Source organism: Enhydra lutris, unplaced genomic scaffold (genome assembly GCF_002288905.1).
Source record: "Enhydra lutris kenyoni isolate GAN:26980312 unplaced genomic scaffold, ASM228890v2 scaffoldscaffold48, whole genome shotgun sequence".
NCBI classification, from domain to species: Eukaryota; Metazoa; Chordata; class Mammalia; order Carnivora; family Mustelidae; genus Enhydra; species Enhydra lutris.
Genome location: NW_019154132.1, coordinates 13,879,120 through 13,951,208, shown reverse-complemented (window position 1 = coordinate 13,951,208; position 72,089 = coordinate 13,879,120).

The following is a 72,089-nucleotide window of genomic DNA, read 5'->3' as shown; positions in this document are numbered from 1 at the left end:
CGAAGTCCTCTCTTTCTATTTGTGAAAACTTCTTTTTCCTCCCAGCACTAGCCCCTCCTCCTTCACTTCCCCAAAGGGCACGGAGTTATATTATCCTATTCTTTATGATTTTGTTTTCTTCGTCCCCCTCTTCCATCCTTTGTCTCCATCTTTGCGTTATTATTATTACTAGTGTCAATTGCCTTTGGCTGTTACTAACCCAGCCTCACAGATGGATTGTAGTTGAGATGGAGAAGCTGAGAGGCAGCAGTCCGGGCATACGTTATCAGATCGGCTGCCAAATTGTGAGAAGTAAATACATTTCAGGGAAGATTATTTGAACTTTCTTTTGGGACAATTTAGGAACAATAAGGATGATGCATTACTCCTGCCCTGGCTTCCAGCCAGACCGGCTCTGGGAAGTGTGGTCAGTCTCTTTCACAGAACCTGGCATTGGAATCAGGCTAAACCACATGAAGAGCTTCCCTCTGGCCACTAAACTATTTGCAAAAGAAAAGAGGGAGTGACATCTCCATTGTTGGAGATCATCAAACAAATAATGCAGCCTTTTTCTGATCATCAGGCAGTCCGATATCCCAAGACTCCCCTGGTCACCTACAGACACCCCCTCACCAGTGCTGACCCTTCTCCATCCATAGGGCAGGCAGCTGTGGTCAGTGCGTTCCCTACGGCCAGCCTCCCCCATGCAGGGGGAGGACCAGCCCTGCAGTGCCCAATAAGCCATGTGAATTTGGGTGTCACCCACCAAGGAGGGGCTACCTTTGTCCTAATTCACACAAAGGCATCTTGGTGGGAACTGGAATGAGTCCATTCGTCCTCCACGCTTTGTGGAGAAAGTAGTCTTTACACAACCACTTTCTCCTTGCTCCTTCCTGGGCATGTTTGAAACCGTCCAGATATTGTCCATTTTTCCTCTCTTTCAGGCAGCATGTGTAGCGGAAAAAGTATAACCATTTGGATTTAGACCAAACCGGGCTAGCATCCTGCAGCGGCCGTTTTGCATTCAAATGGCCTTGCAGAAATGACATGCCTTGCCCAAACTTCATTTCCCCATCTGCACAATGGGCATATGGTAACTGTTCTTGGAGGATACTTTTAAGGACTAGAAATCGTAGAATTCGGGATGCCTGGGCTGCTCAGTCGGTGAAGCGTCTGTCTTCAGCTCAGGTCATGATCCCCGGGTCCTGGGATCAAGTCCCTCATCTCCCTCTGACTGCTGCTCCCCACTGCTCATGCTCTTTGGCAAATAAATAAAATCATCCAAAAAAAAAAAAAAAAGAAAGAGAGAAAGAAAAAAGAAATAGTAGAAGTCATGTACTTAACACAAAACAAATACAGCCATTGATAGTCAGCAAATCAACCAGCGAGAAAAATATATTCCTTGAAATTTCTAAAAAAAAAAAAAGGAAGTTTGTGCCCAGCCCCCACCATAAGCAAACTAGAGCAACTTGCATGGGTTTTTAAAAATTGTTGCATTTCACATTAAGGTAACCTGCATGTATAAAAATTTATATTTACCAAATAAAAATATGTTGCATCCTCTTTTTATAATACCCGCGTTCTCATCTACCACGTTGAAAGAATTCAATTTCCAGTTTCTCAATTTGTTTGTTGCTTTCCAAGGGAAACATACAGCTCATAATTAAGTATACCTCTAGAGGTGTGCATGTCTCTTACAGAAGTGAACATGACTAACCAAGGCCAAGGTCAAATGTCTGCAAATGACAGATGAATCAGAGGTACAGAAACAAAAAAGAACTGCCTAAGTGGCATATCACCAGGAGATCGTAGAGCCCAGGAGTAGAAACACAAGTCAGCAGCTCAAACTTTCAAAATGGACCTCAGGATTCACTGTTTAATCTATAATGATGACAAGTATTCTCCTAAGAGACCCACATGATCCTGATGCTATAGGAAAGGAATTTTAGGTCTTCAGTCTTCTTGGCCCACACGAGCTCAGATTACATCCTCTGGCCCAAACAGGAGAGGCTCTGTGGTGTAACAGGGGAAGCTAGGACCTGGGAGATGAGCTTCCTCTCCTCTTTTCTGTAGGGCTCACCTTGTCTCCACACTAGTATGGTGACAGGCACACGACAGGCACTCAGTGTCTGTACTCAAGGAGCAAACTTGGGGTGTGCAAGTTCAAACCTTATGGATTTAAGAAAAGCAGTGATAGATGAACATGAATTTTTTCTGATTAGCAAGGAAAGAGAGCAAAACAAGGGGACAGTATACATCAGTGGACAGGTCAGGGGCTTGGAAACGGGAAGATCCGTTTCCAATTCCATCATTACTGCCACCTGTTGGGCAACCCAGGACAATGACTCTTTCTGAACTTGGCTTTTCTCAGCTGGGAAGTGGGATAATAAGGTCTATTTCACAAGGTTTTATGAAGCGTTCATGATGATATGTATTGATTGCTTGGCATTGTACCTGGCAGGGATTCACCAGCTACCTGGCAGAGACTAGGAGCTCAATGAATAATCACGGAGACAAGAAGAGAGGAGACTGTGGCTCCAGGTGTCCCGTCGGCTTTCAGAGAACAGTGTGCATACAAGTCGCCCTGTCTTACAACATTCTACTCTGATACCCGGGACACAGCTTCCCAGCAAACCAAACCCTGCATGTTTGTCCTGAGGCTTCCTATGAAACATCCCGCTCCTCCCAGCTTCTGGCCTCGGCCAGGCTGCTCTTCCTCTCACCTCCTTCTCGTTTCCATCATGACTGCATCTGTAGGTTGATGTGCACATCAGCTCAGCTCCCTGAGCACACACACCTCGCTTGCCACCGCTCCCAGCAGAGCACAGCCGTGGCTCCATTCCTTCTCGGTAGGGAAGAGACTCTGCCCCAAGGCTCTACCTGGCTGGCACAGGTCTCCACGAGGTGCCCAGGTTAGGAGACGGGTTTGAGGGAGCGGCTGCCACACAGGGCTCTGCTCAGAGAGCAGACCCATCAGGAACTGGGACAGAGAGGGAGTTAGGTGTTTGTACTCTTCTGGAAAGAACACGATACTCAAGTGATTACTATTTATCGGTCACGTACCAGGGGCAGGTACTGAGCTCAGGGTACAAATATTCTTATTTAATTCTCTCAGCAGCCGATGCATTGCCCTCCTCACTCTCAGGAAATTGCACCTTTAGGAGATTAAGTAACAGAAGTCTGACGTCACAGAGTTAATAACCAATGAAGGGGAAATTCACACGCACGGCTGACCAGCTCCCGGTTCTCCCACATCTCCCCATCGAAGTGGGCCTCCTCTGCCTTCTAGGGCTTGATTTCCCTTCCAGGCAACACACGACAGCCATAGAACAGTGGCCTGAGTGATGGTCCCCAAAACGTGCCTGCTGGAGCCTACGAGTCTGACTTGAGAGGAGGACGGGCTCTTCGCAGCAGCAGTGAAGCTGGGGATCTTGAGATGAGATCATCCCGGATTCCTTGGTGAGTCCTAAATCCAGTGACAAGTGTCCTTGTCAGAGAAAGACACAGGATGAAGGGAGATGGGCAGGAGAGGCAAAGCCACGGTGAAGAGCCAGACACTAGAGTGGGGCGGCCACAAGCCTAAGACCCCCCGGAACCACTGGAAGCTGGAGGAGCCCAGGTAGGATCCTATCCTCGAGCCTCCAGAGGGAGTGTGGTCCTGCTGACCCTGATTTTGGACCTCTGGCTTCCAGCCCTGCGAGAGCGTACCTTTCTGCTGCTTCAAGCACCAAGATTGTGGTAATTTGTTACAGCAGCCACAGGGAACTAATACACATGGGAAACCTCCGAGTCTGCCACTGTCCATGTCAGGCATGCTTAACCCCCGCCCAGGAATGGAGAGCCCCCGGGCAGTGGCACCTAGCCTCGGGCTGATCGCTGAGCCTCCTGTTTCGTCATGGGCTTTGTTGCCTACAGAGAGAGCTCCCTGCAGCTGGCGAGGGAGTGGGGAAGACGGACCATCCCTGACGCTGGCCCCGAGGTGCACCAGGGGGCCAGTGTGGGACACACCTTGTTTATCCATAGTGTGGATTCACCAACATCTCCGACCCAACCAGAGGAAGGGAACCAAAGGAGACCCAGGGAGACAGACAGCATGGGGCAGTTAGCCAGGCCCTGCTGGATCCTTCTCCGGGATCGCAGAGCCCTTCCCCTCCAGGGTTTGCACTCTGGGGAGGACATCTTCCTCTGCTGCTGGGTGGGCAGGAGCGGGTATCCCAACAGCAGTGATGTTTTTCTGTAGAAATACATCTCAGGAACGCGGGGGCTACCTGGGTGGCTGGAAGGATCCAGAGCTATTTGGCAGAGAAGCACTGAGGACACCTGCAGAAATGAGGCCCCTCCCACCAGGGCTTTGTTATTTCCCCAAATGCACAAGGGAGCCCTGTTCCCAAACATGGGGCTCAATGCTAGCTGCAGCAGAACTCGGCCCAGGTCCTTAGCAGCCACGGCACGTGGATCCCCAAGTTTCTCCATAATGTGTGTGTTTTACACAACCACTGGTCCCAAGCCTTTCTGCAAAGTGAGAACAGAGGCACCCCCTTCCGGGATCTGGACTCATGTCTCCTTTTTAGAGCTCTCCCCTCTGCCCCTGGAGCTTTTCATGCAGGCTGAGAATAGCCCTGGCAAGAACAAGGGGGCAGCGGGGAAGAGCTATAGTTTAAAAAAGCCGGGCCCAGCCTCCCGCTCCCCACACTTTGGACTCCAATAAACTCTTCCATCGCTCCATGGCTGGTTTCCACTCCAGCGTCTGGGGACGGCTTGCCCAACTGAAAGGATGCTTTATTCGTACTCGGAACACAGAGGAGACAAATCCCAGATTTCAGCCACTCTCCTGGGGTGAGGGAAGGGAGTCAGGTGCCGGACTGCATCCCAAGAAGCCAGCCCCGAGCCCAATCCAGTGACAGGACTTGTGTTCTAGAAGTTTTTAGGGTGGCTTCTGGCCAAGATCACCTCCAGCCAGAAACCCAGGTGGGCATCATCACGACCATCATTCATACCCAGAGTGTTTCTCCAACTTTCTTGTCGTGGAGAGAAAGGGTCTTTTTACTCTTCCCTCTGAAATCACGTTGTAGACTGGAAAAGAGCCCCCATAGCAGCGTCCCTTTCTCCAGATCCCACCATTTCATAGCCTTCCCAGAACGTGAGCCAAGAGCTTTCATCACGCCTGTGTACTTTACTCAGTGAATTGCTTGTGTTATTACTATGTGTGTTTTTATAAAGTGTTTCTATGCTGTTTTTATAAAGTGTTACTTTTTTTAATTACGAAGTCATTCATGACATTGGTTAAAAATCCAAGCATTCATGACATGTTATAAGTTAGAGACTGAAAGACCCCAATAAGCTTACCCCCTAGAGATCTATATAACATATGCATGTGAGGTTTTTTTGTTTTTCTTTGTTTTTTGTTTTTTTTTTTTTTTTTTTTCATTTTTCCATCTTAGTCCTGGGGAAAACAAAAAGATGATTGCCTGAATGGGAAATGGAAAGGAAATTCATAACAGAATCTGGTAATTTTCCCTAGCTCACCCGGCTGAGTCTCCGTTCCTGCCAAGGGGGACACCTGTAACGTCTGTAACAACTTTCTCCACCCAGATAACACCTACATTCTGTGGTAGGGTTCCCACGAGTCCTTGCTGTTGTGAATGAGGGACAAAGGGATCTGTGTTGTATTAAGGTGTATGCCCACGGAGGTTGGAAGGGGATGCTAGGGACTGAATTGTGTCCCTCCACTGAAATCCTTACGTCAAAGTCTGAGCTACAGTGGGACTGTGTTTGGAGATAGAACCTTTACAGGAGGAAGCAAGGTTAAATGAGGTCATAAAGCTAGGGTCTTGATCCTATAGGGTTCATGGCCTTGTAGGATGAAACCACAGGGAGCTTGCTTACTCTCAGCCACATGAATGCAGAGCAAGAAGGAGGCCATGGGTGAGCCTGGAAGAGGTCTCTCGTCAGAATCTGACCATGCAGGTGCCCTGTTCTTAGATGCCAGCTTCCAGAACTTTAGGAAAATAAAGATCTGTCGTTTAGGTCACCCAGTCCATGCTATTCTGTGTTGGCGGCCCGAGCTGACTGAGACAGAGGGGAGGGAAAGAATTGCACCAGCCCAGCTATCTCCCATCCCTGTTCCTGCCCATTACTGGTGCACTCACATTTCTCTCTCTGCTGTGCCCTCACCCCAGGGCCTCTGAAAATGGGCCTGGGGGCAGGAGCATCCTTTCTCAGATGTGTGTATCTGCACTCAATCTCCTTGCTCCCAGCGGGACCTCCTTCTTCTCCTTTCTCTGCTACAGCCCAGACGCTCCCCATGTACCACTAAACCTGACTGCAGTAGAAGAGAGCCTGGGTCATATTCTGACCGCCTCTGAACTAGATTGACTGTGTGTCTCATGCTCTCGGCCAGCTTAACTCAGACATAAATTCACTCACTAACACTGAAGCCTCTGATGGCCTTGGATTAAGGTTTAAAAGTTCTCCTTCTACTCTGGCAGGTTCCGAGCCTGCTCCAAGCCTCAATGATTGAATTATTAATGATGTAGCCTCTCGCCCTCCTCCTTGTGGACTCCAGGTCCGCCTCTACAACTTCAGCTCGCACGGAACCTTACAACGAGGCTCACATGTAATTCAAAATCGGAGACAAGCTGAAACCTAGGAGGCAGGAGGAGTGGACGGGAAGATTTCTAGTTTTTGCTGTCCACCTCCAGCAAACATGTCATCAATGCCACTACGTGGGTTCCAAGATGCACAGTATTTTTTGAAGCAGGCATGAGCAGGAAGAAGGCCAAGCTCAGGAAGCTGAGTGACAAGAGAGGACTGTCCCCCTAAGCTGATTCTTCTCCGGCTTCTCTGCTGTGACCTGCAGTGAACAGACCATGTCATCACCCAGCAGTACGTGCATACACACACACACACACACACACACACACACACACACACACACATTTGAAACAACTGTTTCACTGTCTGGGATGCCTTCTAATGTTATCTAGTCTAATCTACTCTATTTCATGAAAACTTTTGGTGGGAAAGTAAATTGACATGATGGTTAATTTCATGTGATATCTTGACTGGGCTAAGAGATGCCCAGAGAACTGGAGAGACATTATTCCCGGGTGTGTCTGTAAGGACATCTTTGGCACCGATTAGAGTTTGAATGGGTCAATTGAATAAAGAGGGTAGCCTCTCACAATCGTGGGCGTGCATCCCCTAAAGGCCCAAATGGGATGAAGAAGCAGAGGAAGGATAAATTCTCTGTCCCTGCTTGAACTGGTATGTCCACCTCCTGCTCTTAGACATCGATACTACTGGTTCTGGGACTTCCTGTACTCAGACTGGGATTTATACCATTGGCCCCCTGATTCACATGTCTACAGACTGAGGTTGAATTGTACAGCCACTTTCCTGGTTTTCTAGCTTACAGACAATGGATTATGAGGCTCCTTAGCCATACCAACAAGAACCAATTTCTATAACAAATCTCTCTCTCTCTATATATATATATATATACACACACACATATATAAATATATATCCTATTGGTTCTGTTCCCCTGGAAAACCTGAATACAATTGATTTCATTCATAAACAGCAACATTTGTTAGTTCTTGCAAGGATATAGAAAAGAATCCATGTCTGCACGGACAAATGGGTCCTCTAACATCTGTGGTCATTGAGGACAATCATATTTCCTTCACAAGGTTGTGATAAGACTTTTAAGAGACAAATTACATCAACCACGGAACATGGTTCCCTGAAAACAGTTCCCTGAAAATGCCTAATGAACATTTATTATTAGTAACAGACAAATGTCTAATCAGTAATTCAAGCATTTGTGGTGTCCCTCATCCTGGGACCCTGAGTCTGGCCTCACCTGTTTCTTCTGGAAGCTGGTCAGTCCTGTGCAGTGGGGTTGCCAGTGACATCTGTCTCAGGCAGGTGTCTGTGATGTGGGCGCTGAGGTGTTTACTAATAACGGTAAACAGCACGTCATTCATTTCAGCTGGCGACTGTCCTCATCCAAAACAGACTCAGAAGCAACGCGGGTCTTTCTTCTGCTTCCATTTGGGTCACTTTCGCGTGAAGACAAGACCCAGTGATCTTGTCAGGACTGGACAGCAGGAGGCCGAATCCTCGTCTGCCTCAGATGCGAATGTGCTACGTGAGCTCATACAAAGCATTTCCTTTCTCGTCGTCTGTTCTTGCCATAATGGGAATGATAATACCTGCCCACACTATCTCACAGGCAGGCTCAGAGGCACGAGTCCATTCAAAAATACAGAAAGAGACTTTGAACCCCTCACAGATCGGCATAGCCTCAATACAAAGGTTTCACCAGTTATTATGACTGTCTTTCTTTCTTAGATTTCTGGTAAGCACTTCATCTTTTTTTCGTCGTTTTTTAAAGGATAAAATTCATTTCTAACTACCTTTTGAAAGCCAGTGTATGCTCTGGCCATTTGATTAATAGGAGTGGGGCCGACCAGCTTCCCAATCAAAGCGCTTTTGAATAATTCAATGCCCGATATTGAAAGAGAAGACTTGCTGCCTGATGTGGTTTACTCTCCTCATCGTGGAGAAAATTCGAACTGCCCTTCTACCCAGACGGATGCCTGGGCCGGGCTCCTTCGCCTCCACTCGCTCCCTCTCCCTCATGCAGAGCCCTACCAGTCCCACGATGGCTCTGCAGTTTGTGTATAAATGGAAGAAAACAGCCCGGGCCACTGCAGGGGCCCCGGGCCCTGCCTGGGGCTCAGCTCACAGACCCCTAGGAAGGGATATCTTTTTCTAATTGGTTTGGTCAGAAGGGTTCCTTTCTCGGAGCTGCACAAAGTTGCTACACAGGCTAAAAGAGATGTGCCGCTGTGTGAAAAAACACAAGACCAGCCTGCATCCCTGCGGAGACTCCACGGCATGACCACGGTACCCTGCGGACACCTGATGGAAGGGACCACAGGCGCCTCCCCGTCCTCAGGGAAAGAGGGCTGAGCTGTGGTCCTGCCTCCTTCAGCAGCACTGTGCCTACACCCATGAGGCTGTGGCCTCAGGCATGGGGACCCACCTGCACGGCAGCCCAGGGGACCTAGAAGCTTCGATTTACTTCAGTGTTCTCATGTCAAAGCCTGCTGTGCAGCTTACATGACAGATATGTGTCCGTTATTTGATGTGATGATGGCAGAGCTCACAAGTACAGACCATTGCTTCCTTCCCCAGCCACTCCCTGTCCAACTCCACCCTTCCCACTCTGGTCCCTTTGTCACTTTCCTGCCTCCCACCCGCCCCCCCATCTTCCTCCTCTCTCCTTCCCTCTCCCAGGCCTCTGGAAGGTGCATCTGTGATGATCTCCTTGCCTCACCATTCCTATTTGCTTTACCTGTTAAGCTCTCTGGCTTTCCGGTCTACCACCTTCCTCTAGCTGAAGGGAATAATGAATCAAAGTATTTGTTGGCTTTTTCTTGTTTCTTCTATTCTAAATGCTTCAAAGGCGAAGTCCTACCATATTCAGTGTGTTCTCCCAAAATGAGGCCAGGGGTCCCTAAGTCATACATATGATGATATTGGTAATGGTGCCACCAAGCGGTCCCTGGTTGTGGGACCCCAGACCTGGCTGGGCCATTCTGGAACCTGGTAGCGAAATTCAGATAGCACTAACCTGACTTGGAAGCAGGAGGGTGAGTGTTGGTAGTAGGCATGGTTGACATCTTAGTCCTCAATAGACTATGTTCTGAAGAACATCTGAAAGTCTCCTCTTGTCATCGAGTCCTTCCATGTCAAAAACATTTGTCTTATTTTACAACTAATTTATCACACATTTTGGTGACTTCATTCATCAGATTATAGAGACTGAGAGGGACTTTTCAGTGCAACTAACAATGACTTCTTTTGCCAGAGTGTAACCTTCTAAGGACAAAACCTGTTCTCTTTTTAACAGCTGTCTTCCCAGTGCCTGGCAGAATGCCCAGCATACAATAGCCTCTCCACAAATATCTGTAGAATAAGTGAATGAATGAATGAATGAGTGAATGGATGGATGAATGAATGAGTGAATGAATGGATGGACGGATGGATGAGTGAATGAATGAGTGAATGAGTGAATGAATGAGTGAATGAATGGATGGATGAATGAGTGAATGGATGGATGGATGAGTAAATAATACGTGCTTAATATGGTGCCAAACACCATTGCTCACCGCAATGAGGAGGCTGCAGCCAGTGGTGGAAGCCACACAGACACACACCTGTGATCTGTTAGAACTGTCACGATCATGTACGTGTAAAGTCTTACAGGAACATGAACAAGGAACAGTAACCTGAGTGGTGTGCAGAGTGGGGAGAGAGAGAGAGGGAGGCCTGTATATACCACCTTTTCAAGTCACACAGAAAATTTTAACGGAAAGAAAAACATTTTTAATTTGGGGGATAACTTATTTATAACACAATTCTCAAAATACAGTTAAAAACTGGAGAACCAAGCATATGGGAAGCAGTGGGGATGGGCAGGGGGAGAGGCTGCTCCTTAGCCCTGAGGTCCTGGACGGCAGTTGCCACGCCCTCGCCACGCCCTCGCCACCGGGAAGTCTGCTCACCAGGACCACTCTCCCAGAGTGGAAATATACTCCACGTCACCCCTTCTCCTTCCTTTCTCCTCAATCAAAACTGTGAAAAGGCTTCAGGAATCAGCTTTGTTACTCAAATGAGCGTGCTTGCGTTTTCTTAGATTCTTATTCAAGTGTCTGGTAACCCAAAGCCTGGCTTTATAATATTTTATTATACCTTCAGGAGGTATAATAAAAATGACAATCCCGGGGCGCCTGGGTGGCTCAGTTGGTTAAGCAAGTGACTTTTGATTTAGGCTCAGGTCCCCATCTCAGGGTCCTGAGATCCAGCCCCGGGTCAGGCTCTGCCCTCAATGGGGAGTCTGCTTGAGATTCTCTCCCTCTCTCCCTCACTACCCTCCTCCTCACACTCTCTCTCTCTCTCTCTCTCAAAATAAATAAATAAAACCTTTCAAAAAAAAAGTGAACAATCACTGACCTTCACCCTAGACCTACTGAGTCAGAATCCCGGGAGACAGGGCCCTCGGAATCTGCATTTTATGGACTAAAACACCTAAATAATTTTTTTCAATTAATTGAGTTAAGAGAATATCCTTCTAGTCCTTTTTCTGTGTACTCATATTCAAAGACACATTTATAAAAGGATGCAGCATTCTTCTTCTATTTCTTAAACATAAATTAAGTGCTATTGTTCTAGGCATGTCATTCAGCTTCTCCATCCTTTTTGGACTCAGAGCGTTTGCCAAGTGTTTTGTGTCACTGTGATGAAGCCTATCTCATTCTTTTAAACCATGGCTAAGTATCCGTAACGTGAATATGCTATATTTTATTTAGTGGCTGGTGAATATTTCAATTGCTTGTAATTTTTTTTTCTGCTTTGTGACTGTGAATTTGCAAAGATCATATCCCCAAGCATCTTTCAGACTGTTTCTTTCAGGCATTGGACTGGTTTGCTAGTGCTAGTCGAGCAAAGAACCAAACACGGTAGAAGCGTCACGTCTCACAGTTGCTGAGGTTAGAAATCCAAGATGGAGGGGTCAGTAGGGTCTTGCTCCTGTGGAAGGCACCACAGAAGGACCTTGTCCAGGCCTTTCTGCTAGCTGCTGGTAGATCCTTGGCTTGTGGGGATATAAATCCAGCCTTCACATGGTGGCCTCCCCATGTGGGCACCTTTCATAAGGACACCACCCAGATTAAGTGTCCAGCCTACTCCATATGACCTCATGTTAACAAATTACAATTGGAATGACCTTATTTCCAAACAGATTATATTCAGAAGGGTTGGGGATTAGGATTTCAACATATGAGTTTTGAGGGTTCAACACCTAACTCACAATGGGCCTTCATCTCCAAACGTTGTGGTCAGACACCCCTATCGGTAAAACACATTTTGAGCAGGTACCGAAACTAGATGTACATTTAAATATTTGTAAGTGACATGGATGTGCTTGTACACCAGTGTGTGCATTTTCCAACTCCCTTAGGTCAGTTCCCCAGGAAACAGACACTGAGGCCCTGAGATTTACATGCAGGAATTTTAGGAGGGAAAGTAGGGCAGGCGGACAGAAGGCCAACAACAATGCACTTGTTAAAGAGTGCTGGTCCCTCAGGAGTTCAGGGGCTGGGATGGCCCTTTAGAACAATCTAGAATTGAGGCAAGGGATGAGGCCAACCCCCATCCTGGCCAGTCATTAGGTACAGGTTGCCCAGGATGGGTGAGGTGGCTCCCCAGGGCAGAGGGTAATTCCCCAGGTGCTCAGCTATGAGCCTTTGGCAGCCAACCTTCCAACCAGCTGGGAACCAGTGCTTTTGCCCTAAAAGGGCACTTAGTCAGTGCTCTCTAGGGATCTCCACAAAATAGACTCTCAACAAGGAATTATAGAGGATGACGTAAAGTTAAACATAAAGAGAAGTGATCCTACTTTGCCAATACTCAATGAGTCATGCATGTCCCCTGAGATACACAGAATCCACTTTGCAGACCACCATTGAATCACAGTGTATATGCATCTTAACCTTTAATAAAAACTGACAACCACCTTCCTAAGTGGCTACCCCAAATCACTGTCTCATCAGGAGTGTGTACAACGGTCCACATGTCATCTCCTCCTGTCCTCAGCAGCCCTTGATATCATCAGACTTCCTGAAGTTTTACCATGTTGGATGCCAGGACATCCCTTCAATTTAATATGTGTCTTCTGATTCCTAGAAACGCTGAGGCTCTTTTCTTTCACGGGTTGTATATTTATAACTTTTGTCCCTCATTCTTTTGCATTCTCTGTCTTTTTCTTACTGCTCCATGGGCATAACTTATATCTTTGAATATGAACTTTAGTTCCTCTTTAGGCAGAGTAAAACCTGGTAACCATACCCCTATTCTTTCCCTCCCTAGTTACCTTCCTGTCTTCATGGGATGAGTATGTGCATGAAACTAACCAGAAGCTCTGGGATCATCTGCTTGGAGACGAAGGACTTGGGTCCCGTCCTGATGCTGTCACATACCAGTTATGTGCATACAGGGGGTTGATCTGATCTCTCAGATCCTCAGTTTTCTTACTAGAAAAATGGGAATAATCCCCATTCCCAGGGTTGTTTTGAGAATTTCATGACATTAGGCATGTGAGAGTCTTTATCAAAACGGCTTATTTTTTGGTCTTCATTACAAAGGTGTCAAAGTCTCTCCTTTCTGCCTAGGATCCAACCACTCATGCACTTGTTCCTCTCTAAATAATAACTTATTATTGCTAACCACCCTATGGTTCCCATCCTGGACGTGAGCAATGGGGAAAAGAGATAGTTTTTTTAAAGAAAGAGCTTACTTGCTAAGGATAAGGGAGAAACCCCATTCTTTTGTGTGTGTGTGTTTCACTCTTAGAATCAAAGGGAGGGACTTCAATCCTTCCCAGAATTCAGGCTGGAGGAAGAGAACTGTATTTACAGATGCCCTCTACCTTGTGGTGAGTCAGAGCTTGACATTCCTTGACCTGTACCTTAGCCCTGCTATAAAAAGCATGGAGGGAGGGCGCCTGGGTGGCTCAGTGGGTTAAAGCCTCTGCCTTTGGCTCAGGTCATGATCCCAGGGTCCTGGGATAGAGTCTGGGAGGTCCTGGGATCCTCTGCTCAGCAGGGAGCCTGCTTCCTCCCCTCTCTCTGCCTGCCTCTCTGCCTACTTGTGATCTCTGTCAAATAAATACATAAAATCTTTTTTAAAAATTAAAAAAAAAAAAGGCATGGAGGGGAGCCTTGACTCCCCTTACATCTCCAGTCTCCCTGTAGCAAACAGTGTATAAGGGGACAGATTCACCATTGAAAGGAAACCACGTTTTCCAGTCCTGTTCTTCTCAGCCTTACCTGTTTGGTGAACAGAGTTTGGTCCATCTTTTAGGATAAGATGAATTTCCTAGTCCTCCACTGGTCTTCTGTTCATGCTCCCATGGTTAAAAAGGCATGATCTGTTCAAGAAATGGTGAACGATTCCATGAAATTGAAGATTTAGTAAGTCAACTGGGTGAAAGTCCCAGAAAAGTAGGTTCCAAGTCCACTGAGGACATGTTTGCACGCCAGACGTTGTAGCAGCGGAAATCAAAGTGTTTAAAATATAACAGGGCCGTGCTTGGATGTGATTTTTCAGAAGGTGATGACAGCATTATTGTAACAGAGTGACAGGTGGCAGGAAGTTTCCATGGTCGGAATATCCTTCTCCCTTCCCCCGGGCCCCCTTCTCTAGCCCACCACCGCCCTCTCCTTATCTGAGAAATCCCAGGAATATCTGAAATACAGGACAATTAAGCGCCCCAACTTTCTCTAGCTGTCTGACCATAAGACTAGGGGACACCAACGTGCTTACCGGAAATCACATACAAGAAAACTGTAAGGGAAGAAAAATACAAGAGCAAGATTTGCCTATGCAGCTTCAGTTTTTTTTTTGTTTTTGCTTTTTTTTTTCAGATGTCTTTCTTTTGGGTCCTTGGTTCACAAGGGCTGGAGCTGAGACTGTGCTGTCCAGGCACCCTCCCGCATGGCCTCTGTCTCCCACTGTCCCCGGCTGCACTGTTCAACTGAGATTTCACTTTCTTCTGTTTCCCTCTCCCTAAGGCCTTTTCCCATCTCCCGTTTGCATATTGCTCACTGTTTATAATATAGCTTTTCTATTATTCACATAGGGTGAGGCCAGCCGGCCAGGAGATGCTTGCTTTTGGACAGATAGCTTGTTATGGTTCCCGGGAGGAGGCGGAACGTCGTGCCACAGGCTGGAGGCAAGGATAGGTCCCGAGGAAGCCGCAGAAATCTGTCAGGAGACAGAAAGGATAAAGGGAAACCACAGACATGCACATTTACTGTGGTTCCTGCCAGGAGAAATGGGTGGGGCAGGGTGAGCAAGTTTAGGATGTTGAATCATTTCAAGCTCTGGGGCAGATGGACTGTCCCCAGCTGTTTGGCACCCGCCTGTCTTCATCAGTTTGGGCTGCTAGAACATGATACCATAGACCGGGTGGCTAAAACCAACACAGCTTTCTCCCAGTCCTGGAGGCTGGCTATCTGGGATCAGGGTGCCAGCAGGATTGGGTTCCGGTGAGAGCCTCTTCCAGGCAAAGACTGCAACTTCTCATTGTATCCTCACAGAGCAGAAAGGGAGCAAGCTAGCTCTCTGGCTCTTCTTCGAAGGGCACCAATCTCATTCATGAGGGCCTCACCCTTATGACCTCATTACTTCTCCCTCACCCTTATGACTTCATTAAGTCCCTCCAGATACTATCCCATTGGGATTAGAATTTCGGCAGATGAGTTTTGTGAGGACACAAACATTTAGTCCGTGGAACCGATCATAGGAAGGCAAGGGGAAGCAGATGGTGGCCTGGAGTGTGACTGCCCCGTAGAGGATGTGGGTGGGGGTGTGGGCTCTTGACTGGTTGGTTTGCACACACAAGGTGTGCTTGCTTGTGGGTAAGTTGTTTACTATCTGTAGGAATTGGCTGATGCTGGGAGGATCAGCCCCTCCAGCCCAGCAAGGCCCCAAGATGTCAATAAAAACCACCAGAATGAAAAGACATGATGACTACACTCATATACGTAATGGAAGGCAAAGACTTAGAGAACAGAATTTTTGTTCACTCGACACCATTTACACACCCCTTTATGTGCCACGGTCTTTCCCTTTCTGCATGTCTCTCCCTTACTGGTCACAAAGTTAATTCTCTTTTAAGCATTTTTTCATCTGACTCATGCCCTCCTCCTCCATGCTACCCCTTCTGTGGAATGTCTTACGTGACAAGAGAACCAGGGTGCTGAGGGTCTAGTGATCCCACCACACCCCACCACACCCATCACACTGCCTCAGGTCAAGAGATTTCACTTCCTTTCGGCCATAACCTCACCCTCCACTCAGATGACCGGCCTCTGTCACCAAGTCTTTGCACTGGTCAGAACACAAGACAGTGTTAAGGTTTCTGTCTTCGCGAAGAATGGAATGTGTGTGCAAGAAAGTTGATTTGTAAAAATTAACCATAATGCATACAACATGGTATCAAAATTCTTAAGCAACTACCCTTTTCTTTAGGCAGGAAATGTCCTTAGATCTTGAAAATGGAAGTCTACTATAGCCTATGTATACAGATCCTATGTATACAGATCACGTAAAAGACACATCTGTCTTTAATTCCTAAAGGTATTAGAAACATATATTTCCTTTAGTTTACAGCGTCTCCTGTATTGTTGTTGTTGTTTTTCTACCAATGTAAATTTCATTCCTTTCCTCTAATTGTAAGGCCTCTTACCCTTCTTTCCAGTGCTCACGCTCCGCCAGAAGCCCTTTTTTTGGACTAACTCCCTAAGACTCAGTTCACGGAGCGATGCCCGCGTCCTGTGGCCAAATGTTTTCTTTTCTCCTTTTCTGAGTTGTAAGTCTTAATGCTCAAGCTTATGTCTAAGACTTTTATCCCACCGTAGAAAGTTGAGGAGCTGATTTCGGCTTTTAGTCCCTTGTATTTACACCCCAGACCACTCAGGTTTCTTCTCGCTTTCTTCTTAGATGCTTCTTGAAACAGGGATCATTTCTGGGGCTTTGGTTGAAACACCCGGGGCCCAGTTAAGAGCAGTTCTCTGCACAGAATGAGTATTCAGTAAATATTAACTGACTCGTGGTGACAAAACAAATGAAGATGCCCTCGTAGTCGATAGAAACACGAAACTGTGGTTCTCTTCTCGACTTTTTCTCGATATGGGAGCCCTAATTGAGGTTATTTTTTCTTTCCCGAGTTACATTAGTTATTTTCTAGGAATCTTCCCTTAGGCCATATATTTCACAGCTTAGATATTTTCTTCAGATGTTGGGAGTTATTGGACATGTAAAAACATATATGACCCTGATCCAGTTAAACAGCCTCTTAGAATAAGAAGCCAATTATTCTGCCCAATACCGATGCATATTAATGTTGTATTATGTGCAAATATTTAGGTATAGGTCCGTGTACACATACATCCATTAAGCAATAAAATACCTAAATTAAAAATGGCAAGCTGAAAAAAATTCTGAGGGCAAAGGTGTGATTGCTTTGGAACAGGCAATTTAGAAAAAGGGTTTGGTCCTTAATTGGCCAAGTTAAACAAGGCACAATTACTACTAACTTGGTCCCCAAAGATTGCTGTAATAGTGTCATGTTTAACTTGGCTGGTTAAATTACAAATAGTGTTCTCCTTTTCTGATTTGGTTCATTTGGCTAATATAATGCCTTTCTATGGCTGACTTTTTCTTTCCCGACTTAGCCCCTTCTGTGAATAGAAAATCCATGGATTAGGAAATATGTGTACCTAATTTCTTTTTAACAGCAAAATGTACACATGGTTGTTTTTTAACGAGTTTCTGATGCAACTTTATAAGCACAGAGTTGCGCAAATGTCAATGGTTCATCATAAAATTAGTGAATTTGTACCAACACTCCTTCTAACCCTTAAAACAGTCTTACCGATTTTTGTTTTGTTTTACGTTTCAGGTGACGAAAAAGAATGTTCTTTCTGTACTAACTTCAACCTCTTCTGTTGCTGGGAGATGAGTAGCTGAACTTACACATTCAGTGTTCAATTAGCCAGCTCACAAATCCCACCCAGATCCACAACGGCACAGGGAAGGGTGGTTAAATATTTATCTCCATTTCTCTCTAAGTGCATCGGAATTCAGAAAAGGCCAATTTCTTTGTTCAGGATGGTCAGTCCCAATGCATAGCAGATGAAACAGGCATCTCATTTCATACGTAATGCCACGGAATCTGACTCAACATAATAGTCAGTTTCTCTGGTAGAGAAACGTACATACACATGTGCTTGCATTAAGCATTAATTTATTTACTCAGAAACAGTAAACACTTAAGGAGGGATTACAATGTGTCAGGTTCTATATTAGGCTCTAGATACGTAGAAGTTAATAAGACGCAATCTTTGCCTGTAAGAAGCCTGTGACGTATGCTCTGTGCCTTTGTTGGGTTAGTTCGAAGCACGCAAATCAGAAGCAAGATGGCTTGACTCCGAATCTTAGTGCTTCATTCCTTTATTTTGTTTAAATTCATAACACAGTCTCAATTTGTCTTCGGCAACTCTCTCCTGCAGATCACCAGCCGGTTCTGTCTGGCCTCCCTCTGGAATAACAGCTCCTCTCCCAACTCAGTTTACACTGCTTTCATGGTGTCTCCAACCTCAGAATGAACTCTTAGGATAGAGCTAATTAGTCTATCGTGTTATAGCAAATCACGTCATAAGAACTGTCTGGGTTACCTCTCCCTTGGTTGTTTGTCTTGAGTCAGAGCCAGCAAAACCAAATGCATAAATGAGAGATGATTTTCAGATACCTTCACCTGTGTTATTCACTTAAGCATAAGCTAGAAACGTCAAGTCATTTTTTTTTATCTGAATTTGCTTCTTAAATTTTCATACTTCCCATATTTTCTATTCTCCCAAGCCAGGACCTGCTTTCAGGCCGAAAGGTGTGTTGGGGATGTGGCAGTGTGGGGAAAAAAGATGCCCATGATATTCTATTCGGGTCTACAATTTGAAGATAGAGATGGTCCAATCTGTACATTTATTATCAGAAGTAATATCTTGATGTGGCTTTCTCTGATGTGTTATTCTGAACGAGCCAAGCTTATGACCTAAAGTGATAAATTCTCTGAACCAACGTATTGCTCCATTGTGACATGTTGACTTTCATTAATGCATAAACAATGAACCTGTATTTAAATGTCTGTTAACCATCTTCATCATTAAACATACAAGCGAGCCAACAAATAAAAACAAATAAAAAAACAAATAAAAACTGCATAATGAATGGGGCGTGTGGACCAGAGAGCCCAAAGTTTCGGAAGTGTCAGGAGTATAGACTCTATACCATGAAGAATAATTTTACAGTTAAAAGAGGATATTTCCTCCTGGGATTCAGGAGAAGGCATCTATGGGATATGCTGAGGGGTATGACAGGAAGACCCAATACCACAGATATTATCTGTTGTTTTTCCAAAAAATAATCTTACCAGAAGCCCAATATATAAGTAGGTAAAGACGAAAGTAATCTTGTCAAAATGGGAGAAGAAGATGCCTGGCCTCTCTCACACTCATCCACACGTGGGAACAGGAGCCACACACTCACTTATATGCAGACACTCGCATGAGCTTGATTTGCCACATGACCCCTGAGGAGGATTCGTGGGGCGTAGTCAGAAAATCTCTCCCTACATTTACCCTGATAGAGCCTGGAGCAATAATAGTTGGACCTGGCTTGGTGCCTAAACTGTAAATTTGTAATTAGTTCCAGAAAAAAATGATACTCAAATCAAGATTGAGCTTGGGAGAGAGAAAGGAATCTGATTTGGAATGTCTGCACGGGCTTATGAAATTATATGTGAAATACCGGGAATGTTGAATCCTGGGTTTTAGCTCTGGCTAACAACTAATCTGATTACCTTGAACAAGTTCCTTAAGCTCTCTGTCCCGAAGTTTTCTTATACTCATAATGATGAAGTGCAGTAAAAGATTTCTGTCTTCAGTCCTCTTATGCAGATGCTGTGTGCTACCATATGTAGGAAAACGCATTCCAAAGACAAATACTAGGATGCCTACAAATTCTTTCCCATGAACATTCAGTTTATTGAGCAATAAATAAAAGAAGAAAACAAGATTATTCTGCAAAATATAGCCTGACATTCTGAAAGACCCTGACCCATCTTTCATCAAGCATTTCCTTCTGGTGGTGGAACTAATTCTTGGATTTAGGAAAAAAACTCACAACATGATGCTTCAACTTCATCCAATGTCTTAAACCACCATCCATGTGGACAAAAGATCCAGGAATGGAACCAACCACAGCCTGATGCTACAAATTCCGGACAATCACTGCAGGCACAGGACTTCATCCCATCCATTTTCTGGATTTCCAAGAGAGTCAACCATACAGCATGAGCCAAGGTATTGTTGGACAAGAGGAACATGCCATTGGAGTGGGCCAAAGCTGAGTGGTGATTTTAGAATTCCATGTACCTGCTCTGGCATTCATGACACTTCCGAAACATTTCTGAAGCACAGAAATCCTTAGAAAGGCCACAAAATATATTCTCTTGCCTTCTGCCCAAAGTTATCTTCTCCATCTTCTGCTAAAGCTCTTCACTTTCTGCTCTCCTCTTTGTTTGGCTACGGTTTTTTTGGTCTGTTTGTTTATTTGTTTTTGTTTTTTAACCCAGGGCTTTATTTACCCCCCAATAGAAACAAAAAGTTCCAGAATTATAATCTGGTCACTGCAGAAAGTATTGGCTCTAAATTCTGAATGTTGTGGTCAGCCTAGTGAAACTGAAGTCATACAAAAGACACACAGTGAACAGTCACATTGAGACATGCTTCAAGATGACTCCAAGTATGTTTGTATACAATTCAACTCATTCTCAACCACACCATCCCTTTTGGAAAAGATCTTTAAAAACACACTATTATGACAATTAAGGTACTACAATTTTTAAAATTATTTATTTATTCATTTATTTGAAGAGAGGGAGAGCATGAGTAAGAGAGAGAGACAGCATGGGCAGGGAGAGAGGCAGAGCGAAAAGGGGAAGCAGGTTCCCCGCTGAGCAGGAAACCAGATGGAGGGCTCAATCCCAGGACCCCAGGATGACAATCTGTGCCGAAGGCAGACCTTTAACCTACTGAGCCACCCAAGCACCCCAACAAATTTCTGAAATTATTTAAGAATCAACCTTCCTTAATGAGCTTGGCTAACTGAAATGTTGTATAAAAGCTTAAGACTATTTCAGCTTGACATTGGTGTTTATTGATTGTATAGGTTCTACTGAATAACCAGGACAGTTCATGTAATTTAAGATCATATACCTGAAGAAGGAAAACACAAGGTTTTCTTTCTTTAAAACAATATTAGAACTGATCCATTCATTTATTCACTATTTATATAACAACTATATGCCCGTTATTGTGCTGAGCACTGAGGAGGCAGGAAGGAGTAAATAATTACTCTCGTGAATCTTCTTTGTATGGCTATTTCGGGAATTGGCAGTGGGTTGTGGAGAAGGACAGATTTGAGAAGCTATATTTAGTCATGCCTTTGCCAAGTTGTCCTGTCCCTGCAAGTGTATGGAATGGACTCTGCTTTATCACAAATTACTGGTACAACAAAAATGGGTCAAAAAATTTAAAAAGCGGAAGAAAATTGTCTAGATTTAAAAAATTCCTACGATACTGGTTATCTTTACACTGCAAATTCTCTCCTGAATTTACATTTTTGTGACAAAGAAATGTTATCTAATAAAATAATCAAATTGAAGTTACATGCTCTGAGAAAGAGGATAATACAATAGATAAGGTAACAGTTCTTACCTCTAGCTCTGGGCATGCAGAATTATCCCTGATCCTCAGTGAACCTGGGTTTTCTCAATAAAATGGACGAAAGAACCTGGGTTTTCTCAGTAAAATGGACGAAAGAACCTGGGTTTTCTCAGTAAAATGGACGAAAGACACTGCTGTTCTGCTTTGGAAATAATTAACATTCATAATTGCTGTCTTCTTCCAAAACACACTATAGTTGGGAGGGCAGAGACCATGCCCATTTGTCCCCACCATGTTGTCCCCAGTTACAAAGCTGACGAGGCACACAGAAATATTTGTTTAAAGATAGCACGCAGTTCTTAAAGATTCTTGTGAAGGAGACACGAGAACGCATTTGACAAATTATTTGAGCATGGTGAAACATTATTTTAAGTTAAAGAACTCACTTGGAGAGTTTGCAGTTTGGGTAAATGCTTGACCTCTCTGTGGGAATAACTAAGTTGCTTACCAGGAATATTTCTGGGCCCGGACTTTGAAGGCAAAATCTGGCTCGGTAGCTAATGGTCCCAGCAGTTTCCAGCTCCTTTCTGAGATGATCTATCATTCTCTAGGCACTTCAAAACAAGTTTTCAAAGGGAAACTTCATCCAAGTCTTGGAAAGCATCTTCTTCCATTGGCTCCAACATAGGATTTTACGATGTCCAGTGGCCGAGGTCCACGCCCCGGGGGTTTTGCCGAGGCTGACTTAGAAACATACCATCTCTAAGTAACGGATGGCCAGGATGGAAATCCATGTGAACTCGAACTAAGAAAAGCTCTGGACAGCTTCCTAAGAACACAATTGCAGTAAATCACGTAGCTTTAACTAGTAGTCAGTGCTGCCCCATGGCTCCTGAAGAGGGACCAAACTCTTCCCCAGCAAGCAGGCGCAGCATTTCATCACCCGAGTCCACTGCACCTGCTTTCCTCCCCGTCGGGTATCCATCAACATCCCCTTGCCGGCCTCCAGCCAGGCCCGGTCAAACAGTCGCAGCTCTAAGTGAACTTAGCATTTCAAGGAAAAACCTTTTCTTGAAAGGTCCCTTGGAAACCACTGCTGCTCTCACAAATTACTATGACTTCCCCGGCCTCCTGATGTCTCTCTTCCTCTCCCATCCCAGATGGCGTGTCCTGTCTGTGAGCCCCATGTCACAGTTACAGGACACCTAGTTACCATGGGCCAGTAGGCTTTTGCCTCTAGACTTAGCCACTTCCCAGACATGACCGTCTCTCTACCACCCTTGAGATCCTGCCAATTCCATCCCAAGCCAAATGTTGTCCAGACAGTGACTCGTGGAGGGTCCCTCTGAGCTCTCATCACTGAGTACCGGAGGGCTGACTCCTGACACTTCGAGTCACTGCCCAAGTGAAACCATGAAGAACAGCAGTGTGACAATGACCACATAGTCTGGCATCATGTCTGAAGTGCTTCATTGGTTTCCCTTCAGGAACATCAATATATATTTTTCCTACCTTCAGTGGAGGACCTACTGAAAACCCTAAGGAGAGACAACTGATTATGAAGAACATTTACCAGCAGGATGTAAATTCCAAGGGTTTATGATGTGTTGGACAGCACCAGACACGGGCATCTTATACTGGGCATTTATAATTTCCCAGAAAACCAGCACTGCCTCACTCCCACCTAGAGCCCTGACAGGTGTTCCTGACTGGCAATGGTCCCCAGATGTCACACTTAACCAGTGATGTTCGGTTTCCTTTTTTTCTTTCGGGAGGTAAAGGATTTGCTGGGAGGGTCATGGTTCCCCAGGGGAGCAACAGTAAAGCCGAAGGATCTGGGTGGTGGGTGAGTAATGGGAGACCAATATGGGAGATGTCTTCAGTGTGTGTGTGTGTGTGTGTGTGTGTGTGTGTGTGTGAGAGAGAGAGAGAGAGAGAGAAAGTGGGAAGTGGGGGGCAGGGTACATTCTGAATTCTAGTAGGGAAGAATTAATTTTTCTGAAGTGCTAGGGAACCCAGGAGAAGAAATATTTGATAGTAATGGTTAGGTTAATGGTTAGTGATGGGTAGGGTTAGAATTTTTTTTAGAAAGATTTTGTTTTTTTGTCAGAGAGAGTGCATGAGCAGGGGAAGCTGCAGAGGGAGAGGGAGAAGCAGGCTCCCCACTGAGCAGGAAGCCCAGTGCAGGGCTGGATCCCAGGGCCCTGGGGTCATGTTCTGAGCCAGAGGCAGGCACTTAACCAACTGGGCCACCCAGGTGTCCCTGGTTAGAAGTTAAAAAAAAAAAAAAAAAGACACTTTAAACAACAACAACAACAACAACAACAAAACTTTAAAAAGCAAGTTCTGAGGGTTGACAGGTTGCTCCTGGAAAAAGAGGTAAAAGCTGAGATGTTCCCCTTCCCTTCCAGCTTACCTCCTTCCTTCAACATCCTGGTGGGGTCCTTACTGGAAGGGAGCAGAGATCTCCTTGGCATCCACCAGCCCAGGGCAGCCTCTTGTCCCCACGGTCCTGGGAGAGGATATGAGGAGCCCCCTGGCTTCCTGAGTCAGGACCATGGATGCCTCCAGCCTTGACAAACCACGACTGCCCACGTGGACACCAAGGGAAGGCCTCCAGATGCTCTCAGGGCCTGGGACGAGGCCAGTGCTGACACACGCCAAGCCACTAGAGGAGCAACAGTGGGACTCAGGAAGTGAGCTGAGTCACCTTTATGAAGAAGTCGAGTCTGACACCTAGCTGGGACAAAATGACATTTTATCAACTATTGGGAAAACGGGCCACTACTGTTGGTCCTGAGGGATTTGTGCAGTGTTTATTTTTAGTCTTAAATAATTCCAGACTTAGAGAAAATTTGCAGTAGAACAAAAACTCCCCATAACAGTTTCACTTGGCTTCTCCAAAGGTTACTATTTTGTCTTTACCGTGGTTGTTTTGTCATCCCCTCTGGATGGATAGATAGATGAATAGAGACAAACACATATATGCATGTGTATGTATATATAAATCTTTAATAATATATCTAATAAGATATATAATTTTCTGTTCTGAACTAAGATTACATTGTAGGAATAGTGTCTTTTTACCCCTAAATCACTTAAATAATATCTCTTTGAGAGACCTTGTTCACTTCTCTTCAAGTGCCCTAAGAATATTGTTTGTAGGTAAATACAAGAATTGTTTTTTTCTGGTTCAGGGTTCAATCAGGGACAACATGCTGCACCTAATTGTCCTGTTCCTTTACCCTCCACAAAAATGGAACAGTTCCAGAGTCTTTCTTTGTCTTCCGTGAACTTGATACTTTTGTAGAATGTCCTTCAATTTGGGTTTGTCTCACGTCTGCCCATAATGATATCCCAATTTCATTACTTTGGGCAGGAATGTCCCAGAAGGGATGTGTCCCCTTCATACATTGTATCAGGAGACACTGGTATCAATTTGTCCGACTAACAGTGAGTCTCATAACTTCAATCACTTGGCTAAAGTTCAGTCTGCTGGGCTTCTCCACTATATAAAGTTGGTGTTTCCTTCCTTGTCATTACTATTAATTTGGGGGGAGATATTTGGCAGTTAAGTCAGTATCCTGTTTGTAGTGAAGCTCATACCCATGAGGTTTAACGTCCATTGACGTTTCTTGCCTGTATTAGTTGTGTTTGTGATGTCTGCCAGATGATAATTTCATAATTTCATCATTCTTTCCACATTTCTTAGTTGGCATTCCACTTTCCTTTCTCTCCCATTAAAAAAAAAAATTTATATCAGCGTGGACTGGTGGATTCTCATTCAATAGGTCATATTCTGTTAAGGTGAAATTTATTTTTATACACTGATAGTAATACATTAGTATCAGAGAAAGCCATATAGAAGTATAACTTGACTTTTTCAAAGGTCCCTGAGATACATTTTCTTAGAAAATACTGAGAAATGGAAACTGTTGTTAGTGAGATGTTGGTTTGGACTGTGGTCACACACAACTACCCAGTCTGCGGTTATCCATAGTAGGGGGTGATAAGAAATAATGTCTCAGGGTGCCTGAGTGGCTCAGTGGGTTAAGCCTTTGCCTTCGGCTCAGGTCATGATCTCAGTGTCTTGGGATCGAGTCCCACATCGGGCTGTTTGCTCAGCGGGGAACCTGCTTCTTCCTCTCTCTCTGCCTGCCTCTCTGCCTACTTGTGGTCTCTCTCTCTGTCAAATAAATAAAAAAAAAGAAAGAAAAGAAATAATGTCTCCCCAAAATATCCAACATTTGGGATGGTTTCTATGACTAACGAAGGAATTTAGACGTATTGGGTTGAATGTACTTGCCAACTAGATGGCCCTATAGTTCAAGTCCATAAAAACTTGACTAATTTTAGAACTCATTTGACCTGCATAAAAGGCAGTTCATTGTTTATGGAACTATGAATTGAAGATTACCAAAGGTCAGGGATGAGGAGCCTTCTGAGTTGACTTTTGTTGGCATTCTAGATTCTAGAACTCTGTCCTCCTTTCCCCCTTCCCCTGGCTTTCTCTTTGATCTGCCTCCTGCTGATCTCTTCCTTCTCATCATCTCTAAGTTTTGCTACTTTTTCCTTACTCATCGGCTTGTGCCTCAGGCACCCAAGGGCATAGCTTTACCTGGAGGGTTGGATCTCAGCTCTGAAGAACTCTTCTTAGAACTTAGACCAGGCTCACTTGTAAATTATGATTTGGAAGAACTGTGGAGGATGTGGTATTGCTCAGAACTTTCTGTTGGCAAGCAACAAAAATCAACTCAAGCTCATTTAAACACAAGAAGATGTTTATGATAGATATAAAGCATCAGAACAAACTCAAGAGCAGAAATGTCAACAGGTTTTGGAGAGGGCTTAAATCACACTGAAGGGCTGTCCAGATCTGTGTTTGTCATCTTTGTCCCTGTTTTGACGTCAGCTTCATTATTTGCTCTTCTTTCTGCAGACTGACCTTCTCTGCCTCTATGGTTCACATGGAAGAATATGGCTTCCTCTTGGAATCCATAGTCTACAGATAGATGATAGTGACCAGGAAAGTCCAGAAAAGAGGAAATTTTGTGTATTAGGCAAATACCCAATCAATGTCCCCTAGACTTATTATCCCAGATTTTCTTTCACTATGTATCAAATTCATTATTAAAGAATCATTCCTTTGTGTTAGAATTCCTTCTTTGGACATACCTAATAAGATGTTAAGCAATGTAAAAGTAATTTTTAGAAAAAGAAAAAAGTAAAATCCATAACTAATCTATCACCCAGTGATACTGCTGAAAATTTTGTGACATATCATCTTCTATCCTTAACTCTTTGAGTGTGTGACTGTTTGTGTTTATTAATAACATGGGTACAGTATGATATATATGTTGCTTCATCACTTAATTAATTAATTAAGTTGCTTTCCCACTTGATTAATTATTCACATGTTGCCTTGCCATTAGCATTTGTTCTAAAACACAATAATTTAATAGTTGTACAGTCTTCCTTCCTATGGCCAGAGCATAATTTAACCAATTCTCAGTATATTAGACATTGTTTGGGGTGTCCCTTCGGTCCACAGTCCAACCCAGAGAATTAATTGCCTTTGTTCCATGGCTATGATACAGGTTTGATGCTATCCCTCTGGTCAAAATGTATCAACCTAGGATGGACCCATGATCTAAGCTCAACCTAGAAGATTCTCTCTCCCAGAAGTGGAATTGGGGCCTATAGATTACCAGTTTTATGTGGAGTTGTGCACAATTATTGGCAGCTGGGGGGCAACCATACCTTCCCATGGGGTAAGAGAGCAGAAACAGTTGACTAAGACAAACAGTTAACTAAAACACAGATGAATGGAACAGACTTTTAGAGAGAAGCAATGTCAGAGATGAAAAAAAAAAAAAGAGTAACTTCTTAGATTCTCTGTGATTTTTCAATTTCCATTTCTTTTTCCTATCTCAGTTCTCAGTTTCCATTTTTAGTGCTGTAGTGGGCTGAACAATGTCCCCCTAAAACTTCTGTCCATTCAGAACCTTGGAATACAGCCTTACAATAGAGTCTTTGCAGATGTAATTAGTTAAAGATCTCAAGATGAAATCACTCTGGATTTAAGATGGGCCCTAAACCCAGTGATTTATATCCTCATCAGAAACGGAGGGACACAGAGACAGGAAAAAGCCATGTGAAGTCAGATGTAACAATGACAGTTGTGCTGACGTAAGCCAAGGGGACACCTTGAGGTTCCCAGGAGCTGTAAAGGCAAACAAGTTTTCTCCTTTAGAGCCCCCAAAATTAGTATGGCGCTACTGACACATGGATTACAAACTTCTGGTTTCCAGAACTGGGAAAGAATAAATCTTTTGCTTCAAGCCATCTAGTTTGTGGTACTTCGTTATGACAGCCATGGGAAACCGAACACAAGTCCTTTCCTGAGGTTCCCCCAAGAGAGAACCCCTGCCTTGAGCCTCCTGCCATGGAGTTCCCTGCCTTGGGATCTCTTCTCCATCTCTCTTCCAGCCAAATCCTCCCCATGGAGGTCAGGAGATGTGCCCATCTGAAACCCATACTCTCTTCTGGACTGTACTTGGGGTAACCAGGATTCCTGAATTCCCAGCACAAATGGTCCAGCCCACTCAAGGATCTGTGTGGACCCCCTCCCTGGTCTGTCCTCTCAAAGACATGTCATCTTGCTGGTATATGCACTCCTATATCCAAAAAGTAGGCAAGAATGATTGTTTGCAGGGACTAAGGATGGACTTGAACGGGTGGGTTGGTAAATCCACACATGCGTGATGTGTAAGCAGGGTCCCTCAAGATGCAGGGCAGACCAGGAGGTGAAAAGAGAATCAGGGAAAGTCAGGGCCAGGGACCAAGGGACCTGGGACTAGAGTCTGGCTCTCCACGTGCAGCATTTTCTGGCACAAAACTCTGAGAAGTCTAGCACTCCAGGTTGTTTTGAGGGCATATTTGCCAAGGTAGGATGTCAAAACATTATGTCTGCTTGGTGTATAACTCTTAAATAATCAGACATCTGGAATGTGGACCTTCATTTGTCCCCTTGTCCCAGGCCACAGATATCAAAGGCAAGGCTCCCCGACTGTGTTCCAAACCTCAGTTCCACAAGACATGTTTATGTCACCAACCCCCACTCCTTTGCTTAGGCTGGCTTGTCTTGGCTTCTGTTTCTTGACTCTATAAAATCTTAGTGTACTTTTTTTTTTTAATTTATGTTATGTTTGGTTTGTGGCCATTATAAATTACACTACAGTGAATCCAAGTGCACACAATTTTGTACATATCCCCAATTATTTCATTAAGATAAAGTCCTAGAAAGGGAATTAGTAAGTCAAGGGACTAACAGATTAAGACTTTAATACACCAAATTCTCCCCCACAGGCAGTCTAAAAGAGAATGCTTCTTCTTCCCATCCCTGCCAACGATTAAGCCTATCATTCAAGGATTTTCTTTTTTTCTTTTAACTTCAAATGCTTTAAATTCTTCATGTGAATGAGGTAATCCGGTCACTCTTTTGCTCAATGGAACATTCTAGAAAATATTGGGCTCTCAGATTGGGGATATGCAAGACTTGCTACAAAGGCTTGAAAGGTGTGGCCTGAAGAGGTCGCTAAGACATCTCTCATTTCTCTGCTTGGTTCAGGGGCCAGCACTGCCTTTCAATCTTGAGGATGCTGGAAATATTTACATGTAACCAAAGGTACCTTTCAAGCAGAGCACTTTGGAGGGAGAATCCCAGGGTCCTCTCTCTGTGACCTGGTACATCTTATTCTTCTTTTCTGGAGAGGTGGATGGGATATGGGTGGTAAAATGATGGAAAGGCACCAATATCTTTCTGCTTCTGGATGTCAGGAGTTGCTTGTCTTGTCACCCCATTGCAAGAAAAAGAAGGTGAGTGTGAGGAGGAAGAGCGCCAGAAGTGTCGCCAGCATGGGGGAGGGGACTTTTTCCGAAAGGGGTTGACAAGGGCTATAAAAGCATGCAGGTTAACAGGGGGAAGAGTCCTTATTTCAAAACTAAGAAGAGTTGAAAGACCAAAGGTATTAATCCTTAAGTCCTTTCTGGGCAGTTAAGTTCAGTTAAAACTCACCCTTCTATTCTCCCCCAAATTGTCTGACACCTGCACCCTCACACCCACCCACAGGCTGCACACCACTCTCCAGTGTCTGCCTATGGAAACAAAAATCAATATTGTGTTGTCCATAAAGCACCTATTTAACTTAAAATTGCATTTTATAGTCCATTTACTCCACCAGAGTAGCCCAAAGTCAGTGGCATCTTTCTATTCATTTACAAGCTGCCACCCACTTTCCATTGTTCTCCCCATCGGTGGTAAACCCTGAAGGGGGCTTTGAAACACACAGGAAAAGCTCCAAGCCCAGAAACTGCAGCTCCCAGACCCTGGCAGGAAACAGAGCACGCACACGCACACTCCAGCACACACACTCATAGCTCCAAGACGACCTGGATGCCTTAACTTTTTTGTCCTTCCAGGTCAAAATGGCATGAAGGAATGAAGGAAGAGAAAGAGATCGTGGCCTCAGAAGAGGTGCAGGGGTATGTGTGTGTGGCTGTGTGCCCTCTGTCCCCCATTCTGTGTTGGGCACACGGGTTGCGAGGTCAGGACTGCAGACATAGAATCAAAGTCACATCCATAAAGTCTACTGTCTGCCTTAGGGGCCTGTGTTTTACCCGAGTAATCTTCTGTGCCTTGGTCAATTGATTCAGCCCATGTGTGGTGTATCACAGTATAATTCCTTCTTTTTGTAAGGAAAAGAACACTTTCACAGAACAGTGATTATACAGAGCTAAAACAGGTCTCACAAACACCTGTCATGCGAAGCCTCCAAGTAGAGAGTTCAGAGGTTTCTAGAAGATCTCGCTTATAGTCACAACACACTCGACCTGTCAATGCATGTGGGTAAGAAATTTAATTTCCTCTTTTCCCCTTGAACTCTATTTCTACTCTGACCCTCCAACTGTCCAGGTAGTTGGAATGTATTCCAACTATTAGGGTCCCCTCTTTCTCCCGAAGGCTGCATGTAAATTGCAGGATGACTCTGTCCTACCAAGATGGCAGGCAGGGTGTGGGTCTCTGTTGCTCTGTGTTTGCAGTGGCATGTACTGAGGTGTCCATTGCCTGACCTGATCCCCCTATACCCATCCACACAGATGACCACAACCTCCCGTGACCCAGTCATTCTGCCCTCTCCCATTCGCGGGGTTGTTCTACAACTCCTACCCAGCCTGGGACATTAAGCACTCTGGAAAACCCCACTGCCTCCTTACCTTTCCCAGGTCTATGAGATTCTTCAGGGGCTCCCACTCTGAAAGCACCCCCTACACAGCCTTCTCTGTTCCAGAGTCTACCTTCCATGCAAGGCTCCCCTGAGAGTCAGGTGTCCACTCCCCATCCCCTCAGACACAGCTGAGGCTCCATGCCCTCTTAGCAGATGCTTTTCCTGGTGACCCTGTCTCTCTCCTGACTCAGCATTCCCTCAGCTTGTGGAATCCCTTCAGGTCTACAGAAGTTGTCATGGCTACCTTGGGTGCCTCAACCTGATCACGAAGATCCTTCGACTGTCCCTTTGGACACATCCCCTGCCTCTGCGTGCCTTTGTTTTTAATGGCCTGCCCCTGTGACCCCCTTTGAGTCTCACCCTGGGATGGTTGGAGCTGTTCTGTCTGAGCTCGCACACATTCAGAGCGGCTGCCATGTCTAGGAGTTTATACCCAAACCTCCCCCTCCCAGCCATGCTCTTTAAACAAGACTGATAGGTGAGGGAATATGAAAGCCCAGCTCTCTTATCTCAAGTTGGCAGAAACTCTGAGGCATAATTTGTGCTCAGAGCTCCCTTGTGGGATCAGGCTGAGGCAAGCAATCCCACTCTTGCTGGGCTTCTTCTTCCATGCAGTGGACACTGTAGTACTGCCCACACCCCCTTTGGGACTTATCCACCAGCTACTGGGGGGTAGTGCTGCCAACTGCCAGCCCTGTGCTGGTGGCCTCGTGGGATTTGCCGTGGCTGAAGAGTTGTCTCTTCAGGGCAACCCAAAGCCATGCCCCAACTCAGGGCAGCCTTCACCCAATGACTGGTTGATGCTGAACTATAAAGATCCAAATGTCTTCCCCCAGCTCTGCATGATGCTGATGGGCCCCTTCACCTTTGGAGCTCCTCCTGCAGGCAGCTGAGGTCTTCAGAGACTCCCCTCAGTGCACTTCTTCTCCTCCCCAATCTTGCAGAAGTCCCTCCCTTCACAGGTGATGACACTGAGTGCGTTTTCCCCAGAACATCCTGCCCCAGGAAGGAGCAGACCCATCTAGGGGTTAGGAACATAGCTCTGGAGACACACCGGTGTATGAGGGAGCCGGCTCGGCCACATGGCAGGTGTGGGTCTATTCGGGCTACTATAGCAACATAGGTCTGGAGGCTGGGAAGTCCTTGACCATGGAGGCTACAGATCTCAGTGTCTGGTGAAGGCTCGTTTCTTAGTTGGGCACTTTTTTGTTGTTGTTTTGTTTTGTTTGCTGTAAGCTCACCTGGCAGAAGGAGTGAGAGATCTCCCTTCATTGACTTTTACAAGGGCCCTAATCCTCATCATGAAGGCTCTACTCTCATGAGCTGATCACTTCCCAGAGACCCCACTTCCTAATACCATCACGGAGGTAGAGGGAGGTGTGTGTTAGAACTTCAACATTGAATTTGGTGGGGACAAAAACACTTAGCCTTAGAGCACCAGAGGTGCCATTTTGGGCAAAATACTTCATTTCTCTATACCTCTGTTTTGTATAAAATAGAGACGGTTAACAGTACCTATCTTACTGGGTTATAATGAAAAGAAAGAGAGAAAAACATGCTTTAAATAGTACCTGGCACATAGAAAGTTTCCAGTAAATGCTAGTTACTTCATTATGCATATAAAGTCTTTGCATTTTTTTTTCTGAGGGCAAGACTTTGAACATTCAGCAGCCTGGAAAGTGCTCCTAAGTCTCACCTATGTCATTGCTTCTTGAGAATGAACCAGGTAAAGGGAAGAAGAGGTTAGGGTTGGGGGGGCTGGCAGGGGGGAAAAAAGGCAGGAAATGGTTAATATTTCCAAGTCCTTTCTTGCTATCTGTACTTAGAACCTGTCATCTTAGAATAAGAAAAAAAAAGAAAAAGTCATCTGCTTATCCTGAGAGAAGCTTTAAAAAATAATCAGAAATCATAATGTTTAGTGACCATTTTCAGATCTTTAACGTGGTTTTTCCTGTCCTGTTCAGTCCAACTTGAAACTCCGACCAGCATAATTTTGACCTGGATCACAGGACAATGATACCATCAAATTAGTCAAAACTGTGTAGAAATAGCTTTCGTTGGGGGGAGAGGAAGAGAAAGCAGAGGGTAGTTCTCTGTTAATTTATATCTGACAGTGAATCCTCCCCAAAACAGTGTGGTTTCAGATTCTGCAGATGTGGACAAAGAGGCCATTTTCTCCCATGGTGGGTGTGCGAGCAATGCTTAGCCCCAGATTCACGAGAAACCGTTCTTTCCAGTGAAAACAACAGCTACAGGGACTGTCTGCTGATTGAAAAACTGGTCTGAGACACTCGCCCCTCACAACCTCCTTAGCTGTGAGAATTGTGCAATTCTAAAGCCAGCAACTTTGGGGGGACCCCTTATGGACAATGGTGGTGGGAGAAGTGTGGCTTGGATTTGGAATAAAATATTTATAATCCCTCTCTGGGGGCAATGAGCTTAGCACAATGAATCCATGGGCTTTGGCTCTCCTGAGGTATTTTCCTCATTCTCCCTGGCACGGATAAAATCTAAACTGTACTTAAGAAACGGTGTTAAATGTGTTAGTTGACTGAATCTGGCATTTATAATGCAATTTAGCAAAGTTTTATATTGACAGCATGACATTTTTAAAGGGCCCTTTCTGATTAACAAGGTTCAGAATCACTCCCTTGATTATGCTTGCAGAGTGAGTATAAAACACTACAGGCTCTGGAAGCAATGAATTGGGGCTCTGTTAGCGTTAGACACATTTTGCTTTCTTGGTGACCATTTCGAGGGAGGATCGGGCCGGGGCTATATTTTCTGGGACAGAAGAAAATCTGTTTTCTCACTTTGGGGGGACTCTGCAAGAAAAAGGCCTCCATGGGCAAAAAAGAGACTAGATTCCAAGCCAAAGACGAAACAAGTGGTCCTCACGGAGGCTCAGACGTCACCTTCCACTTCCTCATCTGGACGAAGCGGGGTCTAAAATACCCAGCCTGGGGCGGGTGGGCGGGAGGGCCGCAGAGTCTCCAAAGAGCACGTTTGAGAAAGCTCTGAATTTATTTTTGCTCCCTCGCCGTTGTTGTTCCATTCAACAGTTCTCTGCGTGGCCGCTGGATATCCGATGGTCTCCTCTGGACTTCATGGAGGAAGGAGGGGAGGCATGTCAGTGATCTGTCACCCGTGGAGCCACTGTCCAAGCTGGGTCAGAGTGGAGTCCGGTGCAGGTGTTCACTTTCCCAAAGACAATGACCTCAGCAACCGTCTGCTGACCAGCCCGCGTGCTAGATACCCTGTGCGCCCCCATCACTTCATCGTATTGTGGCGGAATAGACATAACATTTTCCGTTTCCAGTGGATGGCTCAGAAGTACTAAGCGCATTCACACTGTTGTGCACCCATCACCGCCATCCATCCTCAGGACTCTCTTCCTCTCGCAAAATGGAAATCCTTCACTCCTTAAACAATAGCCCCTGATTCACCTTCTCCCCCAGCTCCCTGGCAACCACCACTCGACTTTCTTTATCTGTCAATGTGACTCCTCCGGAGATCTCAGACTCCCCTGAAGTCATACAAGACTTGTCCCTTTGTATGCGGCTTTTTTGGGTCAGCTGACCGCCCGCAAAGTTCATCCCTGCTGTCGCGGGTGTCAGAACGACCTTCCTTTTCAAGGCAGAGCAGTACACCCTTGTCCGGATGGACCACGTTTTGTTTATCCGTTCTTCCAGGGACAGTCATTGGTGTTACTCCAGCTTTTGGCTGCAGCGATTACTGCTGTTGTGGGCATAGATGTGCAAGCCTGGGTCACCTAATTTACCCCTGATTCCCAGGGTTACCCTGCAGCAGAGACGTTGTCCCCACTTTACAGGGAATGAAGCTGATCTTCGGAGAAGTGACCTGCAGAAAGCTGTGCTCCTCGTGAGTGGGGATGTGGCCCATGAAGTCATGGCCACCGCCAGCCTCCCCGCCTCCATCCCGGGGTTCAGTGCAGCCCACGTGCTACTTGCACTCGGTATCGGTACGTGTGTCAGACGGCAAGTGTCTTTCGGGGCTGCCTGTCTCCTTCACTGTCAGTCATGATGTGCTTCCCTTTTCACGGATGGGCTGGAAGCTGTCAAGAATCCAGTAGCAGACACTTGGGGGGTTAGGAGATGCCCGATGCCCCGACCTTCCTCTCTGCATGCAGGGAGGAGGTGATGAGTGCGAGCTGGTACGCCGAGGTCTGTCTTGGCAGAAGAGTGACAGAGCTTCCACACTCAAAGCCAGATGATCCAGAGAGAACAGCCCAGCCCCGGGACATGGCCCCAGCATCCAGACTCACTGTTGCACTGCAGGGCAGCAAAGACTCAGGGAAAGGGGTGTTGAGACGGTGGGGGCGGGGGGGCTGTAGGGGGGAGATGTTCCTGATACCTAAGGTGACATTTCAACCTCTCTGGGCCTTGGACTCCCTCCTGATGTTTCAAGCAATGCACCATTCAACCTCAACAGAGAGTTTAACCTGTCTCATTTCTTGTGAATGATGATCTGAATTGTTGAACCTGAATGATCCGAACTGTGGAATCTGACTTGCAGAGGTTTTGTTTGAACCTACAGAGGCAGAGGAAGGAGGACAGCAGGTACCCAAGGGACAGAGAATGGGCATGCGAGCGGACCTCTGCCTGAACCCCCCTTCCACGGAGTGATTTCAGGCAGCTGCTTAAGGCAGGAAGCTGCCAGTCAGTTGGGGCGTTTAATTCTCAGCTGTGAGCTCGCTGGAGGGGACTGTTCTGGTGGAGAGGCATGCGGCACCCTGCCTGCGATCCAGGGCCCCAGATGATTGCAAGGAGGTTCCCCTCTTGGACCCCAAGCCCATGCCTCAGGGAGCACTGGGAGATGCAGACATTTTCCAGGAAGCACGGGACAATGGCAGTGGGTAGGGGCCAAAGACGGTCACCAAGTGGAGGTGACTGCAGAGGAACAAGACGGCAGGTGCTTCATGAGGCAGATGAGGCCTGGGGTGAGACCGTTGGTGGCCCAGCGTGAGCAAGTGAGACAAGACACAGAAGTCAGGGCCTCCACGGTGCTCCTCTGGACCCCTCCGGTCCCCACAGCCTGCGTCAGGCTCTCAGAAATTAGATGACCTTTGACATTCCTCCCTCCACATCCTCCCACCTGAAGTTGCAACACTCATGAGCTCCACAGAGCAAAGCCCCCAGGAGGAACTCCCCGGGGAGGCAGGAAGTCAGTCCGAGCACACACCAAAAGCACCATGACAATATCAGCTCCTTGAAAACCAGTTTTTTAACATGTTGTTTTGGACAAGCCCGGGACACATGGCTTCGTGCCATCAATGACAGCACGGACGTGAGACCCCCTGTGCCCAAGCATAGCATCTGAGCTCAGCAACCCCTTCCCATCCCGTCATCCTGACGTGTGGCGTCCGGTCCCCCAGCCACCGCGTCTCGCCATGTCAACGCAGCGTCTGGCAGCATGTCACAATTAAAGAACCCATCAGCGTTTCCATCCGAAACGTCCCCTTTGGAAGGATTTATTATTTGTCCATTAAAATAAACCGGAGGCTTGCTGTAAGATGGGACCTCAGCATGTCAGTGGTTTGGTGGAGGGATTTTATTTGGGGGAGTGTGTGTATGTAAGCCTACGTTCAAAACGGACTTCCTTGTAAGCTAACAACGCACACCATCGAAGGGGGAAATGTGACAATCAATACACACTTTCTTTCCTTAGCAACAAGAGCGAGTGACAATAAAAGAGTAAAAATCTAACCTAGAAAGAACCATCAAACAAATACCTCTTCTTCTTCCCAAATACCAATGCCATGCTCTCTTGGTGGCTCAGGCCCAGCAAACTGACCGATTGGTTGGTTATCTAAATGACAGAGCGGCAGGCAGATGGTGCCTGTCCCAGGCCCCTTCTCAGGAGCCTTCCAAGGGTGGGCTAATGCCCTCCCCACTCAAAGGGTAGTACCCCAATACCCAAGCCACTGTTAGCAGAAACTTCTTTATCAGAAACTCCTGCCAGCAATGACCCCTTCTCTTCTGTGATTATTACTGGGGAGGAGGACCGAGACCCAAACCATACATCACCTCTGACACCAGCAACCACGTTTTTCATGTCTGTATTTCTGAATGATTTCGGTGGGGAGGCTTGGACTGTTTTTGAAACTGAGAAATCTGACTTTCCTAACTCAGAGCTGGGAAAGAGACTCTCACTAGGAATTTCCAGGTTGTTGTCAGTCCGTTTTCTTAGCCTAAGTTGGCGGGACGGAGAGGTGAGACGGGAGGAGAAGAAATCCCAGCAGAAATGGAGCCAGAGGCTGACCCCAAGATGGCTTGATGAGGTGACAAGAGCTAATGATAGTCCCTTGTCCTGGTAGGCGTCAGACCCCATTCTAGGAGCTTCTTTTGTATGTCACAGTGATCCTGACCAAAACCTTGTGACCCAGAACCACTACTACTCCATTTTCACTAAAAGGACCCGAAGGCCCCATGAGATTGGGTGGCTCACCAAAGACACACAGATGGGACGGGTTGGAGCAAGGGTATGGACCCAGGCACTTGAGCACCACGCTTGGCAGCCGGCGAGCCCTGGCCCACTCCCCTTCCACTGCCACAGACGGGCCCCAAAGAAAAGGTAACCTGAGCAGATTCTAAGGAAAGAGCAGTCTGAAAAGAAGTTTGTCCACTGACTTGGGCACTAACAAGAAGGGCGTGTGTTGGGGTGTGACGGCACAAGGAGGGAATGTGTCATAGGCCTGCCTGTCCCTCATGCTTAACGTCACGGCCTTTAGAACTGAAGAGGTAAGACTGGGAAGAACTCGTCTGGTCCAGAAGCACGAGGTGACCTGTCCACAGTTTATGTCACACAGCCTATTGGTGACAAAGTGGGGCCTACTGCCCAGCTGTACTACCTCAGCACAGAGCTCTCCTGACTACAGAGAGACACAGGTGTGCCTCTGGTAGGAAGGGAAGTGGAGGCGGTGTTTGCCTAAGTGTGAGGGAAGACCAGAGGACACCACTCACGTGGGGAATTCCCATTAGCGGATAGTCTCCGGCCCTGTGGCTGTCCGGTCTTCCAGCACATTCTTATCCTCATATAGGAAACACATGTGTTACTTTTGGCAGATGGGAGGAACATCAAGGGGACGTTATGCTTCCTTTGACTTGAGCATCCCATCGTGACCTAGGATGGACCACCCATGCTCCTGGACAAGTCCCTATAGCTTACAACCTTCTTGTTTTTGTTTTTTAAAGATTCCATTTATTCATCTGAGAGACAGAGAAAGAGAGAGAGAGAGCAAGAGAGAGCAGGAGCTGGGAGGAGAGGGAGAAGCCGGCTCCCTGTGAGCAGGGAGCCTGACGCAGGGCTCGATGCCAGGACCCTGGGATCACGACCTGAACCAAAGGCAGACGCTTAACTGACTAAGCCACCCAGGCGCCCTGCAAACATCCTCATCTTTAAAAGAGGTTTAATTAGGAGAGAGTGACGTCAACAGATATCGTCTAGGCACTGCTCCAATGTGCCCGGAAGTCCCACTCCTTCCAAGCGCCCGGGAGTCTTAAGATTAAATATATGCTTGCCCCACCCCCACCCCTGGGGTCACCCCTAGTCCCTGGAGAGGGAGCAGAGGAACTTCTCTGCCTCAGGACCCAAGACTTCTGACGTTTGGATAAATCTCAAAGCTTCAGGAGTAAATATCTTCCCTTGGTTAATTTTCTTAGTTATTCTTGAATACCCACAACTGCTGTTTTTAACTCCTGCTGTCTGGTGGGGAAACCCATCCCATATTGCATTAGAGACGAGTAGCACCCCACACATTTTTAAAGCTGAGAAAGGGGAGTCTGCCTCCTGCAGGGTTCGCCTCTCCCATCTCTCTCTGTTTCCTATGCAAAGTCTAGTCACGTGTGTCCCTTTGGGGGAACCGCCACCCCCATAGGAGTTCTGCTTCATCCTGAGAGAGCCAGGTGGAGGAGGGCAGGACAGCTGCTCACCATTCTTCCTTCTAGAGCCCCTTACCCCAGTGAGGAGGCTCAGAAGGCATCATGGCTGGGTGTGAGAGGGCCAGGGTCCAAATCCCCACTTAGCGACTAGAATCTATGCGGACAGGAGGACTAAGGGCTGCTCAGCTTCCTCATTGGTGAATTAGTATCCTAATGTCCACTCCATAAGGTCTGCTGTGAGCATCAAAGGAAATGACGTATGGAACTTGCGTGGCACCTAACAGGTCCTCAGGAAATGTTAGTTCTACTCATAGCCTACGGCAGAGCCGGGGCCAAGACTGATTTCAGGATTTAGGATGCCCGTCATTCTCTCTTTCTCTCTGTTTCCATCGGAGACACAACAAATGACTTTTCTTGCCCCAAGAAGAAACTGAGGGCCATTGCTCCCACCATTTCCTACTTCACTCAACTTGCAAGAGCCACTGACCACCTCCATTTTTGGACTCAAAGGGCTAAGTAACTGGCACCCCCAGTTGTCACAGGTGAAGAGAGACAGCAGACTAACATGAACGCCTCTAGAGAGCAACAGACTCGGGAGGACTTATGGGCAGATGTTTTGAGCAAGCACATGAGGGCATTCTAGGCTCCCTTCCTGAATCACACAGTTTTCACGAAAAGCTTGAAACACAGGTTTCCATGAGACGGAGATCTTTGCCTGGTCATGTCACCCATGTATATATTGGGCGTATTGGATATTCTTATATATATATAATCATAGATAGATGTAGATATAGATAGATATAGATATATTGATATACAATTATATAGAGAATGTCTAGAAAAATGCCTGGCAGATGGTGGGTAGATAAGTTGCTGACTGACTGGCTACTTAGGGGCAGGATGGCTTCAAAGGCAAACAGCCTCAGATTGGATCTCCACCTCCACGACTTCTAGCCCTGAGGATTCTTAGAAATCAGTTACCCTACTCCACCCTCTTCCCTCCTGCCCAAAGAAGAGAAAATCCCATTAACATGGAGGAGTGTCTTACAGATCAGGAACAGTACACATGAAACATGGAGCCAGCGGAGAAGAATCTGGAGCAGTACCCTTCCATAGTATGCCTGGGGACCTGGAGTCAGGAAGATCTAGCCCGCTCTCTGGGGAGACAAACGTCATCCCGATGCTAATGATGTTGGGGGCTTATGCACTTTCAACCCGCCCAAGGCACAGAAGGAAGCCTCCACGTCCATCAGTCTTGGCTCCAACTAAAGTTTCTCAAGGAAGATCAGGTTCTTGTAATGAAACGACTCATCTTCCTACCTAGTGGCCCTTGCAACAGATGATCCTTATTGTGAAGTCCATGTCCTCATCATTGCTTGCCTTGTCCTCCCAACCAGTTCCCTAGACATCTCCTCCCCTCTTAGTTCTCCTCTCCCTTTCCAGCTTGGGTGGTTCAAGGCCAGAGCTGCCAAGGGGGGGATGACCCCCAAGGTGTGGAGGACCCGCTGTGGGGGCTGCTTGACTACATTACGGACTCTAAATGTACAAAGCAATTTACTCAACTCTATCCCGATAGGATATCCCACTTTTAGAAATACCCTGCCTTGCAAAATCAAAATATTCCCACCATATCAACATTCACAGTCTGTTTGCACTAGTATGGCTTCGATAGAACTTGTATCGGTATAAATATTACTTTAGCTTTTAACTGCTAATTATATCCACATAAACTTAATTTATAGTGATAATCACAGTCGTAATGTGTTGCTGCCAAACATCACCACGGATGCTTTGAGGCATCGTGCAAACTCAGCCGTTAGCAATCATGTAAATGCTCCCATTACTCACGATGCTACTGGCGAAAGAAGTTCTCTAATTGACTTCTTCCCCAAGTCCACAGTAGGCAAGAACAACAGAAGCCGAGACCGTGTAGATCAACGTATCACAACGAACTCCTCTCTTACAATAGCCCCGGCTGGTTAACCAGAAAGTTGCAGAGGAGGACCTCAATCTGGCATGAGCGTGTTCTCAGTTTTGAACTTGGTTTTGGTCACATTATAGCACTTGAATCATAACACTCTCACTCAGACAAATGCCAAGTAACACTTAGTTCATGCAGCATGCTACTTCCCTCTCCCTAAGTCAGGATATATAAAAGAAAATTTGCTGCTTCTGAACCTCCTACTGCTTTTTAAATTCACGATTCCCAGGCTTCATTGATCTCAACTGTTGCTCCTTTTCTGGGAGAGTTTGGTGATTATTTTGTTGTTTGGGCCACCTGGAATCCACTTTTGCTCGGGGAACGCCCTCAGCCTGCACTCTCTACCCATGGTGTTCTCCTAAAGAAAACCCCACCTCGGGCTCCAGGAGGGAAGCATGCAATCTAGGATCATCCAATCAGCGTGTCTGCCCATACCGTGTTCACAGTGATTCATTCAGAGGTGGGCCTGGGAGCCCGGGCTGGCCCAGGGAGCACAAGGAGACTCGAGAGGAGGAAGCACAAAAATTCTTCTCTCTGTTGAGTGTGAAGCTCAGAGGAAGGCACAGTGGGGTCCCAGCCTTCATCTCCTGACCCCGAGAGAGAGCAGCTTAGCTGGTGTAGGAGAGAAGCAAGCGCTCTGGTTGTCCCAGCTTCAGAATCCCACCCTTTCTCTGAACTTCTCAACTAGAGGAGTCAGGAATCCCTTTTTTCCTTCCCCTGCTTGGGTTGTTTGCTATCACTTGTAGCCAGAATAATGCCAAGTGTTACAGGCAGCAGGTGAACGTTGGGTAGGGTTGTGTTCATTTCTAAGGTGAAGATATATGAGCATGAAGAAATAATGCCCAGTCAGCAGTGAGACCATGTAAATTAAACACAGAAGAGTGTGCAGATCCCAAATATTCCCAAACCAGAGCGCGCTGCAAATACAAAAACGTTTGAACAACATTTAAATATCAGGGGTTAGAGTCACAGGGACAAAAACCCCCATCTTTTCCTTTTCAGACATTCCCGATTCTCCACTTGGTTTGCTGCTAAAGGAAGCAAAATCTCCGGAGAGACAGACAGAAGCTTCAGGAGAGATGTAGGGGGCTCAAGGGGCCTCAGTGGGGGACGTGGGAGTATGGGGAAGTCAGGGAAATGATCAATTCCAAATTCAGAAAAGTTGGAGTGGGAATAAAGGAAAATTCAAGACACGAGAGACGAAAAGATTCTCTGTGGCTTGGGAAATCCAGTTTAGTGTGCAAGGCCAAGCAAGTGCAAGGAAAATCAAATCCTCGGGGCTTTTGAAGACGTGGTTTTTCATCTCTGAATCCATATTCCCAGCACCCCACCTACCGCTCTCTGCGTGCCGGTGTGGGGCGTGTTATCTGTCACGGTCCCCCCAATTAGCACTTTGAATCCAATCACAACAATGGAGACCATGCCCTCATCTGCCAGGGGCGGGCTGGTTTCTGCAATTAAGCTAAAGTTCAGGTTTTGGCTAATAACAGGAGAGGAATGTGACAGCAAAGGGAATGCTTACTCATTAGCTCATGCTAATGGGTGCTGTAACCAACCAGCCACCAGCCCGCTCATGTGAGCGCCAGGCATGCGGTGTCACTCTGATCTCAGAGTGTTTGCAGGTTTATTTCACAACATTACCGAGGTCTGGCAGTTATCTAATCGGGAGCGGTTTTAAGGGAAAAGAAAGGGGGCCCTCTTGTTTTAAGTGCCAGTCGTAGATCTCAATATTTCATGAAATAGTCATTAATTTTCAATACAGGGCTGATGGTGATATTATGAGGTTGGAATGTTTGCACAGAAAAATGCTCCCTGGCCATCCCTAAGAGTTGGGTGAGTGGAGGGAAAACAATTATCTCTTATTTATACAAGGCAAATGGTAATTATCACACCAGTCCTGGGTGTCTGAGGAGAGAGGTCACCGCAAAGTAAAGGACGGATGGAGTGTGACAGTGGGCAATTAAAAAAAAAAAGTGCAGAGCACGAAGGCGCTTTGCTTGTTGCAGAAACGGTAGAATCCATCCATCCGTTCTTCGTTCATTCTCTGGTTCCATGAACAGCAGGGGCTGGGAACCTACTAAGTGCCAGGAACCCGGAGAGCTGCTGTGCGTTCAGGAGCCAAGGGAGCCAGAAACAGCCTTGCCCTCTGAGAGTTTATACTCTTTTGGCCACAGAGAATTAGGTCTCAGGAGATCCAATTAGGTCTCGTAGGCAGGAAACGTGGTGCTGGAGCAACGGCAGCCACCCGACGGCTCTCTCACCGTCTCCCGCACTTGGTTCACCCCATTTTAGGCATTAGCGACCTAGAAAAGCATTGACTTTCATGTAAACATTATGTTTGAGCATTTGGGATTAACCTAAAGGCATTGATGCAGACTTTGTTCTTTTTAGGTCAGCCGGATCAAGCAGGCACGTCGACCCCATCCTCTTTTGTCCTGTTTAAGCCCTTCTCCTCTATCACGTCGTCACAGACCGCGTTTAACGCAAGCCGCGCTCAGCTGCCTTGCAGGTTGGCAATAGGAAACGCACAAAGGACGTGTGTGCACAAGACCATTTTTGTCATGACTAGACAATCAACAGCTTAGAACATATACTCAGAGCAGAAAGGGTCTTTTGTCCAAACTGATAATATCTGTGAAAACCCATTGAACAGTGTGAAGGATGACAGGAACCTAAGATGGGATCGGGGTCATCTGTCGCGGGGGTCATTTCGGTGGGGCTCTCTAATAAAGCAGCTGCAAATGTGTGTTTAAATCGAGGCTTCCGTGTTAGCTATTAATAACCGAAGGCAAGTCCCAACTTCCCTCTGGAGCACCATCTACTCAAAATTAATTTATTAAAAATGCATCCTAGTCATTAGTGTTAAGCAGATATATGAAAAGCAGACCATCCAGTATACATAAATGGGCAAGCCCCAGAGCTGATGTCTGTGTCGTGTTTTCTATCATTTATGTAGAATCCAGGCCCTGTGTGTCAATATTTGTAGAGTACCATGGGGAGGTTATTTATTTCTCTTGGTCCATTTCTCCTGGTGATGTACGTGGCTTTCCAGCCTGGTCCGACAGGTGGTCATTGGCACCAATCTATTACAACCTCAGTTCATGCTGAAAATATTGCACTAAGTGAAGGCAGTGTTCAGATTATGGTCTGGGTGTGTGTTGAATGCTAGGGAGAGTCTTAAAATTTCAGTCATGAGCATCCTGGCTTTTAATTTTTTGACATGTGTTTTTACTATTTTCTTTCCCTTCCTTCAGGTTGTCAGATAGATTTAGAGATAGCTGGTGGTGTCGGCCACCATATGCATTTTTGAAAGGAAGATATTTCGGTAGGACACAGGTAAAGACTTGTGTAGGAATTCTCTGGTAACCGTTTCATTAATGGGGGGATGGGTTGTGGTAGTGGGAAGGCGAAGAGAAAAAAACCCCAAGACCTTTTTGTTTCCAAAATAGTCATCCTACAAAGAGGTCATACGGGGAGGAGTACTGCAGCCAAAATTGTGTTTTCCTTGAAACTATAGAATCCCATGACTTGAGTATTAAGGAACATGTAAGCCAGGTTTCTAATTTCCAGAAGAAAATTGTGCTCCTCTGTCATTGAATTTTAGGGCTAAAAAGAGATCACGGACATCTCCCGCCCTGTTTGACACCTGAGCACACCGAGGACTGAGAAAGTTAAGTGGGCGGCTCGTGGTCCTATAGCTATTGTGATGTCACGCGTACTCAGAGCCGGATCGTTCCCTAATGTCCTGGCCTCCTACTTCCCTGCTTATCATTCTTTGTGAGTCTGAGCTTTCTCTTACCTTATCCTCCTGCTTATCAATGGGGAAGAGAGAAATGCAGAATTTTAGAGTTGGAAAGAACTCATTTACTGATCGATATCACATCAACATTTATTTAGCTAACCCTTGCGAAGTGCCAGACATAACATTAGATGTTGTGGAAGCTAACGTAACTAAGTCATTTCCTTGTTTCAAGTTCCATGATCTGGAGGGCACACGTGTGTGTGTGTGTGTGTGTGTGTGTGTGGTATTGGTGCAGGGGTGGGCTTAGAGGCGGGCAGGGGCAGTTGCCAAGGGAAAATGTCAATCTAGAACACTCACTGTTATAAAAGATATGCTACCAAGTCTGTCCTGCAGTAGTGGGAAGCCCGGCAGAGAATGGACTCTCCGCCCGTGTCTGTACCCCAGACTGCAGAATCATCCCGAAAGCCTTGTTTTTAAAAAATATAGCTCCCAGCGCACATTCCAGAGCCATTGCTTTGGGATTTCCAGAGCTGGAAACCCAAAGCTGCATTTTTAAAATGCTTTCTACATTGTTCGGCTGATCAGCCAAGTTTGGCACCCATTGTTCTATTTTACCCATTGATTTCTAAGCACGGAAATCTTGTGCTAAAACTTGAAGGCTGAAGAAGAATTTTCCAGACAGTCAGAGAGATCCTAGCTTAGTCCAAAGTTCCTTGGCCAGTTGTTGTCTCCCCCAGGCCATCTCTGAGATCCCTAGCAGAACAAAGGCTTATGGGTCACCGTACCCAACACCTAGGTGTTCAAGCTGCGGACTCCTTCAGTCAGACACCCAAGCATTAAGCAGACTGAGGCCTCTTGGGGCAGAGCTCCTGAGACCAAGGTGCGGGAGTGGTTACTGTTTTCCTAAAATATCGGAGATCTCACTGGGATCAGAAATAGGTCTCACTGGCATAAGAAACAGCAGCAATTCCAAAATCATTGTTTGCATTCCCTTGCTAACTCATGGTAAAATGAGAAATAAAGGACAAAGGTGACTTTTTCCTAAAGCCCCATTTACTCCATTTTTAAGGCTCTCAGCAAAAGGGTCTCTACTGTTTAGAGTATGCAAACTGATGGTAAATCGCATTTTCTAAATGTCCCTATTAGGAATAGGTTAAGAGTTGCCCATCAGACATCGGTGCCTGAAATTCATGAAAGGTTTTTATGGTCTCTGAAACGCATAAGTCTGGGAAGAACCACTCCACATATTCTAGAAAGAACTATGTTCTGCTCCACTCTTTGCCCTCATGATCCCTAAAAATCACACGGCAGATAACCCCGAACCTTTATGATCTGTGCCTTTTGGGGAGGTAGTGTCTTAATGAATTTTTATTTCTTTTCAATGAATTTGATTCACTATTACTGAATCAGGCAATCAATCCAAATGCAGGCATATGTGAAACGCTCTATTTGAACTTGCATTAGGAACATGACCATTTATTTGAACCCCTAAAATCACTACATCGAACTTCAGAGATTTTACAATTTCTTCTCATCAATGCACATAAAAAGTTGTTATTCTTTCTCCCCAAACCGGTTTCCTCTGGAGAACTCTTTTTTTTTTTTTTCCAGTCATAATATTCAATGTTATCCACCACTCCAGAATTCTAGATCAGCGAGGAGGACTTATCTCCCTCATGGCTAGGGGGCTCGATTTATGTGGATATGAATAAGATTTATGGTGTGTAATAAACATTACTAAAACGTGACAAAAGAGTGAAGATTTAAAGACACTTACTAATTTAAGATGACATTTTAAACATTCACAGCCTTTAGAGCAATACATATTTCAGGTCCTTATACAGGTTTCCAGGCAGAATGCCTATTAGGGAATGAAAATCATCTGTGTACCTCTCTCCCTCTTCACACGTCCCCCCACTCGCATTTATGGCTCTCCAGTAGCTACCCTATCCATCAGTGTTTAGTGGTGCCTTTATGCTCAGCACCTAGATGTTAAGCAAATTAGAATCTTAATATATGAGGTGTGACTATGAGGTCTAAAAGGAAATAGGGACGCAAAAACATAGTTAAAACAAAAAAGAAGAAGAAGGAAGAAGAAGAAAGACGGGCTGTGACTTTAGTTATGGATTCTCAGAGAACTCCAAGTTGTAAAGGGCTGAAATTGACATCGTGCCAGTCTTTTGGAAAATGCTGCCCGTGCTCTTTTTCCTCTTAGATGGGAAATTATACAAGTAAGTCTACCAAGAAAACATGTCATGGATTTGGAAAGTTGGTGCTTGGCCAATTTTCACACATCTGGTTCTCTGGGCAGTTTTCGCTCATCAGCTAATAAGGACTTACATGAACCCAGCTCAGTCCAGGGCCAGTCCCTTGATCCGCATTTGATCTCACCTGGATGCCAGCCCTCAGCTCTGGCCTGGCCCTCTCCATTCAGGCCTCTTTTATTTCCCACACAAAATGGTCTCGTGTTGTTAAATGGTCTCTAATTTTTCTAATAGTAGACAGTACAGTTTCTTGCTGGTTTTCAGTAAGCCTGCTTTATTTTGCCTCCCTAATTTGCTCCCAGTTGAATCTGATTGCATTTACTTGGGCAAAAGGGAGGGGCTGTGGCTACCCAGAAAGCCATGGACTTGAAGTAGTCCTAATGATCTCATGGGGTGTCGTGTGTAATGCAAACCGCAGGTCCCCTCCACTCTGTGTAGATACCAGTCTCCGTGACTGACACGTGCTTAAGCACACAGGGCTGTTTTTCAGTGTGTGATTTACTTTCTCCCTTTAATTACCCTGGAGATGGCAAGCCGAGAATATTTGAGGCTTAGTTTTCAGGGTAAAGCGTATTCCCTGGAACAGGTCAAAAACAGCACTTTGTCCCTTTGGGACCTGAGCTAATTCAGGGAGGAACTCCATGACAGGTTCCAAGATGGGCCTATCTCTGCATTGCTAGTAATTGCAAAAATGCATACCTAGGAGAGGAGTCACGGTAGTGAATTATGGTCAGCCGCAGAAGAGAATTTAACTCACACAGAGGCAGCCCATAATGTTCAACAACCCATATTATGGAAAGCTGTTTTTCTCTCTTCTCACTCAGTGGCATCCAGGACCCCACGCGCGGTGGGGCTCCGTGTAGCTCGCTTTCCTGCCTCAGTAGCACCTGCTTCAGGCAGGGTCCACCTCGCCTTTACGAAGGGAAAGCTGAGTTTGGACACCTCCTCTGATTCCCATCATCAACACGAGCACTGTCCAAACTTGGCAGCACAAGACACGGGTCAGGGCTACAGAGCCGGCAAAGGTGATTTCTTATAGCTGGGGGCTTTTGCATACCCCTATCCTTGAACTGTTCATCCTGAGGGAGCTTATTTTCTTCGCATTTTTAGATGCTGCCCCTTACCTGCCACCAGGTCAACACACACCTGCAATGGTTTTTCCACTAGAGGAGGAGCTGTAGCTTGTCTTTTTTTTTTTTTCCTCCCCAAGGCAGAGAGAGGCTCATACTTCCCAACTTCATCACAGTCCCCTCTCGCATGCAAGCCAAGCGTGCCACAAGGAGGGCCTTTTCCTTAAAAATGATCATTTTTCATAGTACAGGGAGTTCTGTCCTATGACCTAGTATGTATCTAGTACGAGTCTAATATGTATCGGTTATGAACGAAGGGAATGTTTTCCTGGAAAGAAATGTCAACAGTTAGAGGAGCTTAGGGCCAAGCTCACCGCTGGCCACATTCCCGGAAGGATCACTCCTCATCCCTTCACATCGTCATCAGTATTTAGAGGCAGCGTGGCAGAGTGAGGCTCAGGCTTGAGCACCGGAAAGCAAGCTGTGTGACCTTGAGAACATTGCTTAATATCTCTGGATTCACAGAACAACAAAGAGGGGAGGCCAAACAGTCTCCAGAGTTATTTTTGGTCCTACAAATCAGTGATCCAGCACTAACAATGGTTCTGGACATGTCGTACAAGGAACAGTATCTGTTTATCAGGATGTTTGGGAAATTTCCCTCATCTCATCTTTACTCAGTGACTTCAAGTTACACCTATTTTTTTTTTCCTTCTACTCATTCATGAGGTTGACTGGATCCTATTGCATTTCTCTCAAAGCAAATGAAGCTATTCAGGCTCATTGTTAAGCAGAGGTCCAAAAATGAGATCCTCAAGGCAAACATAATAAGAACTATTGAGAAGGACTTGTGAAAATCCGTACCCAGATTAATAGATTTAATTTAACTAAGCAGCAGGGCCATTGTGAAAATGCTCTAGGAACTAAGGCCCCCGCAGCTCAGGCAGAACGATGGTGAGGACTTAGGGAAGAAGCCAGCACATGCTGGGTCAGGTCCCCATCCCGGTACCTCTCTGCTGTCTGAAATGCTGACCTCCTCCAGGTAGAATGGAATCATAACTTATTAAATCATATTAAATCATTAAATCATATCTTATTAAACCAACGAACAAAAACACCACAGTGGAGGGGGACGAGAAATGAAATAGGAGTGGTACAATATTGATCACTGCTGAACCTGGGTGATGAGTACATGGGGTCCTTGTGCTTTTTACTCATATGTATGTTTAAAATTTTCCAATACAGAAAGTTAAAAAGAAAACCAGCCCTGTAGCAAGTCTCACTCCAGAACTAAATTAGAGGCTGCAGAAGGATGGTGGAGGCTCTGGAAATCAGTCTGGCCAAAGTCCCCAAAGGCACCAAGAGGAGAGGATGCTGAGTGTCCATCCTTCTTCCATTAACTGCTCTGGGAATCTCAGAGCAGCCCGTAATGATTTTACTAACATCAGTTCCTCCTTAGAGAAATGGAATCATTGAGGTATTATAGCTGAAGATAGACCATAAACCTTGATGAAATTGATTAGACAAGGCCCAGGAAATTCTTTTCTTCTGCTCCATAGAAGTGCACTTGACCTTGCCTTCTCCCACTGGGTGGTCATTTGTGGGGCATGTGTGTGTGTTGTGGGTTTTCCCATTGATGAGTCTAACGTGGATTCCAAAGATTCTCAGCAAAGTGAGATTAGGTGAAGAATGAAGACTCATTGCTAAATCCTCCTTGGAGTGTCTGTTTCCTTGAGGAACCTGTGAGCTTCTCATCCTCGTGTCCCCCAACCGAACATGGAGTCTGCTCCCTGGTAGGGACAGAAGGAATAGTGGCGAAAGGGGGCCATGATGACACTGCAGAATGAGGTTTACCAGATGTTCCTACAGGAATCAGACTGACTGAGGCTCAAATTCTCCCACTCCACTAGGGAGGCCAGTGACACTGGGTGTGTGATCTGGTCTCTGTGTCCCAGTGATGGTGTTCATACCTCTGCTGAGCTATGACACGTGGGCTGTCGTGTGACCATGAACCAGAATATGAACATACTTTGGGAAGGCAGGTACATTTAAATGCATTACCTGATTGTAAACCTTTGAAAGGATAAATGGAAGAGCAGTGCAGGTGTTTTAAATAAAGTAAGCAATTTGTTTCAAGGCAGCAAGTGTCCTGAGGTATTTTTTTTATCCCGAAGTCTTATAGCTTTTTAAGTCCAAAAACCTCAAAGTTGCTTAAAAGTAAAGATTAATTGACAGTTTCCTCCCACCCCAGTTTCAAAGAGAAAGGTTAGAGTCTACATTGGAAAGATGCATTTAGGAACCCACATGAGGACTGCAGAGTCTAATGGCGGAGGTCTAGTGGGTGCATGGATTGCAAGAGTAACCCAGTATTTCTTCTCCCCTTTTTCTGACTAGATGAGTATTTTTCTGATTCTAAGGGAAAGCTCTAGATGTCAGTCTTTTGTTAGAGAGGAAAAAATAAAGCAGGGTTGATTTCCTATTCTGTTTCCTTCCCAGGATTCCCTTAGGTCGATATCACCCCTCCAGGTGGCAGGAAGAGATCCTCCAGCCTTTGGATCAGCCTGACCTTTCAAGCCGTTGCCCTGGTCTGTGTACATCCAAAGCTCTAAGAGTCCCCCAGGCATTTGTGAGTTGTGGGTGTGATGGAAGTCTGTATAGAATGCAGTGGTGGTGGTTATCACCACACAAGACAGGGCCTTGGAGAGACCGAGCCTCTTGCCTCTTGTTCCCGTCTTTGCAATGAATGAGGCAGATCTGGGGTGATGTTGGCCATGAAGCAAGTTTGCTAAATGTTCTCTTTGCTGGAGAAATGATGATATAAAGAGAAAAGGAGGGTTGAGCTCCTAGCTATAACTGGCTGGCTGACCCTGGACATGGCTTGATGACTAAAGCCCCAAGCTGCTGCCTATCCCAGGCTGTATCCCTCAGCTTTAGTGGTAGGCTATCCCACTTTCAGCCCCGTATGCTTGATTCTGGAATCGTGACCCAGGCTGACAGCTCCAAGTCATTTGGAGAGAGGAGCACGGGGTTGTGAATGACCTTTTCCCACATTACCAATCTCCCAGACAGACCATCAAACCCCCACCTGAGCCCCCCACTTTTGAGTCCCAGAAAGTCCTAAAAACAGAGAGGGAAGTCCTACCCAAGTTTTAGCCTTCCCAGGTAGTCAGGAGTGCCTCCCCAGGAGCAGGCAGTCAACCCCTCTCTCAACTTCTTCCTGTTCTCCGTAGCCCATCATCGATGTCTAGAGGCATCTATTTTATCTGTGAAGTGTGAGAGAAAATCCACTGAACAAGGAGGAAAGAGTGCCTCTGCATGCTGTCCTCCCTTCATGGTTCCCCACCCCCACGTCACAGGGGGTTCCTGAGGACACAGGAAATGACAGCCGCATGGGGCCTCTTCCTGTTCCCACCTTAACCTTTCCTCTGTACAATGGGTCTAGTCTGCCCCAGCGACTTCCTCACAGCGTTCTTGCCAGGATTAGAGTTAATCTACATGGAGCGTTTAGAACAGCAGCGAAGACTGAGTCAGCATTTATGTAAACGCTCTCTGGTTTAACATGTCTGGGCAGCATACAGATGGCACCAAAAGTTTCACTGAAGAGTTATGAATGTCAGGACTATTTACAGAAGCAGTGGCTTGTTTCAGCGGCCCATGAGGGGTGGTAAAATCACCCAGGGGAGCGTGAGCCAGGGCCAGAGTGAGGCAGAGACCTTTCTCTCCTCCCACTCTGCTGTCCTGCCTGTGGCGCCATTACCCATCCTGGACCGGAAGCTGAGGGCAGGGACGGGCAATGGCGCCAATTAAGATCATTAACACGGGGAGGGCTGACCTTACGTTGCAAGGAGGTGTTCACTTCCCTGGTCTCATCTGGCCGGCTGCCACAAGGTCAAGAGCGACCAGAACCCAGAGGGATTGGAACATGGTCCTAATTTGGAATCTCAAGACGCTCCCCCTGCCTGGGGCGCCTCTCCCCTCCTTAGGAGCCTCGATTTCCCTTAACACGAAGAGGGAAAAAAAGGAGTTCTGACTCTTGCAGCAGAGTTGTGAAAAAGAAGACCCTGCCAGAACTGTGCAAATACAAGGAATTGGCAGATATAAAATTCTAAAAAATTTCTTAATAATATGCACGCGTTCTGACTTAACAAGCATGGCATATTGTGGCTATCCTGTTAAAAAAAAAATCCGCTGATCATTTTTCACAACTTATTTATTCTTGGTGTCTATTTCCTTTCCAAGGAAGGAAAGGGGATAAAAGAACTTTAACATCTTTTTTTTTTTTCTTTGCAGAGTGCTTTTTACATTATTCCCCAAATTCATTTGCACACCAATCTATTTAGGGATCTGCTTCCTGATTTTTTTTTTTAAAGCCAGATTATTTCCTATAGACTTTTTAGGCATTTTGTTCACCTAAATGTATATATTTCTGCTCTAATTGAAATTCCTAAATAGTCACTTTCTGAACCGTCAAAATTGTAAAGCTGTTGATGGGCGCAGTACTGGAGTTTCCATGGCAACTACTTTCATTGCCTAGGCGACGCTGGTCTGGTGATATCACCACTGAACTGGCTAACTCCTGAAACTTGGCGGCTCCCAAAAAATGTGCAAGCATGTCCTGAAAGTTTAACGGGCTTTTATTTTTAATGGCTGGCACCGAGCGTGGATCTGACAGCACTTGGGAAGCGGCAGCTCTGTGCTGAGGTTCATTGTGTAGGGGATGGGAGATTTGACAAGCATGCTAATACTATCAGATCTTATTTGGATGGTGACTTTTTATGTGACTCGCTCCTAAACAGCATTCCGTCAGTCACTGCGGCTGGGGTGGAAGTGGAGTTAAGTGACAGGATCTTAGTTCACTCATGAGATCACAAGATGCTTTTGAATCTAAGTCAAAATTAGAGACTGTCTCGAATTCTGATCCCCCCCCCTTTTTCCTATTCTTTCTTTCTTTCCTTCTTTCTTTCTTTCTTTCTTTCTTGCCTGAAGAGATAAGGGATTCAGGAAGCTGGAAACACCCTGAGCTGCCCACTTTTTTTTTTTTTTTTTAAGATTTTATTTATTTGACAGAGAGAGATCACAAGTAGGCTGAGAGGCAGACAGAGATAGAGGAGGGAGCAGGTTCCCTGCCGAGCAGAGAGCCCGATGCGGAACTCGATCCCAGGACCCTGAGATCATGACCCGAGCTGAAGGCAGAGGCTTAACCTACTGAGCCACCCAGGCGCCCCTTAGGGGTCTGTTCTAATGGGGCAGGGTGTTCTTTAACTACCGCCTGTTAAACTATTTGTGGGAAAGTTACATGAAACGTAAATCGCTTCTTGATAAGCAGTTTTCTTGGTGCGCGGCCAGAAATGACCCAGGGAAGAGGGAATTCACATAGTTGGTCTTTTTTATCCCCCCCTCTCTTTAGAACTCAAGTGTCTTCTAATTACATCCGGAGGATCATTTAAACAGGGTGGTCCATTTTGAAGCAGCCACATTTAAATCTACTTTGCATGAAATGAGCTTGCTTTTAGATGAGTCTGGCTGGCTCAAGGATACATCACGAAATGCAAATCTGGTGATAAATAAAGCTTTGGCTATATCATGGAAATGGGGAGCATTTCAAAACATGATGTTAGCGCCGACTGCTAAGTGAAATGGCATCCCTTGAACACCCCTCAGATTTTAAACATTTAAATGTATGCTACTGAATCAAAGACGTCCACTTGATATACGGTGATCTGTAAGTCACGCAAAATGGGAAGATGAGGTGCAGGCTTCCCCTCCCGAGTTAACACTGGTGGAACTATGAGGGTGGCAAAGGGCTGTTCGAAGTGAGAAAATGAGGAAATGGCTCTGCATACTTATCTAAGGAGTCATTTTGAAGTAAGTAGCAGGCAGAATGTGAATGGCTTCCTGCGTGCCAACGACTCCACATGTCCTTGGGACCTGAGGCTGTGGCGTTCTTACCCCTCTTTGACTTGGCTCTCTGGAGAAGAGAGCGGTAATAAAAAGGGTAGAGTATTAGGTAGAACTAAAAACAAAGCAAGGGGCTTTTTAAAAGATAATCAGACTTTATACACACACACACACACACACACACACACACACACACACACAAAAGGATTAGCCCCTTTCTAGTATGAGCCTTGTTGATAGCCCATCTAATTGTTACAAGGATGCTGCTATGGTTCAAATATTGGGTTTTGGGGTGGGGGGTTGAAATGTCAATTTTTTGCTTTTTGAGATTGTCTTCAAAGACTGCAATCCATCTGTGCCCCATATTTCTACTTATTTATCCAAACCCATTCCTTCTCCTATAGAAGTTTAGAAGCCCTGTGTGTGGTTTCCATAATAAAACAAAAATGACCCCTGGGCCCAGGACTACCTAGCTGGTGACTATTGGATTTGGCCATAAGACTAAGTTCTCAGTGGAACATGGAAGTGCTCTGGGTCATTTCCAGACTTCGAATTAAAACACTGCACACCAGTTCCTCTGTGGCTTTTCCCATCCTGAACCATTGGGAACCAGCACTGATCATACCCTAGCAAATGGCAGAGCACCAAAACAGAAGGACCTGGGTCCCTGAATGACTACATAGAGAAGCTCTGCCTGTCCAACGAGGTTCTCTCCCCTTGAACTTGCTTAGAGAAACATAAATGTCCTTCTTTGTTTGTTTTTAAAATACCACTGCATCATTGGGCCTGTGATTACAGGTTCTATTAAATATAAGCAATGAAAATGGTAACAGTAATGAGTAACAAGACCTTTTTGAGCCAGTAAGGCCTGTGCAGGAAGACATTTCATACGTTCATAGTTGGTCTTTTCGTTGGGCTCACGAAGGAAGTGAACCAGGAGGACACAGAAAAGTGCAGAAGGCAATGAAAGGAATCCAGATACAAGAAAAACTCAAGAAAGCACAGTCAACATGAATCGGGCTCCATATTATAATTTTTTTTAATGCAGGATGTGATTCTCTCCATTTTTCTTACAGTGAGCCTCGCTTTGGCACTCTTCTCTATGTAACAGAACACTGTGTGACTGAGATGCGTCTGGCAAGGGCATTTTGTGAGGTTCTGTTGCCAAAACTCTACACCATCAAAAGGGTCACAGTGGGTCCATGTTTCAGTTCTCTACTGCTGTATAACCAATAGCCCTAAACTTAATGGCTTAAAACTACAAGATCTGTGATTTCTCACAATGCTGGAAGTTGTCCAGCTGGGAGTTTCTTCCACCCCACCTGGTACAGCTGGGGTCACTGATGGGGCTCTATTCTGCCAGGAGATTGGCAGGAGCTGGAACATCCAAGACGGCCTCTCATCCTTCAGGGTCCCTCTCAATATAGTCTGGTCATTCAAACATCTCACCTGAGCTTTCTGAAAGCATGACTCTGACTTCCAAAGAGAGTGCTCCAAGAAAGAAAAAGTGATAGACCTTGACTCAGACACTTTGGAATGTCACTTTCTTGGCATTCTGTTTGTCCAAGCAAGTCACATGGTCAGCCCACATTCATGGGAAGGGAAGACAGATCCACTTTCTAAGGTTGGGGGCTGCTTGCACCTGCAAGGATGGGGTAGGGGGAATGGTGGTGGTGGGCAGGTGTTGGGGGTGGCCCCAGTCGGAACCCACCTACTATAGGAATATCTTGAGTGATAAGAATGTCCTCTTGTTATGCATAATGAGCCCCTTTCTACCAGAAATGAATTTGTGCTAGCGAGATGACTCATTACAGGGCTGGCAGATAGCTTTGGGATCGGACTGTTGCTGGACAAACCAACAAGATGATTAGAGGGTTGGAATTTCAGGCCTGCCCTCTGACCTATGGGAATGGGAAAGAGACAGGAGATAGTGTTCAGTCACTTGGCCAATGGTTTAATTAACCATACCTACAGAATAAAAGCTGGATTTTTAAAAAAAGACAAAAAATTAAAACCAGGAGCCTTAGAGAGCTCCCTAGTTATGAATATATTGATGTACTCGGAGGGCAACACACCCAGACTCCTTGAGGAGAGGGTATAGAAGCTGAGTGGGCCCCAACCATTCCCCAAGACCTTGCCCTATGAACTCATCTGGATGCTCCTTTGTGTCCTTTATAAGAAAATGGTAATTGTTAAGCCTAGCACTTTCCTGAGTTCTGTGGGTCGTTCTAGTGAATTCCTGAATTCGCAGTCACTTGCAGCTAACATCCGAAGCAAAGGCAGTTTTGTTGGGTACCTTGCCGAATTACGGACACCCAGCTGGTGTTGGATCACAGGTCACCCTGTGGCTGAGACGGAGGTCCCAGGACACAGAGAGCTCTGGTTGAATGGCTTGTACTGGTGCTATCCACGTGGCTTTTCATAAAGATTTAGTTTTCTTATCCGTTAATGTTGGTAAAAGAATAATACCTATATTTAGGCCTAATCGGTAGTTTAAGCATATAGGAGAAACACTTTATGAACTGAGAAACACAAAGCAAATATTAGCTACTATTATGGCCCAGACTCTAATGCATAATCAAAAATCTTATTTATAACCCAACAAGAGCTTTGCGGCCAGATTTTTACCCTTTTTCAAGTCAAGTGAGAGAAATAATGTAGTTCCCCAAAGCTAAAGATATAAATTTGGTTCTATGTGTCTTTTGTGTGCATGTCTGAGATTTTTTTCAACCAAGTTTTTTCCATTCAGTTTCAGTCAGAAACTCGACAATTTCTTCTCATGAATCATTTTTCTATGGCACTATTCCACACCCGGCAGAAAAATTATGAGAGGCCATGGTCTTTTCTGGCCTGCACTCAAAGAAAACATGCAAAACTGAACTCCATGTGGTCTTTGAGTCATTCCTCAGATCCTGAATTCTCCCAGCCCTTGAATCTGAGTAGGGTTAGTGGGAATCCCAGCTGGGTGCCGTGGAGAGGTTGCTCTCAAGACTCAGCAGAAAGGATGGGTGATGGGGATTAGTTTGAGTAAATGGGGGGGGGTCTGCTCCCAGTGGCTGCTCCACCCACTCATGGAAATGGGACTCCATCCCCAAAACAAAAGCCAAATAAGTGTGTATATATATATACACACATATATATACATATATATTTTATATATATATATATAAATATATATATATATATTTTTTTTTTTTTAAATATGAAGGCTCTCCTTAGTAGGATGCTGCTTTTTCTGGTCCAACCCAATCCAAAGATGGTCAAGAACACATCATATTTTACAAAGCAGCAAGAATACATTGTGGATGGACTGTGTACCTAGGACCATCGTGATTATGAGAGGTGAGGAAAACACTGAACAACTGAATTCCAACATATATTGACCACCTTCTTTTCACCAGTGCAGGAGAGGCACAAAATAAAGTCTCTGGCTTCAAATTCTTTACATATGTGCACACACGTGTGTCAGGAGAGGCAATGTGTAATACGTAAGTGTATGCATACTCTACACTATTATCAGCAAGGTCTTACAAAGGAAAATCCAGGAATACTTCTTTAACATGCCATGCACTGCCTTCTTTTCATAGATCCTGGGACCTCAAACTCTTGGACTTACCTTGCCCACAACTCACCAAGTTTGAACTGGTGTGCCAAGAAAACCATTCCTCTCTTCTTAAATGACCTCGCCTCATCCTGAAACCGTAAAAAGTAAGCTTCCAGATCATTTGTCTCCATCTCAAAACTTTAAAAATGAGATAAAAAAAAAAGTTAAATTATTTTGGCCCATAAGTTTCAGATGGGGTTGTATATTTCCCTAAAGGGTCAAAAATAGAACATTTATTAAATGGCAAGTTATTAAAAAACCAGCACAGGCCCCAGTTGTCTTTCAAAAGCTCTGATTTACTGCATATTTCTCCCCTGAGAAAGGCCTTTTTTAAATGTTCATTTCCATTTTAAGAGACTCAGGGCTTTGATCTGTTGGGAGCATTCTTTTCCTTCCCCTGACTGGGGCCCGTCAACTACTCCAGGCAGAACCCTCAGAGCCTGGATTTTTCCATGGCCTTCCCTGGCAGCCACGCAGCCTCTCCCACACCCACAGTCATCCTAGCTAACTTGGAGGTGAAAACCGGTGAGTCCCTCCACCAGGAGACATGGTGTCACGTTTGTTCTTCACACTTTAACAAAGACCCTACTTCCAGGAGGTGAGACAAAGGCGGGATGGGCTTGGGACCCCCATACCCCACAGAGGCAGCCAGGGCATCCTTTAAATTATCCAGAATTTCAGAAGACATTTGATGATGTTACTGCAATACTGCCAAATCAAAGCCGTTGGAATACTAGAGTAAATGTTGTTTCTCAAGGGTTCACGTTGTTGATCTACTTGTTCATTTCCCTTGGTGGGGGGCGGGGGACACCAGTATGTGCAGAGAGCCTACTGGCCCCGCGTCTCTTTTGACAGGTAGGAAGATGGAGCAAGACGTGGGTCACTTTTAGTATCAAATCTGTAGCCCAGCTTTGTTTTCACATGACACCCTGCTTCTCCCCAGGGGACCACTCCGATACCCAGTGCACCTTAACACAAATGAGGGATAGTCCTGCACCTTGATGGGCAGGTGTAGGTTCCTGCTGGGGTATCCACCCTGGGGAGCCGCCTACTGCGGGCTTTTAGCTCCCACCACCTTACACCTGTAAGCACAGCCTGGACTCCCCTTTTGATCCCCCAAGTCACATTAGCCCCCCAAAGACACGTGCACGCATGCGCGCGCGCGCACACACACACACACACACACACACAGAGAGACGCGTGCGCACGTGCAGGCGCTGACTTGGAAATCACCCGACTAGTGCCGTGTTTCTTTCAGAGCTAAACCTTTCATTAGACTGCCACCTCTTCCCTTCTTTCTCTCCTTTCTCTTCTCCTTTTTCCTCCTCTTCCTCCTCCTTTCTTTCTCCCACTCCTTCTCTTCCGCAATAATACGGTGAACATGTATATTAGCTTTATTTAAATCCAGCCAAAGTGAAGGTTCACCTCCAACAGCTTAGGTCTGGGCCGCCCTGAGAGGTCACTGGCGCTCAGCATTTTATCACTGAGCTGTTCCCTGCGAGACTATTCCGTATGCTAAGCGGTTGTTAGTAGAAATAGAATCGGGGTGGGGTGAGGGGATGGAGACAGAATGAGCAATTGATGGAGCCAGGCCCACCTGCTGCGGGCTCCCGCTGCCATCCTTCACAGGTAAATGACACATACAGGCTTAAAAAAACAACTCTCCCATTTTCTTGGAGCACATTTTTTTTTTTTGTTTGTTTGTCAGATTACATGTTCAATCAATTGTGACAACCTGCTGCACTATGCAAGGTATCACATAATACAGTGCAAACCCCGGGCTCCACGGGCAGAAAGGAAACCCATCCCCGCTGTTCTCTGCAGGCTGTTACCCACCGTGGCGGGAGAAGGCCGTCGCAAGGGGGTTTTTCCCAGCTAACATTCGATGGCAGGGAGGGAAAGAGACTGTGCTCCCCAAGAGAAAGTGGTTAATCTTGTATTATATTCTGCTAGGTTAGATTATGATTTTATTTTATTTTATTTTATTTTACTTTAGCAGCTGCAGGCAGTCTGTGGAAAAGTGGGTATTACAATCCTGGTACATCTATAATTAATAAGATCAATTGCCTCTGTATTTTCTTCTACAAACTCATTTAGATATGTCAGGCCTGCAATTATTTTGAGAATGATCTGGCTTTATGCTTATTCATCTTTCCTCTTCCTCAAGGAGAAAATAAAACTGTCAGCTTAAATGCCCTTTGAAGTCTGTTTTAGATCCTTGATTGAAAATTAAAAACAAAGTCTCTAGCCTAGTACCATTTACAGGGTCAAAGCTCTTGTCCTCACATTGGGCGGGGTGTGTACGCGTGTGCGTGTGTGTGGAAGTGTGTGAGTTCCATTCTTAAAAGGGCCACATGCTGGCTCTCTAATAACATGGCATGCCCCCTTTGCTTTAACGCCTTGGATCTATGAGAACTCAGGGATTTCCTATTATTTTGAAACCAAGAAGCACAGAGCACTCATTTGGCTTCTCTGGGGTTTTTCATCTGAGAGAAGGATATCTCTCCAAATGAACGCTGTAACTCTTGTCATAGACCTGGGGAATGGTTTAGGAAACCTCCCACACTGCTTCCAGGTCTCCTGCGATAATTCCCCACTGACTGAGGGTGCTGGAATCTGTCCCCACAGTTGGGGACCCAGCCGTCACCTCCCCGGGTGGGAAGAGCCGGTGCCCCCTTTTCAGACATCTCCCAGTCTGTGTGCGTGGCAGAAAGGCCGAGAATCACCACCTCCCCCCCCATCCCAGTCTGGTTGTTCCTCTCCCTTGAAGAAGCCTCCCACAGATGCAGATGAACCAACTCTGTCATCCCCGCAGCGCCAGAGGAATGCTTCTAACCTCCATCTGGGGACAATGAACCCAAACCGTTTCAGAGGAGATTGAAACCCTTTCTTGGAGAAGACGGAGAGGCTGGCACAAGGCTCGCAGCTCAAAGAAACTGCACTGGGAGCCAACGCCGCCACCTCTCCCAGGCCATACCCTGCCTGCCTCTCCCGCCCCGGCCTTCTGTCTGATTTGTCTTTAAGGTTTTAACATTATCCCTCTGTTGACAAATGAACACTTTTCTGGAAAATGAGGTATTTCCAGAAGCTGGCAGACACGGACTAGAGCACAGGAGAGCACTCAGCAGCGCTCCAACTCACTCGACTCATTATCTGGACAGGCGAGGCCTGGAGGTTTTGCGCTCGCATTACGTTCAAGGTGATGAAAAATGTAGTCTGGCCCAGGTGGTAATAAGGGGATTTCTAGCCAGGTCCTGTCTAGACCACGGTTTGTTAGGGAGTGAAAACTGTGAAGGGAGGGGGGCCAGCGGACCCCGCTCCTCCGAGAAATTGTCCTCTGGGAGCTCGAGGCACACTGCGAGCACAAACCTGCGTCCGGCCCCTCACTGGGGCTGCTGTAAATAACATTAGCCTGTCTTTCAGCGAGCTCGGGGAAGCTTATAAACTGAACATGGTTTTTGTTGTCCGTAGTTGTGCATGAAGCTCGGTACTGTCAGGTCTAATTATTCTCATTAAGGCCTGAAAGTTTTCGGGATTAATTAAGCAGAGAGCAAATGCTCAGGCAAAACAGCAATATTTTCCCCCTCAAGGATTAGCCCGTCCTTCTGGTGGGGTTTTCCTTGAGGGCTGCCCATTACTTTATAAGATAGCAAAGTGTGGCACTCACGTAATATGGAGTAGAAAGAGCCTACGTTTCGCATGTGCTATTCAGCCATGAAAACAAATCCAGGTCCTTGTGCCCAGAACCCAGAAGGCCCGCTAACAAGAACCAGGCAGTGGGGCTAATGAGAAATTCAATACGTGATGTCTCTCCTTCCCATTTCCTTTCCATTTCCTTTGTGCAGGATCCGATGTGTGTAGGGGTCTGAGTCGATGCTAGTGTTCTCTGTTCCTTGGTGGCGATCTTAGAAATGATCTCATTCTACCCCCCTCTTGCTATAGAGGTAGACACTGGAAATTCAGGAATCTGCTCCAAGGGCCATAGTGATTGACAAAGCTCCTTGAAGAGACCGTGGCGGGAAACTTCTGGAAGCATTGATGATTATCAAGTACTTTGGGATGGTGAGGGTCCTCAGCCCTTGGGCTTTGCTGTGACCCAAAACTCAGCAGAAATGAGATGATCCTGCAATAAAGAAGATGAGGGTGATAAGGACTTGATTTACATCTGGGTCCCAGGGAACTCTGGGACTTGACAAAGTGTCAGCAAAGGTCCTGTTTGCCATAGGATTTCGAGGCTTCCTCAAGAAACGAAGAAAAGGGGATGGATAGTTGGGCCCCGGACCTGCCAAAGGTTTTTAAAAAAAAAAAAAAAAAAAAAAACCTGGGAAACCACTCTTACCTTATCGCATTAGCTCAAGTCATAGCAAGACAGATGTGGGGAGGTATTTCTGCCGTTTATCTCTTACACTTCACCTAAAGGGACCACTCCTGTTCGAGGACTTGAAATGGAACCATTCCTGTCTTCTGTGTTCCCAAACCCATTCACTCCCTTATCTGCTGAGGTTGGCCTCTGGCGCATGCCCAGAACTCAGCTGGGCAGAACCCCTAGGGCTTACCTGTGCTGAGCACTGGTTTGCACTCAGTGGAGGAAGGAGCCCCACTGTTCCCTTGGAGCCTGCCATACCTTTCTGCCTCCTCCTTCAGCCCAGCATTCATCCACTAGTCCCACCCAAAGACTGCCCAGAATCCCAGAGGTGGCCGGAGAGATGCTATTTGAAATATAGCTGGGAGGAATGAGCTTGGCTGCCATATTGGTCAGATACCTCAATAGATCATCTTTTCTTGCTTCTGAGGGACTTATTTTGGCTCCTCAAAGAAGGCAGCTGTCCAGACTGAATTCACTGGGCCGAACTGTGCCCCAAGAGAACCAGTCGGTGAGGCTGAGTGTGACAGCAAGAATGGGAGCAGCAGCGGCCCAACAATGTTGACAAAGGGGATCAAGGGGGGGCAGCGGCCACCACCACCATCATCAGCGGGGTACCAGTGCCTTGAAGACGACCTGTTCTTCTAGCTCCTTTGCTCATGTAGAGCTATCATTCCTTCTACAGTTCTGCAGGGCCCTTTACTTTAATTTTTTTTGTTTTCTATTTTCTGTATTTGTCTGTATGTCACTTTATGAGCTATGAGTCCCAGGGGATCTCATTGCCTCGTTTATTTTTGCTTCCCTGTGGCCCGTGCTGTGGACCGAATGACTGTCTCCCTGCAAAATTCAGAAGCCCTGACCACCAATGTGTCGGCATTTGGAGGTGGGGCCTTTGGGACGTAATTCAGGTTAGATGAGGTCGTAAGAGTGGGGTCATGCCATTAGCAGCCTTATAAAGAAAGGGTAAGACAGGAAGTCTCTTCCTCTCTCCCTGCACTTGCCAAGGGAAGGCCGTGTGAGCGCATAAGCAAGAAGAAGGTCTCTCCTGCAACCAAATCAGCTGGCACCCTGATCCCAGACTGAGAGATATATGTAGATCATTTAAGCCACCTAGTCTCTGGTAATTTATGATGGCAACCCCAAATGAGTAAGACAGCCTGGCCCAGTGATTGTTACATAAAAGGTGCTTAGCAAACTTGGTGACTGACCAGCTGAAGTCTCTCTCCCCTGCAAATAAACAGTGGCCCAATAATTAGTCCATAAATACATTTTCAGCATCCTCTGTAGGAAACACAAGATGCTGAGCGATGTGAAACACTACGTTCTTCGCAGAACCAAGCCAAAGGCCCAAGTAGCTTGACACAATATTCGTGTTTTTCAAATGGCTAAGTGTCATTGTGCGTGCAAATCTAATTATATTTCCGGTGTATACATCGAATAACCTGAGAGAAGAAATCAAATACAGACATTCACCGTACTCAGGCTTGGAGGTCTTTGTATCTCAAGGGTTAGGCTTCAAAGCAGAACCATCCAGCATGAGGGATGCTAAGGTGGGAGGCATGTGGGCTTTTTAAATTTTGAAAAAACTGAATGGTAATACATACAGTAACTTGCATGTGTTAATAGGTTTCTTCTGTATCTTTTTGATGGTGAAAGTGAAAGAGAAATCTTTTTAAATAATACAACTAATTGACAGGTCTTTTGTTAATTCCAAATCTACTAACAGAGTCTGGTGACTTGGTCACTTCTGAAGCTGGTGTAAGGAGCATAATATAAAAGGACGCAATAGACGGTGAGGAATAAGTAATGTCAGTTTTCCTGTTCTTGTTAATTACGATAATGCCTTAGATGTCCGAAGCTGTGCCTTCCTGTCTTTTTTGTTTGTCTTCTTTCTTTAATCAGTTCTATACCGCGAGCCGCCTGGTTAACACGAGTGAGATGGGCTTAGTGCACTTAGCCATTGACACTGTAGGACTGACGGAGTAAGCAGAAACGGTGCTCTCTGGCCACTTTAAACTTCTACCATGTATGTGGAGAGTCACGTGCACCTAACGATACATTTTCCTTTCTCTTTTTAAACAGCATTTTCACGCAGCCATTTTCGACCACACGCCTTTAAGTTTGCTGTTGCTAGGGAGGCGGGATGTGACAAAGGCTCTGGAACTCGCAGCCAGTGGGAGTCTGGGCAGCTGAATGCCAGGGATGCTTTCTCTTCCTTGGTAAAGCCACATCTGGGACCCATGCTGGCTCCATCTCCCTCCCGCTCTATGCCCTCCTTCTCCTGCCTCCTTGAACTCAACCATTGACCAGACCAGTGGCTGGATGAGTGAGTGAAGCAGGAGGGAGGTGCTCGTCAAAGTGTTCAGTGAGTGGCTAATGCTTACACACATTATTGTCATGGGGAGGGAGACCCATCTCATCTTGCCATACTTTTTATATGATGCTAGCTATCTGGATTTTATGTGAAGGTGCTAATTCCTCAAGAACTGATGCTGATACAAGTTTTGGAAATACAGTGTACAAGTTAATAAAACGTGTCTGTGGGCTTCTAGGCTATACCTCTGGTTTCAAGGAAGCCCAGCATGTGTTCCTCTTTCTGCCCACCCCCCTGAAGCTTTCCACAGACTCACTCAATGCACATCTTTGGATGTCAACCACGGGCTAGGCACATTTTGCCTCCAGCATTCTGCAGGTGGCCTGCCCTTGACTGACCACATTCACTGAAGAAAGACAGATGGTAAATAAAATGAGTTAGGAAAAATACACAGTGTATTAGAAATACTTTAAAGGAAAAGAAAATAGAACAAAGACACTAGGGACTATGGGGTGGGATTGACTTCTTGAAAAGGGCAGCTGGGGAAAGCTTCAGTGAAAAGGGACCATGTCAGCAAAGACCTGGGGACATGAGTGAGACGTATATATTGGGTGGGGGGAGGGAGAACACTCTAGAGAGAGAGGAAACAGTGGGCGCATAGGCTCTAAGACATGTAGCAAAGGGGCTGAGCCACAGGATATGCGTAAGTCAGGAGAGGAGGCTAGAGAGATAGAGGTGAGGGCAGCCACTGAGCAGCCCCTGTGAGACACGAAGCCATGGAAGGCTAGGAGCACAGGAGAGACCTCTTCTTACATGTACTTCCAGGTCACCCACCCTGCGGATAGCAGACTGAAGGGGCACTGAGATAAAGGTCCAGGTGGGAGATGATGGTGGCTTACAGTAGAGGGCAGTGCTAAAGTAGAGTGAAATCTTGGAATGGTTGAAGGAGAATACTTGATAGGCCGTGCCCATAAAACACCAAGAGTGGAATGTTCTTACCTCCTGGGTTTTTTCCAGTCACCTGATAAAAACAAAATCATTTTTAAAAAATATTTTAAGTTGAAAAGACCCCAACTGTCCACTTAGCTGCCTTAAAACTCTTAACTGTCTTTATAGTTCGGCTCCTTCCTTATTTACAGAGAGGCTTGCTTAGGAGGCTGAGTTAAGCATATGCATCCTGTGAAATACATTAAGGGGAATGGACAGATCTGTAAGTAAGCCCTGGCTCGTGCACCCAGAACCTAAGACAAACCAAAGTAAGCTGCAGCTCCTTCTCGTTTATTTCTAAATATATTTGTGGTTTTGTTACTGTTATTGGTTGTTATTGGGTTTTTTTTTTTTTCCAAGCAAATTACAATGTTAGAGAGGGCAACCCGTCTGAGGAGGGAGGAGGAGGAGCAGAAGAAGGGAAAGAGAAGGAGGAAGATGAGGAGGAGGTGGAGGAGGTGGAGAAAGAGAAGGAGGAGGACCTACTGGAAACCAGAGCCTTGGGACTGCTCCCGTCTTGTGCCTCTGACTCCACAGGTCTGTGGATATGTAGAACAGGAATAGTAGATTGGGCCACTCAAAACCTCAAAATGTCTCTAATTAGTTACAGCTTTAACATTTGATATACACGCTATGTGCCACAGCATTTCCTGCAAATTAAAATTCATCCCATAACTCTGTGGGTAAGAGGATGTATTCTATATTCCAGATACTCCCAGGGGATGCTCGGTGTGTTAGTCTACTTGAGCTGCCGTAACAAAATGCCACAGACCGGGGGCTTAAACAACAAACACTGATTTTCTCACAGTTTCAGAGCCTGGAAGTCCACGATCAAGGTGCCTGCAAATTCAGTGTCTGGTAAGAGCTCTCCCCTTGGCTTGTAGATGGCCGCTGTGTCCTCACAGTGCCTTTTCTCTGTGTGTGCACAGAAGAAGAGAGTTTCTGGTGCTTTTCCTTCTTCTTAAAAGGTCACCAGCCCTGTCAGATTAGGAGCCCATGTTTTGACCTCATTTATCTATAATTATAATTACCTCTTCACAGGTCTTATCTCCAAACACGGTCACATTAAGGGTTAGAGCTTCAATATGAATGTTGGGGGACATACTTCAGTCCATAACAGGCAGGAGCGACAGCAGTCCTGCTTCTCCCTCTTCAGACCGGCGTGATGGGGCACATTATGCGGGCAGATGGGTACCTCCTCCCACCTAGAGCAGGGGCTGAGGCACCCCATTTAAAAAGGTGAGTGATCATCTTCTCTTAACTCGGGATTTCCCCAGGTTCCACTGCCGTTCTGATCCTCTTTGGGCTTTTACTCTGGCCTGACCTCACCAGCAGCATTGGGTTTTGTTCCTCTTACTTTGCCGAGATGCCCTTGGCTTTCCACCCATGACCCTACAGCATCCCTCTGTACTACCTGAGGCTACTTATTGTAAACTCGGTGAATCTGGGTTTGAGGGGTTTTCTTTTTGGTTTGTTTGTTTGTTTTATTTTGGGTTTTCGTTTTTGGTGTTTTTGGTTGTGGAATGCCTCCAGGTCCATGCAAGGAAACCCATAGTGCCAGAATGCCTCAAAACCCATCTGTCAATCGGCAATGAGCAGATGGTTGCTGGATAATGCCCGGCTTCCTTGCCCCTTGGTTGGAGTCAGTCTAAGGCATGTTCTAAAGAGTTTCCAGGTGGGATCAAGTTCCAGTTGCCCACAGAGACAAATGGCTTAATAAAGCCCCCTCATTGGCTTCCTTCCCTTCTGTCTTTCTTCCCACTCCCCCACCCAAACTTCCTGGCATCACTTCCTAAGTAAACCATTTGCTTCTGAAGTCTTGCCTCAGTGTCTGTGTCCCAGAGAACCTACACCAAGACACTATGACCCACCCATCCTCTGACTTGTGCTTCCCCAAGAGAAACTTCTCCCTGCCCCGTTCCCTGACTCTTCGCTGACCCTGCAGGGAGGTCCTTCCAGTTCAAGCAGGACTCCCAAGACAGCTCTCCAGCCCAGCCACACAGAAGCGTCTCTGCTTATCAAGGGGGCCCATGGGAACAGACATTGTTCCCTTAGCACACACGTGTCTCTGTCTGTTACAGCAGAGCGGTCCCCATAGCAATCTGTGGTTTCAACACCAGCTGTCACATGAAAGCCAGGAGAGACACTCCTGGGCCTCCTTTAGACTTCTGGCCTTGCCAGGCTCCCCACTGCTGGGATAAACAAGAAGCTCGGGACTGAAGAAGCCAAGATTCTTCCAAGGTCCTAGAGGCCCAAGAGCATCCTTGGTGAGCTGAGCTCCACATGCCACTGCTGAGCTCCACATGCCACTAGAAGAACAGAGAATAGAGCCCCAGATGTGGGTAGGGGCCCGTCAGGAATATCAAGGAGTCCCTGGTGGTCAGGGTTGATGCCGATCATAATTTGATGTCTATCGGAAAGGCCTTCTTAGGAGAGGATGGGCTGGTAGTGTCTGGGCCGGTTGTCTTCATTCAGAGCTGTTCTGGTTGGGCCTTACGTGGTTGCCATGGCAGCGCCTTTGATCCAAGGCTGACACAGGTGCATTTCAGAGCTGAGAGGTAGAGTTTGGGCCTTTCCATTAGAAGAGTTATCTGGAGTGGGAACCAAGGCATCTGGAGATTTCTGGAAACACCCTTGGGGTTTTGTTTGCTTGTTAAAGATTTATTTATTCATTTTAGGAAGAGATGGAGCCTGCGTGAGTGAGGGGAGGGACAGAGGGAGGGATGGAGCGGCAGACTCCCCGCTGAGTGCAGAGCCCCACAAGGGGCTTGATCTCATGACCCTGAGATCATGACCTCAGCCAAAATCAAGAATCTGGGTGACTATGCCACCCAGGTGCCCCTGTTTCTTTGTAGGGCCTCGTTCCTCACTCTTCCTCCCTGACAGCCCCTAACACCAACCTCAACCAACTAGGAGGCATCTGTGCACTGCAGGGAGAGTCCCCCACCTCTGTCCCTGAGGCCACGTTGAGTCTCTCTGGCCAGAACTGCTCCCTCCAGCCCTTTGGTTGGCATCAGCCTTTCTTTCCCAGTGGAGGAGGGGTGGGGGGGTGGGGGGAGGAAATCCCTCCAACCATGGGCTTGATTCTCGTAGACATGGGTCCACAGCAAAGTAAGTCCGAGGAGGGTTTTACATTCAGCCCTCAAACTCCAGGGCCTAGAACACTGACTGCACATAATGCACGCTGAGTACAATTTGCTGTCTAAATGAACGCATGAGGAGACTCCTTGCTAAGGCTCCCAGCAGGGGCCTGGCCAGCCTGAGGCCTAGCACCCCTGCCCTTCCCTGGTCTGGCTGGTACCCATCTCCTCCCAGGTACAGCAGGACCCCGGGGAAGCTGTGACATGAAAGGGACATGACAAGGATTTGGGGAAAGAAAGCCAGACCTGGCAAAATTGAGGAGGTTGAAGTGAACCAAGCAAGGATCAGAAGATAAGAGGGTGCCTTCGTTCATCCAGGGGAGGGAAGCAGTGACCACGATGGAGAGGTGTGACCTGGACAGGAGAGAGGAAGACAGGACTGGGGACCAAACAGTGTGGGGGAGGGGCGGGGGGAGGGAAAGGACAGAGTTAAGGATAGCTCCGGATTTCTCCAGCTTGAGACCGTGGGAGGACACCACTCACTGAAATCAGGAGCACGTCGAGAACAGATAAGAGCCCCCTCAGGCCTGAAGTTCAAGTCTCAGCAACCCACACAGCCTGACTCCCTCCACAGCAAGTCAGAAATATATCCCGGCCTCTGAGTAATCTGATTGAGACCTACAGATACATCTTTGCTAACTCAGCCCATGAAATGTACACCAACTGATATATAATTCATGAAACACATACCTTGAGCTCACCTTCCTTCTAGAAACATGTGTGACCTTTGTAAACACCCGGAATGCCCATGGGCCAGAGGGGCTGAGCACGAGGTCACAGCAGGGTAAGGGTTGCTGTTTTCTGCGGGCTGCCACGGGGCCCAGAAAAGCCTCCTCTGGTCTGAAAGCAGCACTTGACATACTCGGCGTGGTTGCTTTTTAAAGACTCTGTACATTCAGCTTATTGTTCTATCCTATTTTCCATTCAGAGGCACAGCAAGAGGCGCCTGGCAGGCCTTGAAATAAAGCTGCACGTGTGCTAATCCCTTTGAGGGTGGGGCTCAGTCTTCCCCGGGCCCCCTCCCTGGCTCGCCCTCCCACCCTCCTGGGAGTCTTCCCACTTCCTTCCCCTTTTCATTTTGTTCCTGACTTGGACCGCATGGGTGTGGCTTTACGCAAAGCAAATCCTTCTCCTCCGAGGCGGGGCTCCACCCACAACATGTAGGGGACGTGGAAGAGATTCGTGGCGTCCAAACACAGATCCCCATCCCGATGCTGTAGAAGGATGAACGGAGAGGTGAGGAAATCTGGCAAGTCTAGAAAGATCTTCCAGACAAGCTCCTGTCTTCCAGACAAGCTGGCTGGGGGTGGCGCGAGGAACAAGGGAGCCCCAGCCCTCAGGCTGCTTAGAGCCCTGTGGGCCATGCTGTGCCTTGATGTCCCCTCCCTGAGGAGGCGGCGGTGCCCCCGCTGTGCTGGAGCTGAGCGAGTTCAGCGGGGAGCAGCTTCCACGTTCCCAGCATTCTCAGGTTCCCCGACTCTGCACACCCTTGATCACAACCGCCGGCTGGCCAGACAAGGGAGAATTCTATCAAAGATTTTGAATGATCCTCATAACCAACGAAGCAGGGGGAAAAAAACAATTTTTTTAAGAACCAGAAATCCAGTTTAATGCCAGTTTCTAGCTTCCCCTTATGTTCAACACTGCGGTTACAAAAGAGAGCTTAACGATTTAACCTGTTATCCAGTATCGCTTGTGATAAAGACTGGCTGTGACTGTGGGCTTTGAATTCTAAATAAACATCCTAGTAAGCCAACAGGGAGGATGGGAACTCCTAAACCGGATCAAAAATGCCGGATCTAACATCGTAGAAGGACTGTGGATTTAGAAAGGTTATCAGCCCCTCCTTTTGCCCACTACCTGCCTTGCCCGAGGTCCTGTGGTCCATTTTGATCACCCTGTGACCCCCATGCCACACTCCGGTCCCGGGAAGGCATGGTTGGCAACATTGTCAATAGGCTGTCCCAGAAGAACTTTCTCCAAATTCGCCCAGCAAGAAGAGCTCAGGCTACCCAGGGGAACACCTCTTTCCCCCCTTTCTTCTGCATGGTAAGGAGGCACCTTTGAAGTTCAAATGCATTTCCTTAAAACTAAAGAAATCCCAGCGCTGCTTCTGGGTGGCAAGAATGTGCAGGATGAGAGAGTCCGGTCTCCGGGCAGCGTGAACGGAGTCGAGTGTGAGCAGAACACACTGGGAAACCACGCCGCGGAGCACCCACTGCTCAGGGCCCGTGCGTGGGGTGTCAGCTCCTACCACCCGGCCCTGGGCCATTCCAGGAACGAGTGGCGGCTTTGATCAAAGGCAACATGCTGCCTGCACCCTGGAGAGGCAAGAGGCAAAGCCACAAGTAGCGACAGGTTCTACAGAAAGTGGAGTCACCCTGAGCCAGAGCAGAATCTTCCCAGGTCTGCCATCTGGGACAAAACCCAGGTGGCGTGTCCATTCAGCCTCACTCAGGCACTGGCAGAAGCTACAGAAAGGCAGGATCACTCCCTGCTCCATGCGGAAGAGAGCCAGGCTCCAGCTTAGAGTCGACCTGTAGGAAATGTCTGAGGAACAAGCCTTGAGCGAAGCAGGCGCAGGCGTCTAACTGTGTGGTCTTGGGCAAATCACTGACATTCTCTGACTCTCAGTTTCCCCACGAGCAACAACAACTGTGTTAAAGACACACTGTGAGAATGACAGAAGATCTCACACACACACACACACACACACACACACACACACAGAGCGTCTGGCGCATAGTAGGTGCTCAATAAATATCATTTTTCTTGTCACACCCTAGATCCTCCTTACACATTCGAGGCAAGCCCTTCCAGGCTGAAATTCCTTCCAGAGAGAATTTCATTCCTCGTTTAAATGTCCTAAGCCCAGGTCTGAATCCCACCCACTCATTCAGAAGCAAGGCTAGAAATAGTTAAGTCACAGACTTCCCAGATGTACACGCCCTTCACTGCAAAGGCACAGCTCTGCCCTCATGGGTTCCCACCCACATTCCCTCATGCCCTGTAGACCAGAGCCTCAGAGCTTTTAACGCTGTACTAAACAACCCACCCTACGCTCTTCTCGTAACTTCCACCAGCCCGCCATCGAAGACTCCCGTTCAGCCCCATTATTTTTTTGCATGTGTTCACCCCTCATTAGACCCTTCATTCCTGCCTCCCGGGGTCTAGACTCTTGCCTGGGTGTCCTTCTCGGTGATGTGGAAAACTTGCTCCTGCTCTCAACCAGTGCTCCTCCTCATAAACAAAAGCCCACGACCTGGCTCTCCTGGAGGGGATGGTTTCATTTATGTTTGCATGTGTATGCTGAGCCCACGGCAGCCTTGTCCTTTTCTTACCTTTCACTCTTTCCCAACTTTAATGTATGTGTCTGTGGGGGCCTCACTAAGCACCTTGGAAACCCTGGTAGCCATGCTCTGTGATTCCTTCTTATGTGGACTCTGCTTACCTGGAAGTGGGTCCTTAGAACAGGGAGAAGCTACACGTGAGTTATGGGGAAGAAGCTGTCAGATTCTCTTCACGGAAAATACGTGAGAAAAGCAGAGAGTCCTTCTCCCCGCCCCTCTCCCAGCTCTGCGGGCTCTGAGCTTCCAAGTGAGCTGTGCTCAGTGCTCACCTCCCTGAAATAAAGGATGGGAGGGTGTGGGGAAAGGGGGGGGGGACGTCCCGTTGAAGCCGGAGAAGACAGCTGGCAGGTCCACCTTCTCTACCCCTGACACCCAACTTGAAGGGCTCTATTTCTACTTAGCTCCAAGGGAAAGGAAGCTGTGTAAAAAGAAGCATGTCCTCCACGAGCCCCTCAGCTATCAGGGATTGAAGAGAAGGCGCTCCAAGACCTGGAAACTCTGCCCAAGGTGAGGCAACATCTAGCTCCCATCTGAGGAGATATGTCAGATAACCTAGCTGTGTCACTCCACAGTGAAACATGAAGTCAAGGGTCTCCCTCTGAGGGTGCCATGGTCCTGGCATGGGGCACACCCAATGGGAAGCGCCTTCATGTTACGTTGTGTCCTGTGATCTAGACCTAATATAGAAATGAGTGCATCACTCAGAAATGGCAAGTATGGCACCAACCATGGACCATGGATCTGCCACCATTAATACAATACACTGGTGACGCAGCACTGAGTCCCAACCATGGGTCCATCAAAGGGATTATTCTCCACTACTCCCAGCCCAGGCACAAAGGGGCAC